This window comes from Chrysochloris asiatica, unplaced genomic scaffold (genome assembly GCF_000296735.1).
Source record: "Chrysochloris asiatica unplaced genomic scaffold, ChrAsi1.0 scaffold00033, whole genome shotgun sequence".
In the NCBI taxonomy this organism is placed as follows: Eukaryota; Metazoa; Chordata; class Mammalia; order Afrosoricida; family Chrysochloridae; genus Chrysochloris; species Chrysochloris asiatica.
Window position 1 is genome coordinate 2786619 of NW_006408551.1, and position 51559 is coordinate 2838177.

The 51559-nt window shown below is 39.6% G+C and overlaps 1 protein-coding gene across 2 annotated transcripts; it reads right to left on the minus strand.

Annotated features, from left to right (window-relative positions):
* Nucleotides 1-11724: 11724 nt before the first annotated feature.
* On the minus strand, nt 11725-45481 carry PTGES3 (prostaglandin E synthase 3 (cytosolic)). Of its 2 annotated transcripts, XM_006859451.1 has the most exons (8): nt 45333-45481; nt 20223-20336; nt 20016-20085; nt 19711-19809; nt 18950-19039; nt 13791-13853; nt 12907-12931; nt 11725-12629 (listed from the first exon to the last, which is right to left on the minus strand). In XM_006859451.1, coding segments are annotated over exons 1-8 (483 nt in total). In that variant the 5' UTR covers nt 45335-45481; the 3' UTR covers nt 11725-12609. The 2 variants fall into 2 exon arrangements, with proteins under 2 accessions (XP_006859513.1, XP_006859514.1); XM_006859452.1 differs by lacking the exon at nt 19711-19809 and having other exon boundaries at nt 12222-12629.
* Between the last annotated feature and the right edge of the window lie 6078 nt (nt 45482-51559).

The following is a 51559-nucleotide window of genomic DNA, read 5'->3' on the forward strand; positions in this document are numbered from 1 at the left end:
AATGCATAAACATCAATATCCCAGGCATTAGTGAGCTGAAATGGACTGGTATTGATCATTTTGAATCTGACAATCACATGGTTTACTATTCCAAGCAAGAATCACAATTTGAAGAGAAATGGTGTTGAGTTCATCAGCAAAACATATGTCTTGAAGTACAATGCTGTCTGTGATAGGATAATATCTATATGCCTATAAAGAGATCTGATAGTGTAGAGGTTACAAATCAGGCTGCAAACCGCAAGTTCATCAGTTCAAAACTACCAGCTGTTCTGCAGGAGAAAGATGAGGCTTTCTGTTCACATAAAGATTTGCAACCTCGGAAACCCTGTACAGGGTCGCTATGAGTCGGAACCGACTCCATGGCACATCACCACTACCACCATAAGGAAGACCAGGTAATACCACTATCATTCAAATTTACGCACCATCCACCAAAGCCAGTGATGATAAAAATTAAGACTTCTACCAACTTCTTCAGTCTGCAATTTATCAAACATGCACTCAAGATGTATTGATAATTACTGTTGATTGGAATACAAAAATTAGAAACAAAGAGGAAGGATCAGTAGTTGGAAAATATGGCCTTGGTAATGGAAACAATGGTGAGGTCCCATGATGCTTTTTTTTTTAAGCTTTTATTGTGAATTGAATGATAGTTTACATGGGAGAACATTGGTTTTGCACTCAGTCTATCGTATTTTGTTTCACTGCAATCATTGCAATCCCCTCCATGCATCAGCAGTTAACAATAATTGCTTCTATTCCCTCTTTTTTTTTTTTTAATGTGCATAAAAATACACAGGAATATAAAATAGTTTAAACATAGGGTACATTCTGCAAGTCAGACTCCTGGCCGCCAGCATACAGCCTTTCTCTTTCCATGAGTCTAGAGTCCTCACCACTCTATCTCTCCATGCCATCACCTTTGCCTCCATCTCTGATGTTGCCACTTCCCTGGTTAGGGTCCCACATTCTACTCATGCTCTTCTCTCTTGATGGTCCTAGGGTCCTCTGTTCCTGGAATGTAAGATTAACTACTCCTCCCTTTTTGTTACATAACTTCTACCTTTACAGTTGTGACAATTGCAATTAGTCATGATAACAATTACTCACTATTGAATCAAATGAATCCTATCCTCATCTCCTTTCACCAGACCCATCTGTTGTTGTTGTGAAGTGCCATCGAGTTGGTTCCAACCCATAGCGACCCTGTATAGGGTTTCCAAGAAGCAGCTGGTGAACTTGAACTGCCAACATTGCAGTTCAAACAGCTTTGCAGTCTGGCACGTTAATTCACAATGCCACACCAGGACTCCACCTAGACAAGATGAAAACTATTCAGTGGGGATTTTACCTTCCCCACCATGCTCTGAAACTAAACTCTCTTTTGCAAATTTGTAAGCCAGTCACTTCGTGCCTTTATAGCACCCTGCCCCTCCATTTTACGTAGCCAATGTCTAAGTTACCCATGTCTTTCAACCCTGTGTACAGAGGGAATAGGATTGATTCTTGATGTGCAGACTCCTTCCCTCTCAATTGGTATTTTGAGCTACTACATCCATAAGTATAGATTTCATATCTATACTTCATATTCAATTTCATAAAACTGTAGCAATTTGCACTTGCTTCCTTTATCAAAATTTTTTATCTTCCTCTAGTCGAGTTCTGATCATCAAGCCATCGAAGCTAGATCAAATGGGTACTATCTGCAAGTTTGGGCATTCTTGTGCATCTACCCCAACTTCATATCAGCTGGACGCTTCACTCTTAGCTCTAGTCCTCCATGGCTAGGTTATTGTCCATGGATACAGGAGTTCCCAAGTCTCCCCAGACTTTGGACCAAACAGCCCTTCTTTTTCTCTGTCTTATCTCAAAGTCGATAGGAGTCTATGAAACATGGTCAAACTCAGCCCATATCTTCATTGCTGACTTTTCCCCACTTCCACTCACATGTAGACCAATGTGGTCGCCAGCACACTTAGATGCCTACTCATGTGTTCCCTTTGAATTTCAGTCATGGAGGGGGCCATGATAGAATTTTGCGAGATAAATGTCTTGTTCACTGCAAATACTTTTTTTTCTTTTTTAAACTGTTTTATTGTGAATTCTGTGATAGTTTACATGGGAGAACATTAGTTTTACATTCATCCTGTTGTATATCCTTTCATTGCCATGATTACAGTCCTCTCCATGCATCATCAACCAATCAAAGGGTATGCCCTGCAAGCCTGCCCGCCCCCCACCATCAGCACACAGCCCCTCTCCCTCTCTGGGTCTAGAGTCCCCAGCCACTCCATCTCTCCACGTCATCGTCTCTGCCTCCATCTCTGGCATCACTGAAGAAGCGTTTTATTGCTTTCCAGAGAGGTTGGACCATTTTGCAATCCCACCAGCAATGCAGGAACATCCGTCTCTCCACATTCTCACCAGCATTTATTGTCCTCTACTTTTTTGATCTTTGCTGTTATTGCTGGTGTGAGATGATATATCATTGTTGTTTTGATTTGCATCTCTCTAATGGCTAGTGATCGTGAACATTTCTTCATATGCTGTTGGCTGCCAGGATCTCTTCCTTGGTGAAGTGTCTGTTCATGTCCTGTGCCCATTTTTTAATTGGGTTATTTGTCTTTTTCTTGTAGAGGTGTTGTAGTTTCCTATATATTTTAGAAATGAGTCCCTTGGCAAATACCTTTTTAACAACATAAAGGTGACTATACACATAGACCTCACCAGACAGAATACACAGAAATCAAATTTACTACATCTGTGGAAAGAGAAGGTGGAAATTTTCCATATCATTAGCCAAAACAAGGCCAGAGGCAGACTGTGGAACAGACCACCAATTGCTCATATGCAAATGCAGGATAAAGCTGAAGAAAATTAAAATAAATCCATAAGAGCTAGAGATTATTTGAAGAACAGATTTGCTGCATTAGACACTAAAGACTGAAGACTAGAAGAGTTGTGGGATGATGACATCAAGAACATCATACAGGAAGAAAGCAAAAGGTCATTAAGAGAAGAAGAAAGAAGGAAAAGACCAAAATGGATGTCAGAAGAGACTGAAACTTGCTGTCAGTGTAGAGACGCTAAATCAAGTGGAAGAAATGAGGAGGTAAAAGAGCTGAATAGAAAGTTTCAAAGGGCAGCTCGAGAAGACAAGTCAAATATTATAACAAAGTGTGCAAAGCCCTGGAATTAGCAAACCAAAAGGGAAGAACATACTCAGCATTTCTCAAGCTGAGGGAACTTAAGAAAAAATTCAGGTCTTCACTGAAAAAAGATGGAAGGAATACACAGTCACGGAACCAAAAAGAAATGGTCAATGTTCAACCATTTCAAGAGGTAGAATATGATCAAGAGTCCATGATACTGAAGGGAGAAGTTCAAGATGCATTGAAAGCATTGACAAAGAACAAGACTCCAGGAATTGATGGACTACAAACTAAAATCTTTCAACAAACTGATGCAGCACTGGAGGCACTCACTCATCTATGCTAAGAAATTCGGAAGACAGCTACCTGGCCAATTGACTGGAACAGGTCCATGTGCTTGCCCATTCCAAAGAGAGGAGACCCAGTGGGATGTGGAAATCATCTGAAAATATCATTAATATTACATGCAAGTAAAATTTTGCTAAAGACAACTCAAAAGCAGCTGAAGTCATACAGTGATTGAGAACTTCCAGAGGTTCAAGCCAGAATTAGAAGAAGACATGCAATAAAGGACATAATTTCTGATATCAGATGGATCTTGGCAGAGAATACCAAAAAGATGTTCCTCCTGCTGAGGAACCTGTACATAACACCAAGAGTCAGTTTTTTTTAACAGAACAAGGGAACACCAAATAGTTTAAAATTAGGAAAGGTGTGCACCAGGGTTGTATTCTTTCACCATAATTAATCTGTTTCTGAGCAAATAATCCAAAAATCTAGATTATATGAAGAAAAACGTGGCATCAGGATTGGAGGAAGACTCATTAGCAACCTGCAATATACAGATGACACAACCTTGCTTGCTGAAAGTGAAGAGAATTTAAAATACTTACTGATGAAGATCAGAGACCACAGCCTTCATTATGGGTTGCATCTCAATGTAAAGAAAACAAAGATCCTTATAACTGGACCAATAAATAACATCAACATAAATGGAGAAAAGATTGAAGTTGTTAGTCTTCATTTGCTAGGATCGACCATCAACACTCATGGAAGCAGTAGTCAAGAAAGCAAATGATGTATTGCATTAGGCAAATTTGCTGTACAAGACTTCTTTAAAGTGTTCAGGATGAGGACTAAGGTGCTCCTGAAAAAAAAAAAAAAAAAAAAAAAAGCCATGGCATTTTCAATAACCTCATATGCATGCCATAGTTGGACAGTAAATAAGGAAAACTATAGCCGAATTGATACATTTTAGTTATGGTGTTGGAGGAGAATATTAAAAGTACCATGGACTGTCAAAAGAACAAAGAGATCTGTGTTGGAAGAAGTACAGCTACAATACTCCTTGGAAGTCAGGATGGCGAGACAGTCTGTCATACTCGGGACATATAATCAGGAGGGACCAGTCTCTGGAGACATATATCATACTTGGTAAAGTGGAAGGTTGGAGAAAAAGAGGAAGACCCCCAATGAGATGGATTGGTACAGTGGTGGCAGTAATGGGCTAAGGCGTAGCAATGATTGTGAGGTTGGCGCGGGACCAGACAGTGTTTCATTCTGTTGTACGTAGGGTTGCCAACTCAATGGTACCTAACAACAATTGGTTTCTTAGTGTCATGGTTTATGAGTTGGGCTGATAACTGCAAGGTTAGCAATTAAAATCTACCAGCTACTTTGCAGGAAAAAGTTGAAGCTTTCTGGTCCGGTAAAGATTTTAGCCTCGAAAACCCTATGCAAGGTTGCTATATGAGTTGGAACAAACTCAGCAGCATACCACCACCACACCTTTGGAGTCCTGATGTGACACCGTAGGATAAGCACTAAACGATAAGGTTGGTTTGAACCACAATGTTGATGGTTCAAACTAACCAGCCACTCCTCAGAAACTCTATCAAGATGGATTGGTTCCGACTCGAAGGCACTTAATTGGTTTCTTGGTGATGTGCTGTAGGAATAGCACTGGACCCCAAGATAAGTTTTAACTTTAAAAGTTGGCAGTTCAGACCTACCAGTTGCTCCTCAGAAACATGGTCACTGAATCAGAACCAACTTTAACAACATTGATTTCTTGTAATTGCTATTGTTGTTGTTGTCAGGTGCCATCGAGTCGGAACCGACTCATAGCAACCCCATGCACAGCAGAATGAAACAATGTCCGATCCTGGCCAACCTCACTACCGCTGCCACACTTGAGTCCATCAATGATGCCACCTGGCCAATCCATCTCATTGGGGGTCTTCCTCTGACCCTCCATCCCTCCACCCTACCCAGCATGACATCCTTCTCCAAAGATTGTTTCCTCTAGACAATATGTCCAAAGTATGAGAGACGAAGTTTAGCCATCTTGGCCTCAAAGGAGCACTCTGGCTGCACTTCTTCCAAAACAGATCTATTGGTTCTTTTGGCAGCCCATGGCACTTTTAGTATTCTTCTCCAACACCACAATTCAAAGCCATCAATTCTTCTACGATCTTCCCTATTCACTGTCCAGCTTTCACATCCATATGAGGTTATTGAAAATACCATGGCTTGGGTCAGGCGCACCTTAGTCCTCAAGCTGACATCTTTGCTCTTCAACACTTTAAAAAGTTCTGTGCAGCAGATTTGTCTAATGCAATTCATCATCTGATCTCTTGACGGCTGCTTCCGTGAGTGTTGATAGTTGATCCAAGAAGAATGAAGTCCTTGACAACTTCAATCTTTTCTTCGTTGATAAGAATGTTGTTTATTGGTCCTGTGGTGAGGATTTTTGTTTTCTTGACATTGAGATGTAATCCATACCGAAGGCTGTGCTCTTTGATCTTCATCAGTAAATGTTTTAAGTCCTCTTCACTTTCAGCAAGCAAGGTTGTATCATCTGCATATCACAGGTTGTTAATAAGTCTTCCTCCAATCCTGATGCCACGTTTTTCTTCATATAACCCAGCTTCTCTGATTATTTGCTCAACATATAGGTTGAATAAGTATGGTGAAAGAATACAATCTTGTAGCCAAGCATTGTATAGTGTTTTGATACATTTTATAATCATTTTTCTGAATTCCTTCTCAGGCATTTCCAAAACCTGCCCATCTTCCAGTTTAGAGTGTAGGTCTACTTCCAGCTCATTTGCCTCAGTCACTTTATCTCGTTCTGAACATGTGCAGATATGGTCATCTGCTTATGTTTTTTTGGGCATCTTCTGGGGTTGTCTGTGGCCTTAATACTCAGATGAGTATGTATTTTGGTATTTTTTATGCTTTCTGATTGCCTCCAGGTAGATGTGATCAGGAAATGGGCTTCCCTTTTCACTCTTCTTCTTGAGAAATTTCAAGATGCTACTGTTGGTCATTTTGACGTAATTTAGGATTTAATTTTTGGCCTATTTCCTTTTTTGTCTGCTTGTCCCGTTCCACAATCCCCGTTAAGGCCTTTAATCTAGTTTTAAACAGTTCAGGGCTGGCTGTGGCCATTGTAGACAACATATTGAAGGATCCTGTTTTCTTATCCACTTGGTTCTTCATGTCTCTTGACTGATACATTTAAGTCATTTACATTCAGTGTAACGATCAAAAAGTATGAATTGATTGCTCCCATTTTTGTGTGTGTGGTGCTGTTGGATTCTTTGTGCCATATAATTTTTGTTGTTGTTCCATATAATTTTGTATGCTGGGTTCATTTTGTGGGTTTTCTTTTCATTTCTGTTGTGTTGATATTTACTGAATCTGATTTTATTTTTATTTTCATGTGCAGGTGGTACTATTTTTGAGGTTGCCCTGTAATTAATTCACACACACACACACACACACACACACACACACCCCACTGATTAACACTTTATCTTGAAATCTACTTGACTTCTTGCCATTTGGAGTTTCAGTATCTACACTATTCTTTTTTCTTTGTTGTTGTTAAGTGCTGTTAAGTCAGTTCCTACCCATAGCAATCCTGAATAGGATATCTGAGGAGTGGCTGGTGAGCTTGAACTACCGACCTTGTGATTCTAACTGACTTTACGGTCCAGTGCATTAACCCACAGCACCATACCAGATTTGTAGTTGACTTCATTATACATTGATATCTCTGGTCCCCTATTTTCAGTCTTGTTGTTGTTAAGTACCATGGAGTTGGTTCCAACTCATAGTGACCCTGTACAGGGTTTCTGAGGCTGTAAATCTTTAAGGGAGCAGAAAGCCTCCCACGGAACTGCTGGTAGTTTTGAACTGCTGACCTTGAGGCCAGTAGCCCAATTCATAACCACTACGCTACCAGAACTTCTTTTTCAGTCTTGTCGATGTCTTAAATACTTTATATCTGGATTGGAGTCTTGGTGTGGTGCTGTGGGTTAATTAGCTGGACTGCAAAGTCAGTTTGATCAGCAAGGTTGGCAGTTCCAGCTCACCAGAAGCTCCTCGGAAACCCTACACAGCGTCCCTATGGGTCGGGACCAACTTAACGGCACTTAATAACAGCTGGATTGAGTTCTGGGTGGTGTAGTCATGTATGGTAATCTCAGGTTGTTGTCTGTTGTTGGTTCTCAGTCCAAAGACCACATGTTAGCACTTTTTGTAAATTTTGTTGTTACAGATTCCTCTGTTTATCAGGAAACATCTTAATTTCACTGCCCTATTTCTTGTCTTTGATTTTGGTAAGTTTGATTATATATCTTGGGTGATTTTCTTTTGGGATCTGCTTTTTTTTAGCTTCTTGTATGCCAATCTTCTTGTTTTTCATGTTAGGGATGTTTTCTTCCAGCAACTCTTTAATTTCTCTTTGCTTTTCTCTTCCTGTTCTGGAATTCCAATCACTCATAAAGTTGTTCCTTTTCATGGTGTCCCACATAACTCTTAGACTTCTTCAGTTTTTTTTCCTTTTTTCTGATGGTTCTAGCATACTAGTGTTGAGAGACTGATCTTCAAGTTCACTAATTTGGGCTTCCATTACTTCACATCTACTCCTTTGCCCTTTCAATGTGTTGCCCATTTCTGAGATCTTACTATTAATCTTCTGGATTTCTAATGACAGGTTTTACATTATTTTAAAATTTGCATTTATTAGTTCTTGTAGTGTTTTCCTGAATTCTTCTAAAATTTTTATTGTACTCTCGTTTACTTTGATCTATAAATTCTTATTCTTTTGGATTTTTTTCAGTTCCATTACCTTTCTCAAAAGTGTTTACTTGCTCTGCATGTTGGTCACTTGAGTCATCTGTGTGAGCTAAAATTTTGTCTCCAGGGCATTTTGGTGTTGTCATAAATTTGTAAAAACAAACTTGTTGGACCTAGAGAATAGACATTTCTGGGGGTTCCTATAATTCAAAGAGCTCAATCAAGGTGGTTGTAGAAGGGATGTGACATAGAGTTCCTGGCCCTAGATGGAGTTCCTATTGTCCTGGATGTTACCTGTCAGGAAATAGTTCATGGGAGCCCTTGATGGGCTGGTTTCAGTGTCTTGTTAGGACCACAGGGAAGCTGGGGGCAGAGTGGTTTAATGCTGGTTTGTTAGCTTTGTGGGTTTTGTAGGTCTGCAGCCACCTGAATCCAGGCAAGGCAAAACACCAAAGCAACCCCACATCAGTGTGGCCCCCAACTCCCAGAGAACAGGGTCTGCACTAGAGGTGGATGAGGATGGAAGCTGGCCACTCTTCAGGTCATCAGGGGAGTATTAAGTGACGTCAAATCGATTCCAACCCATAGCAACCCTGTATAGGGTTTCTGAGGAGCAGCTGGTGAGCTTGAGCCACCAACCTTGCAGTTCAAATGGCTTTGCAGTCTGGCGCATTAACCTACAGCGCCACACCAGGACTCCAGGGGAGCACTGTTGTTAAGTACTGTGGAGTCAGTTCCCACTCAGTGACCCTGCACAGGGTTTCCGAGGCTGCAAATCTTTACAGGAGCAGAAAGCCTTATCTTTCTCCTGCGGTAGTTTCGAACTGCTGATTTTGCGATTAGCAGCCCAATTCGTAACCACTATGCTACCAGAGCTCCTTAGAGAAAAGTGAATTACACCTTTTCTGTCATCTGAGCAAATTTGCTCTCCAGGCAGGCTTCCCTATGCTGCCCAATCTGCTCACATGATGGTTGAGCTGTCTGGCCAACCATTCAACAGTCAAGTCTCCCTTTTTAACCTTTCTTCTGAAGTTCATGGTGCCAGAATTCTCATGTCTGTCTCATATTTTTGTTGTAGACTACATGTAGAATGTCAGCCTTCTTGCTCATAGCTACACTTCTTGGCTTTTCCCTGTACATACTTCCTTCATCACCAAAAGTCCTATTGGAATGAGGCTGGTATAACAGCAAGGCCATTTGAATCTGAACTTACATTTATCTCTGAAGTGGTGGTTGTCAGATTTTAGCACACGTACTAATCACCTAGTCTGATTTGGTAAATCTGTTGAGCGCCTCAAATCAATTAAGTTCCTATGCGAGATTGATGCTGCTAGTACAAGGAACAAAAGACTCTGTTAACTGCTAATCCTCATGCTCCATATGGTCCAACTAAAGCTGTATCTCAAGGGTTGAGTCCTAGGTACTCATATTTCCAGTGTTCCCCTTGATTTTGATAGTTTAGGAGCATCTCATTCAACATAAAGCACAGGGGTATCAAATAATAAAAGCTACTGGATTTGAGAAGGAGCTCCGGTAGCATAGTGGTTACCAATTGGGCTGCAAACTGCAAGGTCAGCAGTTCGAAACTACCAGCTGTTCCGCGGGAGAAAAGATGAGGCGTTCTGCTCCTGTAAAGATTTACAGCCTTGGAAACCCTATACAGGGTCGCTATGAGTCCGTTCCAACGCCACGGCACTTAACTGGATTTGAGATTAAGAAATTTACAATTCTAAATTCTTCACATTATCAATAAAATTATCCAGTGTGTAACCAAATGACAAGACCATTTGGTGTTAAATGCAAACCAAAAATGTTGTCAGGTGCCATTGAGTCGGAACCGACTCATAGCAACCCCATGCACAGCAGAACGAAACAATGTCCGATCCTGGGCCAACCTCACTACCGCTGCCACACTTGAGTCTATCAATGATGCCACCTGGCCAATCCATCTCGTTAGGGGTCTTCCTCTTTTTCTCTGACCCTCCACCTTACCCAGCATGGCATCCTTCTCCAGCGACTTGTTTCCTCCGGACAGTATGTCCAAAATAGGAAGAATAGGGTAATCTTAAAACAAGTTGTTGCCATGCCCATATCTGTCTCTCCAAATCCCACTGCAGTGATTGTCCTGTATCTTTTTATCGTTTGACTGATTCTTTACCTCCAGACCCATGAACATTTGTGCACAATATTTCTGAAACGTATTAATTCAAGTATTTACTAAATTTTCACAAAAGGCACTGTGTTGGAATTGTTGTAGGCAATGTCCTACTCTTGACATTTTGGTAAGGACATTCAACCTGAGACTGGCTAGATCATGGTATTAAGTTTAGAGGTAAGATACTACCCAAAAAGCTTGGTACCTCATCCATCACTTAGGCTTGAACTAATCAAGTTTATGTGTTCAAACACAAAATATATTTTTAAAATTATGAACATCTTTAGAAGGCAAGATGGAATCATAAATTCACTTAGCTCTACCATTGTAATGCCCCATAGCTGATATTTAGCTAGGAAGTTCATCTATAACAATTTTTAACTACCAGAACTGATACACAAAAGTAATTTTTCATGAGAAGGATATCAGGGCCTTTGAACATTTTCCTCCTAAAGCCAAGAACTACAAATCAATCATGCTGGTTTCTTTTGGCCTGCTTTAAATAAAGGTTGATGACTTTGCATTTCCTAACAGGGCCATAACCTAAGCTATACTTCTATAACTAAATAGCTGAATGTCAAGTACAGGTTTTCTAGCTGTAGCAGTTAAGAAAATGGTTTTAAATACTATTCTATCAGGCATACACTAAACAGTGGGAGGGATAATGGTTGCATCCCCCACCCCCGTTATTAAGTGCCATTGAGTTGGTTCTGACTCATAGCGACCTTGGATAGGGTTTCCAAGGAGTGATCCGTGGGTTTGAGCCGCTGACTTTTACATTAGCAGTCCAGTGCTTGTCCTACAGTGCCATATCAGAACTCCTTAATCTCTTACACACTTATATCTCTTACACTTTTCACCTATTAAGTTATTGTTCTAAAATGTGTTCAACCTTTGTTTAGCCTATCCTGTAAGCTAAGCACAGCAATCACCAAAGATGAATCTTGGTATTCCCAAAACACAGGTTTATAATAAATATATGAAGAAATGCTGAAACACAAGTCATTGCAATGCTATGACAAATACAACTGGAGGTAATAAAAACTGCCAAGATGTAGAAGGCTCAAAGATTTAAAGGAGGACAACGCATTTAGTTTTATTTCAATCAAATCACAACACTTTCTTTTCCAACTGCTGCAAAGTCCAGCTACAATTTCCCTTTACAGATCCACTTTAAAAAGGTTTCCTGTGAACATTACAGCAAGTCTATTTAAACAGAGGATTATTCCCAAATTCTTCCTCAAAAATATAAACTCCATTCTAGTAAATGGCAATAATACATGAAATTACAGTAAACCAGACACTTAAAAGGACAGCCAAGAGGTCTTCCAACAGTTTATTAGAAAGAATGTAGATATTAAAAAAAAATCCCCACTGTCATGAACACAAATTGAGGTTTTTCAGCCTTGGTATAAGCTGAAGCAAAAAAGAAAAATAAAAACAAAAAACAAAATCCAATAGTGTACTAACATTGTTTCACTTATTTGCCATACTGACAGTGAAAATACAAATTTGGTCTAAATGTACAGACTCTCAAGCAACAATGTACAGCCTTTCTTCGTCCTCCATGCTACGAGATGTAAAAGCTTCAGGGTCAAACAATACCAAATGTACAGGCTTCAAAAACCATCTAAGGCAGTCACTAGTTTTAGCTAAGATACATTTGGAACACTGACAAGTGATCACTTACGTACAATAATATGAAGTAAAATTTCTTGAAAAATAAAAACTTCAGTGGAACAATTCTGAATATATACCAGAGGAACAGCAGGTTACCAGTTTACAGTGTCAGCCAGTTTATTTCTGCAACTTTGAACCAAGTTCTAAAATCTAAAATTTAGTTATCTTCCCCTAAGCTGAGAGCTTCCTATCATGTCAGTATCTATGTTATGAAGTAAAGGAGACTTAGGTGAAATGTTTTATTTATTACAACTGCTGAATCAATTGCCTAAGATCTCAACAGCTTCATGGAAGTCTGGGAAATGTTCATGCATAAGGTTATTGCCTTAGCGGACTTAAAATTGCCCCCATACAATGGTACATATCAACCCTTAGTGAAGCCTTTTAAAAAACAAACAGTTTGAAAAATGGGTTAAAGAAGGCAAATACAGCATCTGCCTTTATAGCTATCAATTCAGGAATTCTTCAATTATGAAATCTTGCAGAGAAGTTATTTTTCTTTCTCAAAATCCTGGTGACAATTATTTCTTACTCCAGATCTGGCATTTCTGGAAAAAAAACACAAAATTATTATCAAGAACAAGGGCATGATGTATCAGTTTTTAAAGTCTTCTTGGAAAATAAGCAAACACAAGAGTAAAAAAATAGCTTCCTAATTAATGGGCTGTCTCACGACTTCAAACAAATTTCTACACTGGCTATTTAGAAGTCATAATGAAAAAAAAAAATCACCCCCACTGTTATGAAGTGAACTTCTCTATCTTGAGACTTGGATCTTTGATATGGTACATTGCTATGTAAACATACTTTAAAAAAGGAACTTACTTTCATCATCACTGTCTTGTGAGTCCTAAAGAAGGTGAGAAAAATAAAGTTACTAAGTTGATTGAACAAGAACAATCACTGCTAACTCAACAGTTTACTTTAAAGTTGAAACACTGTACTTTTGACTAGAGTCGCAAAGGCAAGTGGTTATAGTAACCCTAGGATTTAAAAATTGGACTTCAGAACGTAGTTTAACATACAAGATGAACAGATTCAGAACTTCCTTATAAAAGTTGGTGAGAATTTAGTCCATTCTCTGACAATCAGACTAAATACTGATACAAAATGTATGTATGTCCTTCTATTCTCTCTTCGCATTCAAATGGAGGTGTGTGTGTGTCTCAATATGAAGATAACTGAACTGAAAAGACACTGAACACTAATCCTAGTACTGGATTAGTCCAAGAAACTATTTTCCAAAATGTATTAACAATTTTCTAGAAGATGTGAACAGAATGCTGAGGGAAAATCATTCAGAAAGTGGGCTAGTATTCCTCCTCTTATTATTCATAACATCCACTGTTTATTATACTCTTGATTAGTCTGGCTGTAAAATTAGCTTTTCATTCTTATTCTAAAACGACAGGCAAATTAATCACTAAATTTGCTCTTAACTGAATAGGGCATATGATGTTTCAATGCAGTAATTCTTTTGAAATCTATTTCTTTTAAAATTATGGTTCATGGAACACAAGTTCCCTAGTAGGTACCCATCCCACAAAAATGGGCACATTAAAAAAACTGCTTTTTCCTTTTTGAATTTTTTCTTTAGGAAAAACAAGTGGCAAAAAAAAAAAAATATCAGTCTTGAGTCTATAAAACAACCTTTAAATACATTGTTTCTTACTATTAAAGTAAACAGATAAAAGAATTTATAGACTTACATCATCTGCTCCATCTACTTCTGGTAAATCTACATCCTCATCACCACCCATGTTGTTCATCATCTATTTAAAGTGTAAAAATTAGTTTAAAAATGTTAAATTAAGCCCTAGTTATTAGGCTGCATGTCCCAGAATAAACCTTAAGTCTAGCATAGATTTCCACAAATGAAAAATGCAAAATAAACAAGCATCTTCCTTTCTGGAAAAAGGTAGATTATATGTAATCACATAAAATCTTAAAAGTTATAGTAAATTAGCAGTAAGTTGTCACTGAAGAAAGTGAAGACATAGAAAAATACCTATGTAGGAAGCAGAAATTAAGCATTAAATTAAAAAAAAAAGTGGTTATCTATAACCACGAAAGAAAAAATATGGGATTCATTTATAAATGAAGTCTTATATCTCAAGCTACATGGCATGTATTTTATGCTACTTTCATTACAGTTTTAAATATTGTGAAGAACCAATAAAAGATTTAAAATATAAAGATGTTAGAAATAACTGATTCATATAAAAGGTCTGATTGAATCGAAGACTGAGCATCAGTAACTATAAGCTGAAAACAGCAAGTAAAGCCTTCTTTACAGAAATAGAAAAATCAATCCTCAACTTTATATGGAATAGCAAAAGGCTCCAAAAAACTAAAACAACGTTGAAAGAGGAAAAAAAAGTAGAAGGGCTCACACACTCTAATTTTAAAACATACAATCAATACCTATTCTTACCTATAAACTATCTTATCATCTGACAATTTACATTTACAATAGTGAAAAACCTACAACTTTGCACATGAAATACCTACTCCTTGCTGTGACAAACTCTAAAAGTCACAAGGCAAATGTAAGGTTATATATGTCAACTTGGCTATCATGATTCTCAGTGGTTTGACAAAAAGTGAGAAGGAGCAAAAGCAGGATTGGAAAGTGGATTTCCAATAACTTTCCATTGAAATGCTTGCAAAATTGCCTGTTTGATGAGAGGAACAAGCAGGAGTGCATTGTGGTGGTGGAAAAGTACTCTCTTGTGAAGCTTTCCTGCTAAGTCTTTGGCTTTCTCAAAACATTCTCATAGTAAGCAAATGCCATTATTTGTACCCAAAAGTCAATAAGCAAGATACCTTGAACATTCCAAAAAATTGTTGCCATGACCTTTGCTCTTGACCAGTTTGCATTTGCTTTGGCTGGATCAATTCCCTTGGTAGCCATTGCTTTGATTGTACTTTGTTTTCAGGATTGCATTGGTAAAGTGTCATCTCTCATTATAATTGTCCCAAGAAATGCTCCAAGATCTTGATCCATTTGCTTTAAATTTCCCACCGAAAGTTCTGTTCTTATCTATAAGCTGAAGCACTTGAGATACCTAATGGTGTTGGCTAGTGTTTTTTTTTGCTGTTAAATCACTGGTTCTCATCAATTAGAGTACAATCAAGGTTAATTTTTTCATTGCAAACAGATTTGAACGGTAGTCTGTATCTTCAACATTTTTTCCTCCCCCCTTCTTAAAGCAAGTTACCCATTTATGGTGTTGTTATGTGTCGTGAGTGTCGGTTCCGATCCATAACAACCCTGTGTAGGGTTTCTGAGGAGCAGTTGGTGAGCTTGAACCACTGACCTTGTAGTTAACACAGCTTTGCAGTCTGGTGCATTACTCATTTATGAAACTGATTTCTTTGGAACACTGTTTTCATAAAGCATGTTCTTTCACCCAAGCTTCACCATAAATTAGTTTGTTCTTGCTTAAATTTTAACAGAATTTAAGCTGCTCTGATAGGGGCTCTTTTCAAACTGATGTCTTATCTGCATAGTTTTTTCACTAACATGCATTTTCTATAACCTTTTTAGAGCCTTCATAAAAATTTAAAACTTTTGCCCACCAAAAGACATTAACAGTGAAAAGACCAACTAGGAGAATATCTTCAGAAATCACCTATCTGACAAGAATCGAATAACCAATATATATAAAAAACTGACAATATAACACCAAAATCAGACAAACATCCAATCATGAAATGGGATAAGGACTTGAATATTTCACCAAAAAGAACATTCAAATTGCTACCAAGTACACGAAAAGATGGTCAGAGTCAGTAGTTATTAGTGAGATACAAATCAAAACAACAACGCGCTATCCATTACACCCCCTTTAGAGTGGCTAAGAAAAACAAAACAAACAGGAAGTAACAAATGTTGAGATGTGAGGAAATTGGAGCCTTTATTATTTTATTGTTAAAAGTACACAATGGTAAAACCTTTCTAGAAAACCCTGTGGCATTTCTTCAAAGAACCAAAAATAAAACCATATAAAGCCAACACTCCACTCTTACCAAGAAGACTGGAAAACTGACACTTGAGAAATGAAACCTTGACACATGCTACAGTATGGATGGAGTCCTTGTGTGTCACTGTGGATTAATGAGCTGGACTATAAGGCTGTTTTGAACTGCAAGCTTACCAGCTGCTCTTTGGAAACCCTATACAGGGTTGCTAGGAGTTGGAACTGACTCAAAGGCACTTAACAAAACATGGATGGAGTCTGAAGACATTACACTGAGTAAAATATGTCAATCACAAAAGAAATATTTTATGACCTCACTTATATAAAATGACAGGAAAAAGCAAATATATAGAGACCAAAGTTTATTAGTTGTTGTCAGGAGGGAGAGGGGAAAAGGGAATTAAAGGTGATGGGAAAATCAAACTGATTAAGGGTAAGGCAGGCTATACCGCCAATTATATTTGCAATTGCTGTCAAGTTATACACTTGTACAGAGTTGAATTGGCAAAAGTTGTGGGATAAATCTGAGGGAGCTTCAAAAAGTTGGTGGAAAACATTGAACTGAAAGGTAATGGAATTTTACACCAACTTCTTAACACTCCCACTTCATGTATTTATGACAAAAGGAAGAGAAGAGAAGAGATGTTGAGGCTTGTTATATTCAAACAAACACTTCAAGAGATTTGATTCCTTGGTTTGGAGGTTTGGGTCATGGTTTCATGTGACATCTCAAGATACTTGCCTAATAATATGCTTAGTGTTTATATTCTACCTCTAGTTTGCGGCAAAAGGCCCGGGTCTTAAAAGCTTGAAAGTAGTCATCCAACCTATAGCAATTTGTTTCTATTCATCTGGAACAACACAGGAAGGAGAGTCGGAAATAGGAAAAGGATGTGGAAGGTGTGAGTAATTACTTCCATGAACAAATCTTCTTTGCTAAGAGACCAGAACTAGATTAGATGGTGCTTGACTACCATTACTAAATATTTTGATAAAAGATTCATTCCATAGTAGAATCTTGGTCAAAAGGGGAGAGAAATGCAGAACAGAATTTCAAATACTCATGGACTTTCCAGAGCCATGAAACCAAACAGCTGTTTGCCTTAAGCATTATGCTTTTAAAAGAACTAACTATATATTGGATCAAATTGACAATAATACCTTAAAAGATTAGAAAAGAACCTTAGGGGTTAGCAAGTTTATGTTGATGAGAGAAAAACTTAGAAAAGGAGGGTGAAAATGGTTGTATATAATTCAAAGAAAGTAATCGATGTCACTGAATTATACATGCAGAAACTGTTGAACTGGTATATATTTTGCTATGTGTACCGACAACAAAATGTTTTAAATTAAAAAAAAAAAAAAAAAGGCAAGTAAATGTAATTCTGCGTGGAAAAAATCGTTGTATAATGCCCTTATATACATAATAAACTGGCACTAAGAAACTTGTTGTCTGGCACACTCACATAAAGTAAGATATCTTGTTTCTAATCGTAGAGCAAGCAGTATGTTATTTGAAGAGACACAGATAACCGAAGACTAAACATGTATCAAAAAAGAAACTTACCTTATAATTGAAAATGTTTATGTTTAAATTTCAGAAAGGTATGGGACACAAATTTGCTCTGTAAAGTTTCAGCCATCTCCTCTCCTCACACAATATATATATCTTTAACATATCCACCCATAGCTTTGCAAATAAAATTGAAACATTTTGCCATGTATATGTTTAATAGTGAAATGATAAATTTAAAAAAATTCCTGGGAAAACTTAAGAGTATAGTTTCCCTAACTCCAAAAACATTGCTGAATATTACTACATTTCTTTGTGCAGGAAAAATGTACTTAAGTTCAAGGATTATGGCTAGATGTTGAGGATACAGTGGCAGTAAAGCTAAACAGAACTAAATATATTCAAGACCTTTTTCAAAAGTGAAAAGTAAATGAAAACCAGAACAAGTCAAAGAACAAAAAGATAGGTGATGTTATATTAGACACTGGGAGTCAAAGTAGACTAGTGTTCCAGTGCCAACTTGCACAACTAGATAAATGGTGAGATCAATCAACCACCGAATGTTAGGAATAACACAGTTGAGAAAAATAAAACCACAGGAATATGGTCTCTCTCCCCTCATCAGGCTGAGCTATGTGAGATGTTAAATAAGCAACTGCATACACACAGGGCTGTAAATTTAATGACACTTTTTCCTCAAAGTTTTCAGAGCAGAAATATAAGATAACAGTTTTTACATGGGTACATCTATAACTTACAACCTAATGTCCTTTTTTATAATCAGTTTTACTCTAATACATTTGACAGGATCTATTCTATCTAAAGAGAACCTTTAATTTTTTCTTTGTGGTTAATACATATTTGGTTGACATTTTGGGAGACAGGCTTACTGGTTTTCAAACTAAAAATATCCTGATACAACTCTCAGTGCCTCACACCTTGATTATGAGTCGAGTGTATAAAGGTTTATATTCAAATTGTTGCTGTTAAGGGCCATCAAGTCTGTTCCTACTCATAATGACCCTCTACAGGGTTTCCAAGGAGACGCTGGTGAATTTGAACCACTGACCTAGCTATTAACAGTCCAGTGCTTAACTCTCCAGTGCCACACCAGGACACAATACGTGGTTTCCAAATGCAAGTCGATTACTGTATTTGTGCTCAAATTAAAACCAGCTATGTTGGAATGACTATTATAATTATTTTTTCACCATTACACATCAACTTTAAAGTAATTAAATAAAATCATGAAAGAATATTAAGATTCTTTTTTTGGTGCTACTGCAGAATGGTCTTACAAACAGGAACTTAAAAAAAGCAAATCAAACAAGCTGTATTATGAAAGGGGAAGAATGCACTTAAAAGAACTTACCTCAGAGAAACGGTCAAAATTAGACATGTCTTCATCGGAATCATCTTCCCAGTCTTTCCAATTATTGAAGTCCACACTAAGCCAATTAAGCTATTAACCAATACAAACAGCACCATATGATTAGGTTATTTTGAACTCACTGCCATGTGCTTTAATACTATATTTTTCAGTATCAACAACAGTAACAAAAATCCACTACCATGGAGTAGTAAATTCTGACTCATTGGGAAATGTTTCCCATAATTGTTATGTATCTAGTTGTGCATACTAGATTGTGATGCAATGGTCTATTTTTTTACCCTGGTCACTGGCAGAGTTTGACAGTCACGCATTAGGAAGTACTTTTACAAATGTAACACTACAAAATCTGGTGAGCATTACTGATGTAGTTTCTTGAGAAAATAAATTTTCACTTTCTAAACTATACCAACAATGAAAAAAATCTGTTAATAGGATCTAACCTGTTACTTGAAGAAAACAGGTTTGTGCCATTAATTTTTTTCCAATGGCACCAAGATATGCTTCCACATGATAGCTGAATAAGGCTTTTAATCAAAGTCTGCCTCTTGAAAACAAAAGATTTCACCTTAACCAGTAAATTGATCGTATTCTGATCATATTTGACACTAAGTTTAAAACTAATAAATCTGAAAGTAGAAAAAGCTATACAGCTATGAAACATAAACAAAGTATTATTTATGCTGAACAAATACATCATTCATTACTTAAATACAGTAAACGTTCAAATGTAAGAAACCTACCTTTGCTCTTTCTTTTGTTAACCTTGGCCATGACTGGCCAGATTCTCCTTTTCGTAAACAACATAAGATAGATCTGTCTGTTCTTTTATGCTTGGAATCCTAAAAACAAAAACAAAAGCACCATCACACCATTTCTTTCTCCAGTATCACTAAAGTACATAAAGCCGCTTGTCATTACCCACTTGTCCTTTATAATATACTGTCTTTCACTAAATACTGTTTAGACTTTGAAAGAAATATCCCCTAAATGAAAAACTTCACAAACTAGCCAATTCAAAATCAGGTAAAGCATCAAGACTACTTACATTTGGATCAATACAGTGAAAAAGATCAATTTCATTTAGATGTTTAAAATTATCGCTTCCTCCAAGACAACTGTAAAAGTAAAATAAAATAAAATAAGCCTCAACAAAAAGGTCAAGATTAGTAGTAACTTCAGTAAAACAAGCAAAGACAAAGTCTTCAAATGTTTAAAATAAGTTTTTAAACCAATAATATAAAACAGTAATTACCTGAATGTAAGTTTGGATTTCTCAAAATTTACATTAACATCTTTACTGTCTTCGACACAGAATTCAATAAAGACATAGTCCCTTCGATCGTACCACTTTGCAGAAGCAGGCTGCCTATAAAGAGATAAAAGTTAGACAAAATCAGCTGGAAGGCATTAACTAGATATTTACATAACCCCTTAAGTTTAGCAGCTTGGAATACATGTTCTCCTACTCCATTTTAGGAGTCCTGGTGTGGCGCTGTGGGTTAATGCACCAGACTGCAAAGCCGTTTGAACTGCAAGGTTGGTAGTTCAAGCTCACCAGCTGCTCCTTGGAAACCCTATACAGGGTTGCTATGGGTTGGAATCAACTCGACGGCACTTAATAACTCCATTTTAGCACTGATTATTCTGAAGCTGTTTATTACAACTTCAAAATATAATAGCTACATTACAAGTAATACTGCACAGTGATCTATTGAGGTGTACAGTTCTAGAATGATCACATTAATTTCCTAACAGGAGGAATTACATTAACCATCTAACACAAAGCAAGCAGATTTAGGTCCTACTTCTTTTTGTTGTTATGCGCCCTGAAGTCAGTTCCGACTCATAGTGACCTTGTACAGGGTTTCCGAGGCTGTAAATCTTTACAGGAACAGAATGCCTCATCTTTCTCCTGAACAACAGCTGGTAGTTTCAAACTGCTGACCATGAGATTAGCAGCCTGATTCGTAACCACTTCGCTATCAGACCTGCTAAAATTCAATCATACAGCATTAATGAACAAGGTAACTAAATTACTGTCAACCGAAAAATATTATCCAACATCTTTACTTAGAATACTAGCAACTGTGAGGGGAATGAAAAAATATGGAAAATCATCTGGTTTAAACATACACAAACACATCATCTGCAGCATTAAAAAAAAAAAAGTTTTATTGTGAATTATGTAATAGTTTACATGGGAGAACATTAGTTTTACATACATCCTATATTGTTTCATTGCCATGGTTACAATCCCTTCCATGCATCATCACCCAAAGTGTATACACTATAAGCCTACCCCCCCACCCAGTTGTGAGCATACAGCCCCTCTCCCTCTCTGTGTCTAAAGTCCACAGTGCAGCATATTTTTGACTACATGAAGCAATGGGGGGTGGAGAGGGGGCACACAAACAAATCATCCTATTGTATTTTTAATGATTCTACTTTGACAATAGAGTCCTGGTGTGGCAAAATAGGATAAATACTTGAGCTCAAGTCTGCGGTTCAAACTTACCAGACACTCCTTGCAAAACCTATACAAGGTCACTGAGTCAGAACCAACTAGATGATATTTAACAACATTGCTGTGAGGTATCATGGAGTTATTTTGACTCACAGCCACCCTATGTGACACAGTATAACTGTGCCACCTACACAATGTCAGCAGTTCAAGCTGCTCCATGGGAGAACATGAATGAGGCTTTCTGTTCCTGAGAAGATTTAAAGCCTTAGAAACCCTACACAGGGTCACTATGAGTTGAAACCAACTCAATGGCACTTAACAATAACCTTCAGGAAGCTCGCCCTGGCATTCTGCTTCCATAAAGACTACAGGCTATGAATCGTACTATGAATGGAACAGAGTCATTGACAATTTATGGGAGCAGACTGCCAGGACTTTTCTCTAGTAGAGCCTCTGGGTAAGTTTGAACCACCAATCTTTTGGTTAGCAGCTAAGGGCTTAAATGCTTTGCCACTAGGGGAGCTCCTATTGCTGCTAAGTGCCCTCAAATTGTTTTCTGGTTTGGACTCCTAACGATCCTGGTAAAGGGTTTTTGAGGAGTGGCTGGTGGGTTTGAACATCCAACTGTGCTGTTTAACCCACTTGTGGTCCAGTGCATTATCCTGCAGTACCATACCAGGATTTTAGGGCTCCTACTATTGTTGTAAAGTGCCACTGAGTCGGTTCTGACCCATAGTGACCTTGTATAGGGTTTCTGAGGAGCAGCTGGTGAGCTTGAACCACCAACCTTGCAGTTTAAATGGTTTCGCAGTCTAGCACATTAACCCACAGTGTCACACACTGTTTTTAAGTGTTGTCCAGTTGATTTTGACTCATAGTGGTCATACATGAGTGGTTGGTGGGTTTGAACTGTCGAGCTTGCAGTTCAGCAATCCAGTGCTTATCCTAAAGTGTCACAATTAAGAGTCCTTCTTATTGTTGTTAAGTGTTGTGGAGTCAATTCTGACTCATATCAATCGTATATAGGGTTTCCAAGAAGCAGCTGGTGGGTTTGAACCTTGCAGTTAGTAGAAGTCTAGTGCTAATTCTACAGCGCCACACCAGAGCCCTGCTTTTGTTGTTAAGTGTCGTCAAGTCGGTTCTGATCCATAGCGATCCTGTGTAGGGTTTCTAAGGAGCAGTTGTTGAGGCTGAATCTCCGTCCTTGCAGATGAACCCAACTTTGCAGCCCAGTGCATTAACCCACACCACCACACTGGAACTACCCATGTATAAAACAAACTACCCACAATTCATAATCACTGTAAGATACTAGAGCACCAGTTCTTCTGACTTTGGTACTTGATGAAGTAGACCACAGTTGTTCTTGTTAAGGGCCACTGAGTCGGTTCTGGCACACAGTGACCCAGTACAGAATTTCAGAGGAGTGGCTGTTAAGTTTGAACTGCAGACACTGGGATTCAAACCGTCTTTGCTGTCCAGCAGTTCTTATCCTAGAGTGCCATACTAGGACAAAGGATGATATATTCTTATTTTAAGTTTAACCTAATCAAACCTTTAAAGGTCTAGTCTATAGAAAATATGAGAAAAAGGAATAATTAAATGATAACAAGAAGAAATAAATCTAGAACATGGTTTCTTTATCATGGGCATGAAAGAAAAAAAATAAGGGGGGAGAAGATCTGCATTAGATTAAAAGAAATGCAACAGATTTAGTCAACAAGTACAATTTATGAATGTGGTTCATCTTGATTCAAAGAAATTAAACAACAAAAGGAAATACTGAAATAACTGTGGAGATACAAATAAAGACAGGATGTACTCATATGTGTGGCACTATGGGCTAATGTGCGGGACTGCAAAGTCAGTTTGAACCTCAAGGCTGGCAGTTCAAGCTCACTAGCTGCTCCAGGGTCACTATGGATCTGAACTGGCTCAATCAATGGCACTTAACAACAGAAATGATTAACTTTGTTAAGTGTGAAAGGAACTGTTTTTATATTAAAAAAAAAAGTTTATTCAAATGAAAACTAATGCCTGGGAATCTTTTGAAATACATACTGAAAGGAGAAGAGATAAATATGACAAAAGTGTTGAATCTGGGTGATGAGTATACAGGAATTTATTACGAAAGCTTTTATTGTGAATTACGTGATAGTTTACATGGCAGAACATTAGTTTTACATACATCCTATCATATATTGTTTCATTGCCATGGTTACAATCCCCTCCATGTACCATCAAACAACCAAAGGGTATACCCTGCAACCCTGCCCCTTCAGTCTTCAGCAAACAGCTCCTCTCCCTCTCTCCACAACATCATCTCTGCCTACATCTCTGGTGTCACTGCTTCTCTGGGTAGGGTCCGGCACTCCGCTCTTCTCCCATGATGGTCACAGGGACCTCCACTCCTGGACTGCAAAGTCAACCAACTCCCCTCCTTTTGCTACAAAACATCTACCTTTACATTTCCAACCTTCACAGTCAGTCCTGACAGCAATTATTCACTATTGTACCACATGAGTGCTATCCCCATCTCCTTTCATCAGTTCTGCCCAGACAGATTGGATACTACTTAGTGGAGATTCTACCTTCCTCTGAGTCCTCAGGATCTAAGCTCCCTCTTGAAAGCTTGTAAGCCAGTCACTTCTTGCCTTTGTAGCACCCCCATTTTGTGTAGCCAATGTCCAAGTTGCCCATAGCTGTCTACCCTGTGTATTGAGGGGATGGGAATGATCCTCGCTGTAAAGATTTGTTCCTTCTTTTGAGCTACTTCATCCATAGGTATAGGTCAAGTTCATCAAATTGTTATCAGTTTACTCTTATTCCCCTTCTTCTAGTTGAGTTCTGATTATCCAACCATTTGAAGCCAGGTCAAGTGAGTATTATCTGTCAAGTGTGGGTGTTCTTGTGCATACTCCCTCACTTCTTATCCGCTGGACACGTCACTCTCCACTCTAGTCCTCTGTGGTTATGTCACTGACTCTGGGCCTAAGAGTTCCCAGGTCTTGCCACACTGATGGCCAACCAGGTCTCCACCCGGGTTCACAGGAGTCTATTGAATGTGATAGGACTTAGCTCACAGCTTCATTGCTGTTCTTCTCTTAGTTCCTCTTATTGGTGACCAATGTGGTCACCAGTCAGTCTGCATGTCTGCTTGTGTATTTCCCTTGAGTCTTAGTCTTGGAAGGCGTTTTGCCCTGAGGGGACCTGACCACTTGCCTTGATGTCTCCTGGGCAAGCAATTTGCTTGTTCTTATAGTAGTCAGTCAGACTACTAAATTAAATTTCTTTAATTAAATTTCTTTAATTTTTCTTGTCGGTCTTTCCTTTAAGAAGTATCTTCAGTTCTTCTAGCGGCTCCAAGCTGGTCTGCTTGTCCTTCAAGTGGAGATTTCCCACCTCAGAAGATTCTAGATGGGATTCAGGATTCCACCTAGTGTCTTATGCAATGCTGAGGCTCCACAGGAAGCCTCCTTCACTGGGCAAGTTCTAACCCCATTTTAGGTATTCCAGTTATAGGCAGAAGATGCACATACAAACTTTCTATGAAGATATTTCCAACTATTCCTTTTTCTCCCTCAAGTGTCTATTTTACAATGGTATGCAAGGGAAAGCAAGTTTCCAAAGACAGCCCAAGCATCTTAACATTGTTCCCCCCCTTTTACCCATTCAAACCATGCACCCCAGAGCCCTGTTGTGCCAAGGTTGTGCATACATCATTATTTACCTGTCCCTCATATAAAGGAATAATCTTGTTTCTTCAGTATACTGAGTTGACTGTTTTTAAGTGAGATCGAGTTGATTCGGACTCATAGCAACCCTGTATAGGGTTTCCGAGGAGCAGCTGGTGACCTTGAACCGCTGACACCTTGCAGTTCAAACAGCTTTGTAGTCTGACACATTAACCAATATGGATGGGCAATTTAGATACTGGCTATCAAAAATGGGAGGGATATAAAGGAGTCCTGGTGTGACGCTGTAGGATAATGTATGCTGGACTGCAAAGTCAGCTTGAATGGCAACACTGGCAGTTCAAACTCACCAATTGCTCCTTGAAAACCCTATTCAGCAGGGTCGGTATGAGTCAGAACCACTCAATGGCACTTAACAACAACAACAACAACACAACAAAGGCATGAAGTGGCTGGCTTACAGGTTTTCATGATTGTGCTTAGTTTCAGAATAAGGGGGGCTAAGGTAGACTCCTCACTGAATAGTTGAAGATGGTGATAGGGTATTTTTGACTCAGTTGTAATTGTAAGCAGGATTGTGATGGTCAAAACTGTAATTGTAGAAGATGTGTAACTAAATAATGAGTAGTAGTTAATCTTTCATTTCAGGAAGAGACTATCTCAGGACCATCAAGAAGAGCATGAGATCCCACATAGAAAATCATTGACAGCAGTGGCGGTGGCATGTAGAGACAGAGCAACTGTGGACTCTAGGCTCAAGGATGTCCTTTTGGACATGTTTTGTATGTGTACATCAAATATACATACATTTAAATTTTTATTGTGAATTAACTGATCGTTTATATGGAAGAACATCAGCTTTACACCATTGTTTCACTACAATGATCACCGGGCATCACCGTTCAACAGTATTTGCTTCCATCCCCCCCCCCCCTTTTTTTGGGGGTGGGGGAGAATGTACACAGAAACACTCAGGAATATATAACTGAAACAACCAAAGGGCACACTCTCCAAACCTGCCTCCTGGCCGCCAGCACCCAGTCCCTCCTCTCTTTCCATGAGTCCAGAGTCCTCAGCTACTCTGTACATCAAATATTTTTGCTCTGCTTGTACAATATACATGGAGAGCCACAGAGAGGATGTAGGATAACTGCTGTTGCAAGGAGGGGATTGTAATAATTGAGACACAATAAAGTGTATAATCTGTTGAATGTAAAGCTGATGATCTTGTCTGTAAACCTTCATTAAAAAAACAAACAACAAAATTAAAAGTTAAGAAAAGGATGGTAAACTCTCAAACACATTTTATGAAGTATAAACCCTCAAACAAAAACCGAAGACATCATTTAAAAACAAAATTATTGATTCAGTGGCAAGGATTTTTGTTTTCTTTATAATGAGATGCAACCAATACCAAAGTCTGTAGTCTTTGAGCTTCATAAGTTTTTAAGTCCTCTTCACTTCCAGAAAGCAAGGTTATCTCAGATTATTTGCTCAGCATACAGACTGAATAGTCCTGGTGTGCAGCTGAAGGTTAATGCGATGGACTGCAAGGTCAGTTTGAACCACAAGATTGGTGGTTCAAGCCCACTAGCCACCACTCCTTACTTGACTGCACTTAACAAGTGTCTCCTTGTTCTCGTTGAACAACTACTTCTTGGACCATGCATTTGTTATTTGTTCATCAAGGAGCACAGTTCAGTGTTCTAGAATACTCATTCTCTGCAATGCTGTCCATAGCATCATGATCTACAAAATCAAAAGCCTGTGTGATGTGGGCTCAAATACATGGCCTAAGTATACTACATACATTACCAAAAACACACTGACGGCGTAAGACAAAACAGACGACTCTGACCTTCTAAAAATTAGACACTTCTATGTATTAAGATTTCACCAAAAGTGTGAAAAGGGGGAGTCAACACAATGGGAAAATATTTTATGTAACAACTGCCCAGACAAGGGACTATAATCTCTAAAACTTTAATAAAAAGTTGTAGAACTTCTCCAAGAAAAAGACAAAGAACAATTTTTAAATGGGCAAAGGACATTAACAGACACTTCACCAAAGAAGACATTCAGGCAGCCAATGAATACATGAATAAATGTTCGTGATCATTAGCCATTCTGTTGTTAGGTGCTATCGACTCATAATGACCTTATGCACAACATAACGAAACACTGCCCGATCCTGAGCCAACCTCACAACTGTTGCCTCACCAACAATTGATGCTGCCACTTTGTCAATCCATCTCGCTTGCCATTAGAGATATACAAATCAAAACAATGATATTACCATCTCACACTAGGATTAAAAGTGAAGTTCAATAAACAAAAAAAACAACAAATGCTGGCAAGGATGTGGAGAGACTGGGACCTTCCTACACTGCTGGTGGGGCTGGAAAATGGTGCAACCACTGTGGAAAACACTATAGCACTTTCTCAAAAAGTTAAAAATAGAATCATCCTATGACCCAGCAATCTATTTGGTATATATACACAATAAATAAGAGCCAGACCATAAGCACACTGGTGTTCATTGCACCACTATTCACAATAGCAAAAAGATGGAGACAGCCTAATTCCCCTCAATGGAAGAATGGATAAACTTTGGTACACACACACAATGGAATACTATGCAACATTGAAGACTAACAATACATCTTCAAAACACCTCACAGCATGGATAAACCCATATGCTGTGTGAAATAAGTATGAGACCACTATTGCAAAAGCTCAAGAAAAGGTTTTCATGCTAACATAAACACTCTTTGATGATTACCAGGGGTAGGAGGGAAGGGAGAGTAATTCTCTGGCTATAGGGTAGATATTATGTTAAACTCCAGTGAGGAGGAGGGCAATATACAAGAAGAGGGAGGAGGTTGGCAGAAGAATGATGAAGACACAGGGTGGTATGAAAGGTCTAAAGGGGATATTGTTAAGTGCCTTTGAGTCAGTTCCGACCCATAGTGATCCTGTATAGGGTTTCCAAGGAGCAGCTTGGTGAGCTTGAACCACCAGCCTTGCAGTTCAAACTGACTTTGCAGTCCAGTGCATTAACCTACAGCGCCACACTAGGACTCCAAAGGTGACAAAAAAGGTAATGATATACACACAATCTTGGTACAAGTGTTTGGTGTGTAGATACATGGACAGAGACACAAGCTGAATGAGCATGGGCGAAAGAATAGTGTGTGTGTGTGTATATATATATATATATATATATAACCATAAGGTCAGCAGTTCGAAACTACCAGCGGTTCCACGGGAGAAAGATGAGGCGTTCTGCTCCCGTAAAGATTAACAGCCTCGGAAACCCTGTGCAGGGTCGCTATGAGTCGGAACCGACTCCACGGCACATAACAACAACAACAACAACATATATATATACACACACACACACACACTACAAGTATTGTTGTTGTATGGAAGGGATTGCAATTATTGAGATAAAACAAAGTACATGATTTGCTGAATGTAAAACTGATCTTGTCTGTAAACCTCCACTCAATTCACTCACACAAAAGCATATGAAGTAATAGCTTTCTGTAGCTAAGGCTTCCTAACTTGTGATTTTAAATCAATACTGTATGTTACACATAGTAGTGGAAGATGATCTGCTTATTGTTGTTAACTGCCGTTGAGTCGGTTCAGTTTCATGGTGTTTCTGAGAAGTGTCTGGTGGGTTTGAATCTCCTATCTGGTTATTACAATGGCTAAATAAAACAACTAAGAATCCCTGGATTCTTTTTCCTTCCTTCAAATTCATACTTAGCTATCTAAGGTTCTATTATTTTCCAGACCATAAAACAAATTTAAATGATCTAACCCAGGGGTTATCCCAGACACTAAGAATGCTTTCCACATTTTTAAAGGGTTGAAAACACAATGTCCTAGAAGAACTAGATGGTGCCCGACTCAGGATCATATCCTGGGGGACAACATGGTCAATTGGTAAAATAGAATCCACAAAGACAAAAGCTCATGAGCAGCTACCTAAGGTGCTACTGTAGGTTTCCCAGTTGGAGAAGAGTGGTGAAACAATTAGTCCAATGGACTAATGGACCATGTGAACATCAATCTCCATAAACTTGAGAACAGAACTAGATGGTGCTTGGCTACCATGACTAACTGCTCTGAAAGGATCACATTAGAAGGTCCTGGGTAGTGACAGATAATGTGGAACAAACTCAAAATCATTAAAAAGGCCAAACTGTTACCCCCGTGGCTCAATCTTCAGCCAAGAAATAGCTAGGTAATATAGAGTGAACAAAAACATTAGTGAGGTATGCATGCAGACCATGGAATTGTCAACTATTTAAGATCAAAAGAGCAACATTTACCTAAGGACAAAATTCAGGAGGGCTGGGAAAGAAAGTGGCATAGAAACACGAGTCACAGGGAGAAAATGGAAGTAATCACTGAAATGAAATAAAGTACAGGATTTGTTGAACATAAAACTGATGATCTACTTTATAAACCTTCACTCAGTTCACAAAAAAGTTAAAACAAACAAATGTGGGACAGAGATTATTTGTGGTCTGCAAAGCCTAATGTTTATCAATTGATCCTTTACAGAAATTGTTTGCTGACTCTGATCTAAACCACCAAAAACACAATTCTAAAGAAAACAATTTTTATACCAAACCAGTAAGAAATATATATTCAAGAGAAACAAACTGTTTAGGAATTCTTTATTTATGAGGTTTCACTTCATTTTCTCCTGGTTCATCCCAGAGGTGCTGATTCAACTCTTAGCTCCTAAACTAATTATATTGGATGTATCTCTAGCTTTTATATTAACATTGGCAAAATTTATAAGGATTGTACAAGTCTAAAAATTCATAAATAACAACCTATCTATAAGATCCAAAAACTTTATCACCGCCACATATATTACATCAATAACTCACTACCATAGGTGGGTGAGGGAAAACCAATCCATAGTAGGATATTACATGTAATTCAGAGAAACACTTCAAAGCTATAAAAGCTTTAAACAGGGGCTTCAAAGTTCGTATAAAAATTCCACTTTCCCATTAACCTTTTGAAATCCCCTCATATATGTCAATTCAATCAATTACATTTTGTGTAACCTAAAATTCTCTTGTATGGCTGGTGGCTGTGTGCCGTGGAGTCAGTTCCGACTCATAGTGACCCTGTACAGGGTTTCCGAGGCTGTACATCTTTACGGGAGCAGAACGCCTCATCTTTCTCCCGCGGAACAGCTGGTAGTTTTGAACTGCTGACCTTGTGGTTCACAGTCCGATTCATAACCACTACGCTACCAGAGCTCCTAAAATTCTCTTCTATAGTTCTGACTAAATAAGTTTCTTTTAGTCAGTCATATGAGGACAGAATGAAAAAACCGTATTTGTTCCCAAATACCATAGATTTTGGAACTGGTCTGGTACTGTATGATAAGCTCTGGACCGCTAACCACAATGTGGATGGTTCAAACCTACCAGCTGCTCCGTGGAAACACTATACAGAGTTGCTATGAGTTGGAACTCATGTGACTGCACTTAACAATACATTATCACATTTTAATATGCTAGAAATTGGCAGGCTTTAATTCTGTTTTACAGAAAATTACAAGCACCACTCACTTTTTAAATTGGGGTGCACCAGCAAAGCCATATGTTGTTAGGTGCCATCGAGTCGGTACCGACCCATAGCGACCTTATGCACAGCAGAATTAAACACTACCTGATCCGGGGCCAACTCACTACTGTTGCCACCCTTGAGTCCATTGATGCCGCCACTTGGCCAATCCATCTCGTTGGCAAAGCCAAATAGGAAAATAAAAACACTGCTTATGAAAATTTCCCAATCTGCTGACCAAAAGAAAACTCCATGGAATACTAGATGTAATAGAATTTTACAGCTTAATTCTTCTCTAATATCCAACACTTTGGTCAAAGCTCCAACATTTTCATTTCCCTTTTCTCTGAAATTTCTAATCTCCAGAAATTTATATTAACAATTAACTTCAGACAACTTTGTAGCAAAACGTGAAAAATCTTGACAGCAGAAGACAATAAATTTTGCCAACAAGAAGTCCACAAATCTTAGTTAATGCAACAGTGCAAATTTGGGGGAGGGTAGAAGGAGTCCTGCACCACTTGTATGTCAGTTTGCATTACTGTGATGGCTTGTGTGCTGCTGTGATTCCGGAAGCCATGCATCACCAGTATTTTAAATACCAGCAAGGTCAATCACAGTGGGCAGGTTTCAGATGAACTTCCAGACTAAAACAGACTAGGAAGAAGGAGAGACAGACTACTTCCAAATATGTAGTCACTGAAAACCTTATGAGCAGCAGTGGAACACTGTCAGCACCAGAATATTGTCAGATGTAGTGTTAGAAGATGACTCCCTTAGGCTGGAAGGCATTCAAAATACAACTGGGGAAGAACTGCCTCCTCAAAGTAGAGTTGACCATGATGACACGAATGGAGTAAAGCCTTTAGGACCTTTACTTGCTGATGGGCACAACTCAAAATGGAACCAATAAACATTGATATCCTAGGCATTAGTGAGCTGAAATGAACTGGTATTGCCATTTTGACCATCACATGACAATCACATGGTTTAATATGCTGGAAATGACAAATAAGAATGACATCACATTCATGATAATAAAAATTTCAAGATCTTTAAGTAGTACAAGGCCGTCTGTGATAGGATAATATTTATACACCTACAAGGAAGACCAGTTAATACCATGATTATTCAAATTTACTCAACAACCACTAAAGCCAGTGATGATGAAATTGAAAAATTTTATCAAAGTGGTGTGCTGGTATACTAGTGTGAGAGTTAATGCACTGGGCTACAAAGTCAGTTTGAATTGCAAGGTCAGTGGTTCAGACTAACCAGCAACTCCCCGGCAACCTTATACAGGGTTGCTATGGGTTGGAACCAACTCGATGGTACTCAACAACACAATGGGGCAGATCCAAATTTGAGACAACTCACGATGTCCAAAATATAACCAATAAACTAAACAGTCTCAAAATAAAGGACTCATAAGCAAGTCAAATGTACTTTGAAGGTATATACAGGTTTCCCCTGAAACCTCAGAGTAGGGTATTCTATGAAAGTTTTCATAAGATGAAATTAGCATAAAGTGAAGAAACCATCAGCATTTAATTTATATGGGAAAAAAATGTGAGCTTCCAGACTCTAAAAGCATATAACCAAATTATATCGAATAACACACAAAAGCTACGTAACACTAACATAGTGTTCACAAACACAGTTCATCATGCAGTTCATAGCTATGATGGCTTATTCTAGTTTCGAAGGAAGGAACTTGGTGACACCACTCACTGGAAAGTGGGTACCCTGCCGTTATTAGTGGTTGCTGCAAAACAAATGCTGAACACTACTAGTTTTGGTTTTCGCCTTTTTCATAAAAGTGAATATTCTCTTTGGCTTCAGTTAACATAGGTCTCTCATAAAAGCAAAGCAGTGTAAAGTGAATTTTCAAAAAACAGGGGTAGAACACTCAGGCAGCCAACAAACATGAAGAAATGTTCACGATCCAAATCCATTAGAGATGCAAATCAAAACAATGAGCTATCACGTCACACCAGCAGTAACAGCGAAGTTCAAAAGAGCAGAAGAAAATACATGCTGGTGAAGATGTGGAGAGACTGGGACCCTCCTACACTGTTGGTAAATGGTATGGCCCTTCCTCAGAAAGCTGGAAATAGAAACATTTTGATTCAGCAATTCCTCTACTTGGTATATATCCATAAGAAATACGAGTCAGAACACAAGCACATAAACGCACACCAATGTTTATTGCAGCAGAAGATATACGCACACCAATGTTTATTGCAGCAGAAGATATACGCACACCAATGTTTATTGCAGCACTATTCACAATAGCAAAAAGACAGCCTACGGCCGGCCCATCAATGGAAGAATAATAGATAAAACTTTGGTACGTACACACAATGGAATATTTTACCCTACCTTGAAGAAAAACAAGGAATCTGCAAACCACCGCATAACATAGATGGTTTGCATTGGCTAAAGGGGACAGAGGTAAATAATGATGCATGCTCAACCTTGGAACAACAGGACTATGTGATACAGAGATCTAGGCAGTCTGAGTGGGTAAAAGAGGGGAACTAATGTTAAGATGCTTGACTGTTATGAATATTGGTTTCCTTTGCCTACTATTGTAAAATAGACACTTGAGTGGGATATAAAGGAATGTTGGGAAGGCATGATTACAGAAAGACTGTAAGCCCATGTTCTGCCAATAACTGACTGGAATATCTAAATGGGGTTCTAGAACTTGCCCAGTGAAATAGGCTTCTTGTGGAGCCTTTGTCCAGTATAAGACCTTAGGTGGACTCCTGAGCCCCATCTGGAAACTTCTGAGGTGGGGAATTCCCACTTGAAAGGACATGCACCGGCCTGGAGCTGCTAGAGGAATAGAAGATACTTCTCAAAAGAAAGACCAGCAGGAAAAATCCAAACCAAAAATGGCAGTCTGATTGGCTACTACAAGAACAAGCAAATTGTTCTTGCTTGATGACTGGGAAGTCATCAAGGTAAGTAATCAAGTGCATTCAGGACAAATCCCCCTCCAAAACTGAAACTCAAAGGAAACACAAGAGCAGGTATGAAAGCTTGTGGGCAACCATGCTGTCTACATGTGAGTAGAAGTGGCAGAAAGGCAGCAGTAAAGATATGGATCAAGTCTGACCACATTCCATAGACTCCTGTTGACCTGGAGATAAGAGAGAAAAGGAAGGGCTGGTTGGTCTGCAAAGTGGTGGTATCTAGGAACTTCTAAGCCCATGGACAAGGATCTAGCCACAGAAGGCTATAGTTGAGAGTGAAGCATCTAGCTGATATGAAGTGAGAGGAGATGCATTAAGACTGCCCAAACTTGCAGATGGTACCCACTTGACCTAGCTTTAATGGTTTGACGATCAGAACTCGACTAGAGGAAGATAAAGAAATTTGATTAAGTGTAAATTGCTAACAGTTTGATGAACTTGACCTATACTTATGGATGTAGTAGCTCAAAATATCGACTGAGAGGGAAAGAGTCTTCACACCAAGGATCAAACCTATCACCTCTGTACAAAAGGTTGATAGGGATGGGCAACATAGACATTGGCTACCTAAAATGGGGGGTGGGGGGGCCTATAAAGACACAAAGTGGATGGCTTACAAGTGTTCGAGAGAGTTTAGCTTCATAGTGTGCAGGGAAAGGTAGAATCCCCACTGAATAGTTTTCATCTTGTCTAGATGGGTCTGGTGAAATAAGATATTATTCAATAGTGAGTAACTGTTATCATGACTACCTGCGATTATCACAACTGTAAAGGAAGAAGTTTTGTAAAAGGGGGAGCAGTTAATCTTACACAGTCCAGGAACAGAGGACGCTAGGACCATCCACGGAGAAGAGCATGAGTGGAATGTGGGACCCTATCCAGAGAAGCAGAGACGTCAGAGATGGAGACAGAGATGATGACATGAAGATGGAAAGAGAAAGGCTGTGTGCTAGTAGTGGCCAGGAGGCAGGCTTGCAGAATGTGCCCTTTAGTTGTTTAAATGATTATATATTCCTGAGTATTTTGTGTACATCAAAAACAAAAAAAAAACAGAGGGAATAGAAGCAAATACTGTTGAATGATGGTGCATGGAGGGAACTGTAATCACTGCAATGAAATACAGTATGATAGGGTGAGTGCAAAACTGATGGTTTTATGTAAACGATCACTCAATGCACAATAAAAGCCTTAAAAAAAAAAAAAAAAAAAAAAAGCAGGGGTAGATACGCTGACTGGGTGTTACTTCTTTCCAACTTCCTGAAACGAGAGCAAAGCCTCAATTAATAAAATACAAAATCAAACACATTTGATTTACAGATGACTCTCTCAAAAAGTATTTTTCAACCATTACCAATCTACTTTCCAACTAATAGAATCCAGGAAAAGTTTAATCTGCATTATATACCAGAACATGGATGGGACCAGTATGTGACGACCTCAACTGATCTGAAGTCTCAGTCAAGCACTCCATGCAGCCAAGTCATACAACTAAACATTTTGAGTTCAGATCATACATCATAGTTAGGCATGATAATAATTACTCACTATTGAACAGCATTAGTTGTAGTGCCAGAAACTTCCTTCCTTAGTCCTTAATAATAATATACTATAATAGTACACGGCCTCACTTATTTTATCCCAAATAATAATTCTCTTGTGAGTTTATTCTTCATGGGCCATGGTGATTTATGTCTGAATTAAAGATTATTTTGTGTTCTGAAAACAACAGGAATCGGAAGACTAGCCTTTTCTATTGTTAGCTGAATGGAGCCTGCATGTGTGCTCTATAGTTTTAAAAACTGTGGCCTTTGAGAAGCAAATTACCAGATCTGTCTTTTGAGGCATCTCGGGGTGGGTTTGAACTGTCAGTCATTCTGCCAGTAGTTGAGCACATAACCATCTGAACCACCCAGGAACTCCTAGAGCTTAATAATGATCATGTGTTAGGTTTAAGAATAAACATTTATCTACAAAGAGAAGCTATTTAAACCAGATTAGTAAATATTCTATACATTCCAAAGAAAAATGAAACATTAAAACCAAGAAAAAAATCGGCAAAAAAAGAATAGTATGAAGAAGTTGAAATGTACTCATTTCTAAAAGCAAGTTTGTCAACAAGTCTATCATTTCTAAAAGGGAATCAACAAACTGGTAAATTCATCTGTTTCTAGGAAATTTCAGTAAGGAGACATGAAAAAGATGCTAGAGAAAAGAAATACATCATCTCTATGTGTTTACAGACTGAGAGGCTTGTCTTTGCTAATCAGTTACCAAAAAGTTCTGCTTTTAAGTGTCAGAAACCAAACTTGCTCTCACTTTATTCAGAGATATGCTTTGCATTTTCAGATCTCCTATACATCAGCTGTACTATAATAGAAAACTTCCTGGAAATGTGCTCTGAATAAACATGTTATCCTGTGGCTCCCAAAGTTTGTGTGGGAGATGCACCTTCCATGCAGGAGACTGGGGTTTGATTTCAAGCCAATGTACCTCAGACACACTCACCATCCATGTCGGTGGAGGTTTGCATGTTACTATTATGATACTGATACTAACAACGTTTCTGATTCACAGTAATATGGCTAAGAAAGGCCAGGCAAAAAATTTCTAATAAATCAGCCAATGAAAACCCTATGAACAACAGTGCCAAACTGGTTGTGCATAGGGTTGCTGAGTCAGAGGTATACCTTATTGTTGCTGTTAAGTGCTGTTGAGTTGGTTCCAACTCATAGCAATCCTGTATAGGGCATCCAAGGAAAGGCTGCTGGTGAGTCTGAACTGATGACCTTGTGGTTCAAACAGAATTTGAGGTCCAGTGCTTACCCTACAACGCCATACCAGGACTCCCTACAACAAAGATACCTGAGACCAAATAAAACAGATGAAAATTATGGCACCTTAAACTTCAGAAGAAAGGTTAGAGGTGGATGGATTGCTAAGAGAAGCCAAGCAGGAACAGTACGAGAGAAGACTGACTGGTGAACAACTGGCCAGATGCAACTCCCCCATTTTGTGAACAGCTTTGGTAGTGGAGGGAAGCATGGCAGAGTAGATTTGTGTGGGTGACAGGAAGGTGGAATTTCTTCTTTCCCTCTACACTTCCCTGGTGACCAGAGGTTTGCCCACCTCTCAACCTCATGCACTCCCAGAGCAGTCCCAGCTCGCCAGTAGTTTGGAGCCTCGTAGTTTGAGAGTCATTCTAATGGGAGCTGGGGGCCAGCTGTGCTGCTCTGGTCTACCACTTTGGTACCTGGATTCAGGTGGGCTTGGCATCAGACCTACAAACCCTGCCGAGCCACCAGACCAGCATTTAACCTGTCACCATGCTCCCAGCTTCTCTGTGGTCCTTACTTAACAGATACTGAAAACAGCTCTTTCATGGGTTCTCACAAGCTACCCCCAGATTGAGTGCCCTGAACATAGGTAACACGGAGGCCAATAGAACTCCATATAGGGCCAAGAACTCTGCTGTCACATTCCTTCCACAACTACCTTATGCAAGAGCCCACCAAAGATTTCTCCCCTCCAGGTCAAACCAATGCACTAGTTTATAAAATATGACAACCTCACAAGAAGAAACAACAGAAGAAACAAGAGAGAATTACTCAAACAGCCATCAAGCTGATCCAGAAAACATTACGGCGAGGAATAAAAGGTAATGGAACTAACTGAAAAAGAATTCAAAAGAATGATATTTTGACACCTTCAACAGATTGACAGAAAGATCGAGGAAAGTAAGGAGAAAATAGAAAAAAACTTAAGAGAATTCAGGAAAAGGCTACAAGAAGAAATAGATAAAATCAATACAAATTCTGAAACTATATAAAACCTGCAATTAGAAATCCAGAAGATGGATACTAAGATTTCAGAAACGGACAATACACTGAAAGGGCAAAAGATAAGATTTGAAGCAATGGAATTAGTGAACTTGACAATAAATCTCTCCACACTAGTATACTATAAGAACAATCAGGAAAAAAAAAATCCATATAAAACCTAAGACACCATGAATAGGAACAACTTACAGATAATGGAATTCCAGAACAAGAGACAATAAAAAGCACAGAACAAAACTGTTGCAGTGCTGTAAGAAAACTTACCTAACATGATGCAAGATGGGAAGATAAGCACCTAAGAGCTGAATGAACACCAAACAGGATAGGTCCCAAAAGAAAATCACCAAGACATAACATAATCAACCTTAATCAAAGACAAAGAAAAAGTGCTCAGAGCAGCTCAGGAAAAATGAAAAGGTACTTACAAAGCAGAAACAAAAAGACCAAGCTCTAATTTCTCCACAGAAACCACGCCGACACGAAGACAACGGCAAAAAATAAAACAAACTCTGAAAGAAAAAAAACTGCAAGGAGGTTAAAGTAGATTTCAAGATGAAACAGATTGTTTTAGGCAGGGAAAAATACTAATAAATCACAGGATAACTTCAAAGAAAAATAATACACCTGAATATCAAAATAAAGAGGAAAATCAGAAACATTTAGCAAACATTAATAAAACAGAAATGAAAATGTTAAGAAAACCCACAAACAAAATGAACTCAGCATAGAAAATTATGTGTAACAATGAATCTAACAGCACCACAAAATAACACACAGGAAAATGACAAAAAATCAATTCATATAAATCAGAGAGAGCAGAAAGGGTAAGAAAACAGGATCCTTCATTATGCCACCTACCAAAGACATAAAAAGATGGAGACAGTCTAAATGCCCATCAATAGAAGAATGATTAAACAAACTTTGGTACAGACACACAATGAAATACTACAAAACACTGAAGAAAAATCAATCTGTGAAAACCTCATAACATGGTTGAACCTGAGGACATTACGCTGACAGAAATTAGTCAATCACAAAAGGACAAATAATATTGTATGAGAGCAATACTGTAAAAAGTTTTAAAAACATGTTATCATGGATGACAGGGCAGGTAATATACAACAAGAGGGAGGTCAGCAAGGAAAGATGAAGGTAGTGGGAGACACAGGGAGGCATGAGTTAAAAGTAAATACTGCTGGTACACTGAAGGGATCGCAACCATGTAACGAAGCAAAGTATATAATTTGTTGAATGCAGAACTGATGATCTGCTCTGTAAACCCTTCACTCAATTCTCAATAAAAAGTTGAAAAGTTAAAAGACAAAATAAAGGATACATTGTAAAAACAAAAATAAATAGCAAGAGAGTGGGAAAAAATCCTAACCTCCATGCCTGTGGTTATAATTCCTTGTGGAAATGGGTTGTCTCTTGTTATGTCAATGAAGCAGGATAATCTTTTAATTCCATTTTTCTACTTTTTTGAAGCTTCTCTATATCTCTTTTAGACAGATAAAAGACAAAACAAGCATATATATCAATACAAATGAGTATCTCCAAGGAACTGGAAGCTGAAGAGACAAAGACTTTCCCTCATAGTTGACAGAGAAAATAACCCTTCCCTTAGAGTTGGTGCTCTGAATTAGCACTTCTAGCTGCCTAAACTGTGAGAAAATAAATGTTTTTGTTAAAGCCATCCCACTGTGGCATTTTTTATAGCAGCACTCGATAATTCAGTTAGATTTTGGTACTAAAAGAGTGACGTACTACTCTAACAGATATCTAAAATTTTGGAATTGGGTAATTGGTAGAGACTGTTTCAAGAACATGCCCATATAGAGTTTCCAAGGACCGGCAGGTAGGTTTAACTGACAACCTTGTTTTAGCAGTTCCAGACTCCAAGCCTCTTGCAAGTAGATGTGTAACAGTAAGGAGTCTTGATGGAATTATGGATTAGGTATTGGGGGGGGTCACTAATGGAAAGACTGACAGCTTAAAAAAAACACAAAAAAAAGCTGTTCCACTGGCGAAAAGATGAGGCTGCCTGCTCCCGTAAGGGTTTTAGTCTAGGAAACCCTACAAAAAAAGAGTTGTGGTGTGGCACTGTGGGCTAATGCGTCAGACTGCAAAGTCATTTTGAGCTGTAAGGTCGGTGGTTCAAGCTCACCAGCTGCTCCTTGGAAACCCTATACAGGGTTCTGTATGGGTTGGAATCAACTTGATAGCACTTAACAACATATGCAGGAATTGGCAGAGTTTGACAGTAGAAGCCTAGATTGCCTTGAAGAGATGAGTCTGTTTGTATAATTATGGATGTGGGGCTGCCTCTAAGATGTGCTCAGTGTGGTGCTGTAAGATAAGCTATGGACTGCTAACTGTAAGGTCATCAGTTCAAATCTACCAGCCACGCCTCAGAAACTCTACATAGGGCATCTATGATCAGAAACCAAGTTGATAGCACTTAACAAAGCAGATGGGGGTAGGGTCATCACTCAGATTAGAATGAGGCCAGCTGCCTAAAGCTGAAGGAGCAGTCACCATACCAGAGGATTTGGAAGGTAGAATTGGGAGTCCAGGGCTGAGGGGCTGTGGCCAGCACCCAGAGTCTGGAAGGTGGGGTCACAACGCAGACAGCTTGAGAATATTCTTTTTCAAGCCTTGAAAGCTAATATAAATTGTCTGCTGGGTTTTGGACGTCCTTGATGCCAGTTTCTCCCATTTATAACGAAAGTATCTACCTTATACGAGGTCCCATCATTGTATGTAGGAAAACAGCTGTGGTGGGTAAGCAGATTTTGTGCACCTGACACAAAGAGAGGCTAAACGTTATGGACTAAATTGTCTCCCCAAGGTACATGTTGTAAACCCTAGCCTTTATGCCTGTGGTGGACTCCTGGTATGGCACTGTAAGCTCAGCACTGGACTGCAAACCCACAAGGTCAGCAGTTCAGTCTCACCAGCTGCTCCTTGGAAACCCTATACAGTATCACTGTCAGAAGCACCTAACAATATGCCTGTGGTTATAGTCTCATTTGGGAATGGGTGGTCTTTGTTACATTAATGAAGCAGAATCTGTGTAAGATGTGTTTTGAGTCTCTTGATAAGTGCTGTCTAGTAGGTCTGACTCGTAGCAACCCTGTACAGGGTTTTCCAGGAGCAGCTGGTAGGTTTGAACCGACACCACCTTGTGGTCCAGGACTCCAAGTCTCTCGTAAGAAACAAAAAGCACATTACAGCAAGCAGAAAGGGAAGATACACCAATCCAGATGAAGGCTGTCCAGGAGGAGAAATTCAGAAGCGACAAGGACCTTCCTCCAATGTCCAAAACCAAGGTCTTCCCTTAGAGATGGCAAACTTTCAGCTAAACTAAAGAGCCCTGGTGGTACAGTAGGTTAAGTGCTGGACTGCTAACTGCTGTGTTAAACCCACCTGAAGCTCCACAGGAGAAAACATGAGGTGCTCTTGGAAAGTTCTGATCTTGGAAACTCTGAGGACTCAACTGAGAAAATAGGGTAACAGATTGTTCTTTGGCTAAATAAAGAGATGAAAGCTGTTCTGAAAGATATTTGTTGTTGTTAAATACTGTCAGGAATCGATTCCGACTCATAGGAACTCTGTATAGGGTTTCCAAGGAGGCAGCTGGTGGTTTTCAACTGCTGACCTTGTGGTTTGCAGTCCAGTGCAAATCCTACAGCATTGCACCAGGAATCCCCCTCAAAAGTTAAGTGTTTTTTCCCAAACAACTCTGTGACCTTGCGTTCCCATTTTTGTGCACTCTTCTACACCCCCAAAGCAGGTAATACAAATATTTTTCATACAAATAAGACTCAAACAAGGTCAACTGTCTTTTATTGCCTCCATTACAGACAAATGTTAGTAACGTAGGACATAGCAACACTCCATTAGTGTATGTTAGCAAGTGGCACAGGTTTTTAATATAAGCAGTTATTACTGTAGTTGTTAAGTGCCATCGAGTTGGTTCCAATCCATAGCAACCCTGTGGGTTACCGAGGAGCAGCTGGTGAGCTTGAACTGCAGATCCTGCAGTTCAAAGCAATTTTGCAGTCCAGCTTATTAAGCCACAACACCACACCAGGATTCCAATTATAAGCAGTAACTTAGATTATATAATAAGTAAAACTGAACCCCAGGATCACCTGAGAAATCATTACCCGCTTTTTGTGACGTGGGAAAAAAAAATATATAGTTTCTGCCAGAAGTCCTAGGTTCCAATTCTACTGGTAACAGCTCCGTAGAATACTAATGATCACTGCATCAACTGATATTTTAAGAGTTAGTAGTAACAGTATGCTCTAAATAAAGACCCTGACAGAATCAGTTATCAGTAAAGCACGTATGTCTACACGTGGAAAGCAACTGTGGCACCAAAGTACATTAAAAAAAAAAAAAAAAAGGAATACATGATTGGGGAGGGCACATTACATATTTAAATAATTTGCATTTTATCAGAAAACAGAAAGTTCAAAGGTGTTCTGAAGAAGCAAGTCTCACTCTATCATTGCAAATTCATACAGCAAATAAAAAGTTTATTATTTATACTTTGGTTTTCCACAGTGAAAGACATTAGACACAATTCTCAATTAAGAACTCAAATAAAATGTTGAAAGTTCTTAAGAGCAAAGTTGAATATAAAAGTCTGGTTTTTTTTTTGTGGTCCTCTCCTCTAAAATGGGGCAATTCAAATCCTAAAATGGTATAGCTGCTATATTGTTTTTAAACAGAGAAGATATAATCTTCCACGAGAATTTTAATGTAGCATAGAATACTAGCTTACACTAAATTATTGGTCATGTCTAGTTCCTGTTACCTTCTAGTTAAAGTCTAACTGAGCATTAAAAAAAAACCACAAACGAAACCCAGTTGCCAGGTTACAACAGTTAGGAAATCAACACTGAATAAATGCCATCATGTCACTTCCATAACTTATCAATTAGGCATTTTAAACAGAAACTAATTGTGTACCATATGCTCATGACAATTTAAGATCAAATCTACAAAGTAATGGCAAACTAAGATTTTAACCAATGTTCAAGACAGTCCTTTTATGTTTCTAGATAACTCACCCACACCTTGGCAAGTATATGCTTATTAAGTGCCAATGAGTGGATTCCAACTCATAGTGACCCTGCACAGGGTTTCCGAGGAGCTGCCAATGGGTTTGAACTGCTGAACTTGCAGGTAGCACTTATCCTACAGCACCACACCAAGACAGGTTTCCTCAGGTATTACATGTGGGAGGCACGTGCTAAGATTCCAGCCTCTTTTAAGGTAGGAGAGATTGAGTGCTCCTTTGTAAGTCATTTGACAAAACTTGTGACTTAGGAGGTCTTTTAAAACTAGGTAATCATGAAATGTCTGAAAGATGTTTTCCAACTCAAACAACTGATCTAGAATATTCACTTTACAGATTCATTTGCTTTCTGGAATACTGACAGCTATATTTTCCATCTGAGTTTTATCCACCTACATGGTCTGATGTTTCCTATCTACTTATTTGACCTCCAAAGTGTTTTCATTTCACACCATTTTAAACATGTTATTTTTTGTGAAACCATTATTTACTTGGCTACCTTAAAAATCGGTATTGCTTTATCTGACAATCCCCCCCCACTCACAGATCTCCAAAGTATACAAGGCTTAACTTCTTACGGAGAGCAATGGAAAGATTTCAACAAATATGAAGTCTATAGCTCTCCATTTATAAACAACTTGAGTAGTTTAATACTTCCCTTTGTCCAATTGTTAAGTGCTGTCAAGTGGATTCCAACCTATAGCGACCCTGTACAGGGTTTCCGAGGAGCAGCTGGTGAGCTTGAACCATCGACCTTGCAGTTCAAACGCCTTTTTTAGTCTGGCGCATTAACCCACAGGGCCATACCAGGACTCCTGAGTGCAATAAGGATGTTCAAAAAGTCCACATTAAACTTAGCCTCTATCTTACTTGACTTTCCAGTTGACACATTTAAAATTGAGATTTAGAACAGAAAAGGAAAACCTGGTTTATTTATCTATTTAAATCTTCTATCAGATTTATCGTTCCTGTTAATGTGCAGTCGAGGTGGTTCTGACTCATAGTGAACCCATTGTTGTTAAGTGCTGTTTAGTCGATTCCAACCCATAGCGACCCTGTATAGGGTTTCCAAGGAGCAGCTGGTGAGCTTGAACCACAGACCTTGCAGTGCAAATGACTTTGCAGTCTGACGCATTAGCCTACAGGAGCTGAAAGTCTCATCTTTCCCCAGTGAAACATGGACCTTGTGATTCGTAGTCCAGTATTTATGTTTAGAGTCACCGTGCTCCCTTCTATCAGATATCATACCAGTTTTGTCTGTTGGGTGTGTGTGCGGGGCATGATGGTCTAAAATTGTAATATAGTCCCTTACAATACATGCTTTCTTCTTGAGGTTTGTTCTGTCTTTAACTGGTTATTGTGTATCTCTTACTTATTATCCGTTTAGATTTCTGCCCCAGCATACTCACCATCTGCCTCCTGGTGTGGCTCTGTAGGATAAATCACTGGACCTCAACCTCGATTTGAACCACGATGTCTGTGGTTCAAACCCACCAGCCGCTCCTCAGAAATACTGTACAGTGACATGAGTCAAAACTGACTAAATAGCACATTACAACAATATTCACCATCAAAATCACCGTGTTCTTGAGTAAAAGCTTAATATGCAACATTATTTTGTGCTAGATATTTCCCCTTATTTTCTAAAATAAACTTACAAAATTCTAATTTTTTCTCCCTACAAAAAGTTTGTTACTTTAAAAAAAAAAAAAGGAATAAAAATTATTCCCTTTCAATAGCTTGGTCTCCATACATGACTTCTGAGATGCAACTAGGGCTCAAACTATTATAAAACCCGTAGTTCTTACATGAGACTCACTTCAAAAATCCTTACTTTGTTCAAATCACCAAGCTTCACTTTTAGGGTAACCAAACTAAGATACGTTAAGAATCTGGACTCGCCTCTCTAAGACACAGATTTAAACAAGAAAGCAATTACAGAAAGATCTAATCCTGCCAATTGTGATGGGATGGAGACCTCATCTTAAGTTTAACACGAACAAATGTGCACAACTATCTTTCCGTTCGACACGTGCAAAACGACCTGCTCAAAGGGAATTGCTCTCGCTGCCTGGGACATGGCTGGTGTGGGAGGTGGCCGAGAAGGACCCAGACGCAGGCAATCAAGTCACCCAAGAGGGACGGAAGTTGCGGCGGCGTGGCCTCCCTTTGGTTGCCTAGCAGTGCCCGTCGCTCATGGCGGAGGGCCGCGTGGTGCTCTACCCACTACAGGTACACCTGGCCCACGGCCTGCTCCTGGCGTCAAAGGGCGGTCGAACCGGACTGCCCAAGACGCCCAGTGGCAATCCACGACGGTCCACACCTCCAGGGCGACCGCATGGCCAAAGGCTCCCAGATTAAGGCCTACAGCTAAGTTACCGCGAGTTATGGGTAACCCTGCCCGCCAAACGGAACAAAGTGCAATTTCCAGCACCGGCAAGCTGAGGGGCGGTTTAGAGGAGGGGAAAGAGGCCATGGAGAGGAAAAATGTCCTCCAGCCGCCAACGGTAACCGGAACAAGGATACTGGACCGCCCACCCCCCAGGCAGGAACGAGTGCCACCACGGAGGGAAGCAAGCGGCGGGGGCCGAAGATGGGGTGGGCGAGAGCACAGGGGGCGGCTTCCCGGCAGCCCCCAGCGCGGCCTCGGCCTCCCTCGGCGCCGACCTTCCTTCGGCGGGTGGCGCACTCACATTGTGAACGGGGCAGGGGAACGAGCGAGCGGGTGGGCGGGCCTCTCCGGCGGCAGCTGCTGGGGAATCGACTCCTCTCCGGTGGCGAATCCGGGTTTTTTTCCCCGGTCGCGGCCTCTTTTTACGTCCCTTTAGGCGACGGCGGCGGCAGCGGCGGCGGCGGCGGCGGCGGCGGCGGCGGGCTCGGCCTCAGTCCCCAGAATGCACCGCGCGGAGAGAGCGGCTCCTCGGGTCGGAAAGAGGAGGAAAGTGTAGGAAAAGGAGCGCGAGGGCAGAGAATGAACGTGCGTGCGTGCGAGCGAGGGGTGGTGAGGCCGGGCGGCGGCTGGTGACGCAGCAAAATACCCGGGTCCTGCCGCCGCGCGTGCGCAGTCTCTGTTTTCGGACTCCTACGCGGCTTTCTAGAGATATCTACGGAAAAGGCGGAGCCTCCCAGCTCCTTCGCGAGCCTTCCGAGCCACGGCCCCGCCCTCTGTCCTCTCCCGGTCCTGGACTCGTTCCCGCGTCTTCTCCCGCGCTCCCTTGCCTTAGAAAACCGTTGGCCGCCTAACCGCCTGGCCACGCGCTTTTGGCTATTTCCATGAGAACCAACTTCGTTGGCTGTGGGAGGAAGACTGAGGCGGAGGGACGCAAAGAGTTGGGAGGTGTGAGAAGTAAAATAGGTCTGATCACTCTTGAATAACTTGCCCAATGAGGAAACATTCCTCCGCCACGAGATGTGAAAGCCCTGTGCTGCTTTGCCTGTTAGTGGTGTTTGCGAAGAAGGGCTAACTTCTGAATCGAAAGCCTGGGTCCATCTCGCCACTCTTCTGAAGGCCATGTACAGGGGCAGCTGAAATTGAGGTCTTTGGGTGATGGGGAGCATTTACCATTTGGGGCAGAATTTTCCCGTTTTGAGGTAACGACTGTTGTGCAACTGCCTGGGTATTTGAAGGGAGTGACTAAGCACAGTGGGTTGAGTCTTCAGGCATTTAAATTGGGGAGGTCTTCCCATTTTCAGCCCTTTGTCTCCAGAGCTGTGAAACACAGGGTTAGTCTCTAAAGAAGGATAACTAAAAATTAAAACAGTCTCTGCTTACTGTGAGGTCACATAATGATGGAATAGGGAGAATTAAATACATCTCTACAATGCTAGGTACTGGTTACTAGTCGGGCTGTTAAGCTCAAGGTCAGCATTTCGAAACTACCAGCCACTCCGCGGGTAAACGATGAGGCTTTCTGCTCCTGTAAAGATTGACAGCCTTGGAAACCCTATACAGGGTCACTGAGTTGGAACCAACTCCATGGCACACTACCACCACCGCCATACTGTTAGCTAGAACACTTTTTAAGGGAAGTGTCATAAGAAACTTGGAAAGAGTGTTTGGAGGCTTACTATTTATCTTAACGTAAACCCCAAGGCAGATATTGGAAACTATGGGACATTGGACCCTAGCCAAAGAAAGGTTAAATTCGTTGAATGCTGTAATGCTACTACTACTATTGCCCTTGAATAGTGCAAAAGAGTAATGCTCTTGACTACTAATTGAAAAGATTGGAGTCCATCCAGAGGTTCCTAGGAAAAAGACTTGATGATAAGCTTCTGAAAAGTAAACTATTGAAAACTCTATGGGGCACATTTCTTCTCTGACTCACTTGGTGTTTCCATGAGTCAAAAATAATTCAAAGGCAACTGTTACATGCTGGGGAATCTACTCTGACTCATAGTGACCCCATAGGACTGTAGAACTGCCCCATAGGGTTTCCAAGAATGGAAATCTTTAGACACAGACTGCCACATCTGCTGAGTGCCGGCGTGGACTCTACCCACTGATCTACCCACTGAATGCTTAAATCACTGTACTACCAGGGCTCCTTAAGGGTAACTGCTATGGTATATAATGGAAGTACAAGAACATAATGGGAACATAAAAGGAGGAGAGGTTGATTCTGATTAAAATGATTAAGGCAAGGCATATTTAGAAAAATTTCCCTAAAACTTGGAAAAAATTCAAGGAACAAATGTATGGCCTTTCAGTTCATACTGGTACATGGTTTAACCTGCCTGCCCCAGGATTATGTATAATCTAGGTGATGGTACCTGTGTTTGACTTTGATAGTATATGATTCACGTTCAGACTTTGTGTAGTTACTCAACTTGTAGATTTCTAATGTAACCCTAAATTAGCTTTCATTGCTGTAAGACTAGTCAGTTTTGTTTAACCAAGCAATCTTGTTTTAATTCTATTTTTGTACCTATAACTCCTCAGTTCTTTAAATACTCCTGGAACCAACTTTACCAATATACTGGTTCTGTCAGTGAGTTAAAATCTTGACTCACTTTAATTTTACATTTGTAGAAGTGTTGGTTTTTTAAATGTTTGAAAATTCTACTTTGACAGCTCCATGGAGGCCACATCAGGAATGGGTGTGAGTAGTACATCCTCAAGGCGTCTCTGAGTGCCATAAATTATTATTACACAATCAACTGTAGCAGAAATATTGGTGGTTTAAACCTACTTGGAAGCACCTCAGAAGATAGGCTTGATAATCTGCTTGCAAAAGGTCTTGAGAATTCTATGGTATAAGTCTACTCTGCCCACACGGGATTGCCATGAGTCATAATTGATGTGATGGCAATAACAGTACATATCAAGCAGAAATCTTGATAGGTTAAGAGGTAGAAATAGAAGTGTGTCTAGGTCAGAACTCGGCAAACTTTTCTATAATGGGCCCAAAGAACACCATGTGGCTCTGTAGGGTAAGCACTGGATTGCTAACTGAAAGTTCAAAATAAATCAACTACTATTCAAAGATACTCACCTTTATTTGTTTACATAGTGTTTATGTTTGATTTATTTTACAATAGAAGAGTTATGACATCCATCCATTGTGGCAAAGGTATTGTGTGCAGTCAAGTTGGTTCTGACTCAGACCCTGTGTACACAGGGTGTCCTAGAGCAGCTGGTGGGTTTGAATTTCCAGTTAGCAATAAAAAGAAGCTCTGGTAGTGCAGTGGTTACAAGTCAGGCTGCTAACATCAAGGTCAGCAGTCCGAAACTACTAGCTGTTCTGTAGGAGACAGATGAAACTTTCTACTCCTATAAAGATTTGTAGCCTCGGAAATTTAAACACTAAGAGTTGGACCCGATTCTACAGCACACAACCGCCACCATCACCATCTTTGAATAAAAGGAAGGATGCTGAACTGAACTTAAAATGTTCACATTACAAGATAGTCTTTTCATTTTGTTAAATACCATTGAATTGGATCCGACTCACAGGGACCCTGTATAGAATTTCCAAGGAGCAGCTGATGGGTTTAAACTGCCGACTTTGTGGTTCGAAGTCCAGTGCTGATCCTACAGCGCCACACTAGACGTCCACCCCAGGCATAAAGTCTAGGATTTACAACACATACTTAGGCCACAGTTCATATAAAAACAGGCAGTGGGCTGGATTTGACCTGCTGGCTATAGTATGCCAATGCCTCGTTTAGGTATTCCAGAGCATAGGGGAATAATTCAAGATAAAGTTAAGAAGGTAGGTCAAGCTTTCCTGCCTGATTCCCTTACTGACTCCTTTATTTCTGCCCCTCCCCAGCGATGCTCCTGTTGAACCACACTTGCTTTTGAGCACTGAGCTCCTACTAGCATCACTGTAGTCTGCCCACAGCCTACAATTTGATTTTTTCCTGGGACCTCATTACCTATGATGAGATAGTCTCTGACATTTACAGTGTTCTCCCGTATTTGCAATATATCCTGGAGGGTGAAGGAGGAAGATGATCAGTGGGACAGAGGGTGACATTGATGACTCACTCACTGGTGGAGAGGTCTGAGCTGAAGGCCCCTATGATGTTGATGTTGTCATGAACTATCACCTGCAGGAAACCTATAGAAAATAACTTCAGAGATTATAAAATCAATCTAAAGGCAAACTTGAAGAACAGAAACCAGAAAGAGTAAAACCCGCTGATTTCAAAAACTACCAGTTCTTTTTTGGTAAAAACATGAACTCGTATGGTTGATCTGCTGAATGTAGTGTGACCCCATATATGATTTTCTTTTTGGATGGTTTAGAAATGGAGAAATGTTCACAACTCTGCCAATTTTTTGGACCTGTCATTCTAATTGGTTATTGCTTTTCATTCACGTAATACCAGGAATTAGGTAAATAGGACTGATGTCATTTCCCTCCCCCCAATATTATACTTTTTCATGGAAAAACTTAAGTCCTGTACTGTAAATAGCACCCCGCTTTCAACAATTTTACTAGTTTAACAACAGTTATAATGCAAACAAACAGAAGCTGGCATGTATGTTTTCCCATTGTAAGACTATATTCTTTCTTATTTGGAAATTTTTCTGACTTTGATTTTAGGGAACTGTCTTTTTTTGTTTAATTAAATAAATATTTTATTGTGTATTGTGTGATAGTTTACATGGGGGGAACATTAGTTTTACATTCATTCTATCATACATCGTTTCATTGCCATAGTTACCATCCCGTCTATGCATCCTCACCTAACCAAAGGGTATACCCTGCAATCCCACCCACCCACCCACGGTCCTCAGCACACAGCTCCTTTCCCTCTTTGGATCTCAGGTCCTCAGCCACTCCATCTCCTCACGTCATCTTCTCTGTCTCCATCTCAGGCCTCACTGCTTCTCTGGGTGGGGTCCTGCTCTCCGCTCTTCTCCATTGATGGTCCCAGGGTCCTCCGCTCCTAGACTGAAAGGTTAATCATTCCCCTCCTTGCTATAAAATAGCCACCTTTACATTTCCAGTCCTCACAGTCAGTCCTGATAACAATTATTCACCCTTGCATCACAAGAGACCCATTTGCATTTCTTTTCATCAGCCCTTCCTAGACAAGTTGGATACTACCTGATGTGATTATGAGCTCTTCATTTGAGCTCATTTATTTTCACCTTGATATTTTAGAGCAGATGTATATCATATGTTGTTGTTATGTGCCATGGAGTCGGTTCTGACTCATAGCGACCCTGAATAGGGTTTCCGAGGCTGTAAATCTTTACTAGAGCAGAAAGTGTCATCTTTCTCCTGCGGAGCAGCTGGTAGTTTCGTAACCACTACTCTACCAGAGCTCCTGTATATCATGTAGGTTGTCTAAAAATTAAATGCATTTAAACTTGCTTAAGAAAATGCATCTTAGTTGAATATATTTAAATAATGTTCTAGTTTATTTCCTTATGTCATTCATTGTTAGGCATGTTTTAAACAATTTCTATTATCTCAACCAGTTAACCCCTGAGAACCTAACTTGTACCGGATTTAGGGAGCAAAATCTAGGTTCAAATATACATTGTGTCAAAACTTTTGACAAGAGAACAAGAGAAATGATTGGCAGAAACTAGAAAACACTTGACAAGTATGAGATGCTATTTCACGAGTTTAATCCTAATGTAATTCTCAGGCCAGTTTAAAAAAATTGGTTAATGAATGTAGAAATATTTTGTCATTTTATAATTGTAGCATACAAGTTCTGAGGATAGGAATTCAATGTATTTAAATAGTATTTTTTACAAGTAGCATGCCCATGTAAGAAACATTTTTTTCCAGGTAGCATGTCCATGTAAGAAACATACGTACATATGTTAAGTGCCTTCAACTCATAGATAGCGATACCCTGTATAAGGTTTCTAAAGAACGGCTGGTGGGTTTGAACTGCCAACCTATGCCTGTACATGTCTCGTAACATTTCCAGAAGTGAATTTTGACCTAATTCACCCTTATTCAATAGTTCAAAAATATTACTTTTGATCATGTTTTTATAATAAAAGCATAAGCTCTGGTCAGAAAGTCATGGATCGAGTTTGGTAGTATCCCATTGTATTTAAGTGCATCCCATTGTTTTTAACTGACTCATAACGACCCTGAATAGGGTTTCCATGGAGCAGCTGGTGAGCTTGAACCACCAACCTTGCGATTCAAACCGACTTTGTAGTCTAGTGGTCTAGTGCATTAACCTACAGTGCCACACCACAACTCCATGGTAGCACTGACTCTGGCTCTTAATTGGAGGACTAAACAAAGCAAAATTGATGAATGACTGCTCTTGGCTCAACAATTTCTATTCAAACCTTATCAGATAATCTTAAGTGAAATCAAGTTAGATTGTTGTTGTTAGGTGCCATCAAGTTGTTACCGACTCATAGTGACCATATGCACAACGGAATGAAATACTGCCTGATCCTGGGCTAACCTCACAGTTGTTGCCACGC

What these genes read in the sequence shown, in the direction of transcription:
- PTGES3 (XM_006859451.1), bottom strand. An exon ending in TTCACTGTATTGATCCAAAT is followed by an intron (nt 19,810 to 20,015) that starts GTAAGTAGTCTT and finishes TTTTGTTTTTAG; the next exon opens with GATTCCAAGCATAAAAGAAC. An exon ending in AAGTAGATGGAGCAGATGAT is followed by an intron (nt 12,932 to 13,790) that starts GTAAGTCTATAA and finishes CACCTTCTTTAG; the next exon opens with GACTCACAAGACAGTGATGA.